We start from the raw sequence: 72,089 nt of genomic DNA, 5'->3' as shown, positions 1-72,089 counted from the left end.
TGTGGAGGAAATGACTTGGGCACTTTGACTGGGGTAGGTCTGGAAATGCTTTTAAAGGACACCTTTGAGCAATTGATGGCACTTTTTCCTCAAACTGCCTTGGTATATTCAAATATATGCCAAAGACAGAAATGGAGGTGGTCAAACGAATTTTGTCCACAAATTGAGAAATCGAGGAAGCATGTAAATAAGTCTGTTTCAGCTTACATGAGAGACCATGGAATGGGCTCCATCTACAACAATAACTTGCGTTACTACATGCAAGATATCTACAGAGAAGATGGAGTTCACTTCTCTGATGAGGGGAACAGAGTTTTCATCCTGAATATAAGACTATGAATTGGTACCTACTTATAAGTACCTAAATCTACCACAGACCCAAAAGCTCTTCTCAGAGCTACCCTAACTATGATCACTATAAACAAATTTTAAATGTAACTTTTTTTTTACTAATTTTCACAATTTACGCTTTCCGGAGCGCTACCCGGTACGTGCACCGGACGCTAACCGCGCAAAAATTTGAATTTTATTTTTTTTCGCACATATGGGCCTCCTCAGCCACCCTCAGAAAACATAGGGGGTCAGGATACGTCTACCGTGCCCCCTTCTACCCATTCTGAACATTATTTGCCCTCCATCTTGTATCTCAATTCTACCGAAACACAAAATTGAGGACTCCCGTAACGCTGCCGGTTCGCGTACCGGGGCGCGCACCGGGAAGCGCTCGCTTAAAAAAGGTGGGAAAGTAATTCACAGAAAAACCACTGGAGACACTTTCACCAAATATAGATTTGCTCATACTACATACCAATCCCTACCATTTTCACAAATTTGATTGGAATTCCATTTAGCCATTTAGCCTGTAGACCTCTCTAAATACCCTGAGGTAAATTACTTCACAAAACACATCTGAAGTGTTGGAATTGACAACCAATTAAAATGTTACTTTCATTTTCTACTTTTTTTACCTGACATTTGATTGGTTATGTACCTGAATATATATAAAGAAAGAGAGAGAAACACAGCCATTTTGACTACTACTTCCTGAAGAACATTGCAAGAGCATTTTCACTGACAACTTAAACTTGTTTTTAAAAGGTAAGATGTTATTTTGAAAACTGAAGTATATTGTGCACTTTAAGTTAATATGGAAAACTTTTTCTGATAGTTATATACTATCCCTCTGTAATAGTTATAGATTTAGATAGACTTCTCTGTTATAGTTATGGATGGATTTAGGCTTGTCTTGTATAATTATGAATTTACTTAGGTTTCATCACATACACTTTTTTATATTTCTACTTCCAGTCTGATACCATACACTGCCCAAAGATAAATTCACTGTTAAAAACTACCTATCTAAAATTAATCCCAACAGTGCCCTATCTCTACTGATATATATATTTTTTTATGCAAATTTCAGGCAAAATGGAAGGAGAACAAAAAGTGTCAGTTGAAATTGTCCTTGCAGAGAACAATCAAGAAAACATTGAACCAAATGACATTGAATTCATGGATGAATCACGGGACCATGAACTACTACAATGTGTACAATCTGTAGATTTCCTCCTTCAAAGTGAGGACATTTCAGACACTCAAATGTTGCAGGTTATGTTCACTCAAAATAAGGACATTTCGGACACTCAAATGTTGGAAGTTATGTTCACTGAAAATGACGACATTTCGGACAGTCAAATGTTAGACGTTCTATTAAATTTTGAAAAACAATCACAAAAATAAATTTATATTTAATAATCAAAAATTGTTCGAGACTTTAATCATTTTTATATGTAATGTATAAACTAGTACCAAATTGATTATAATGTAAAGTCAGACTTATAGTATACTGTGCAACTTTTTTATGTTACATAGTAATTTTGCTCATAGTTACTTCCTTTCTCCAACTATATTATCTCCAATGTGTATTTAACATCTCTTTATCATCTCCTGCCTCCATATTGTTTCTGCTTTCCTGACACAATATGGTATAAATTCCATATTCCACAATAACTTCTGAAACAACATGCAAGATATCTACAAAGGAGACGGTGTATATTAATTTTTTAACTCTGCATTGGTACCTATGCTAGAGATCGCGGGTCACCCGACCAATAACTTCGCCACTTCTGGCTTCGGGCCCATATACTTTACTTTATCATATACATTGATCAGATGACCACACAATCTACTATCAATAAATGTGAGTTCCCTTTCGATTTATTTCCAGTGTACCCAACTTACCATCCACCGTTATGGGTACCTATGACAACGATGGGTCAGGGAGCTAGCTGTAAAAGGAAAAGGCAAAAAAATATGCTATTCCACATATGACTTTACTTTTCATGAAATGACCACGGACAACTGGAAGTTTTGAAAGTTTTATCTTAAATTCAAATAAAGGGCAGTCATACAGTTTTATCAAAAGAATGCTAGTGCGACAGGGAACCCGCTAAGTGAGAGGAAAACTAAGATAAGGGCAAAGTGAACACGCTATAAATCTGAGTTACTTTAGTCAGTTTTTACGAGAGAAAACCAAGATCATAACAGGAAGTTGCAAACTGCAATACAGAAAATAATTTCTAAAAGGTAGGGTAACATAGGAACACGCTATGAAATAAAAATGCAAATGATTTTATGAAATGCAATGGTTGCAGGAGAAAGCATGGAAAATTATTCATGTGCAAAGGTATGTCTTTATTAAAGCAAAGACAGAAAAATAGAAAGGTGCAGTTTAAGAACTCAGAGCGATATTTACCTAGACTGGTGTGAAAACCAACCCTGGCCACGGGTCAGTTAAGGACAGGAAAAAACCTCAAGGAAGGATAACCCTCAGTGGGACAGCAGGTGCAGAATGGACACCCCAGGATAGGACAGGAAACCCCAGATTCGGATCAGGACAGGACCACCAGGATACGACCAGCACCCGCAGTTCGGAAGCAACGCCTGGGCTCCACCCTCTCTGCAGCTATCGATCAGGACCCCGATTGGGTCAGCGAATTCCCCAGCAAAGTGCTCCGCCAGCACTTAAGGTTCAGTAAAACCTCCAGAGTCTATGGTCCGATTTCGGACATAGAGCTCCGCAGCACCTCTGTATCAAGTCACCTATTGAGTGCGTTGGGTCAGTGACAGGTCAGCTATTCAGACAAGTCGGACAATTTCTCTAGCTAAACCTAGGCTAGATATACTGTTTTGGGACAGGGTACCACCTCCCAAATGTTGCAAAGTGTCAGAATCCCCAATTTGGATTGGTCCTAAGGTAGGATTTGGTAAACACACCAATCAGAACAGACTATTCTAAGGCCTAATTTGCATTTTTGGGTGCCGCCTAGCAAGATTGGGGTTCCCACGAGAAGTCGCACTGAATACAATGAAAAATTATACATTTGTAACAATATAGGAACATTGGCTCCATCCTCCTGGGTCAGAGGTAACTCTCTCAGGAGCATCTTGACTGTGGCTGCCAGCTGGCTGAGTTCCACGGTCCAAGTTTGTCTTTGGCCTCGCATCTTGAGCATGCGCAGAAAGGACCTTCAAAATGGCTCACGACCCATTCGGACCCCCATTTCCCGTGATACATGAAAAGTAAGCGAAAACAAATTAAAACATAGAAATGAATGAATGTATTACATGTCATGATTTCACATTTCAGGTTTCATCATTATAAAAATATACTATGCATTAATGGTAAGTGCAACGAACAATGTCACAAGAGCAGCAGCACAAAGCTTCACCACGTTATCAAAGCACAGCCATCTTATTGCTTATTACGCATGCGCACCCTTTCCCTCCAAAACTATCTCTACACGAAGTCACGTGAGTGTGACTGACGCATGCGCAGAAGAGGAAAGGCAAGCAGCGGCCATTTTAGAATTACAAAAGTTATTCGTATTAATAAAACACATAAGCAAGCTTCTCTATCATACATATATATCGGAAATAAAAGATATTAGTAAAGCGTACAATTCGTTACGAGGTTACAACGGTTTCGAGGTTCATGAATCGAGCAAGTCGCGATGCGAAATCTTGCTCTATCAATCCCCTCTTTGATGATATTTACTATCATCACAAAAAATGGAACCAGATGCCAACTTTCTTTCACACCTTGTACATTTCTATCTCTTCTAACAGGTGATTCAATTTTTCTTTCTCATTTAAGGTAGGGTGAGAATTTTTCACCTTTTTATAAATCTTATTATTCATTTCTTCCAATTCAAGCTCATCCGCACTCCGTTTCACTCCTCTCGCATTCACTTGGTATTTCTTTGTGTGTTTGCGACATTTGCAACAGACGAATATGAGAAATAGGATAAGACCTATCACTCCAATTGGCATCAGTACCTTTAACAATAAGCTTTTACCTAAACTAGCAAACCAATGACCTACATTGGAGAGACCATCAACTAGTCTCTTCCAGGCACTGTCAACCTCGAGTGGTTTGAGTTCCTTTTACAAATTAGTAATGTTTTTCACATATCTTTTGAGCTGTACGCTTTTGTCCGGAATGTAAGTGCAACAATGTTGCGCCTTCAAAATCCGGCAGACTCCGCCCTCTTTTGCTAATAATGTGTCAAGAGCAAGTCTGTTCTGCAAAACCATTGATCTGATCGCAACCATTTCGGTATTGACCAGCAGAAATCCATGAGCTATGTCAGTAGACAACACATCCACTATTGTGGACAATTTGCAAATTCTGTGAGTGTTCAGAACCACTCCCACTCCAGGTATCAGTGCACTAAAAATACTACCCATTATTTCACCTACGCTTTCTATTTTACTATGCACTAAGCCATTAGTATTTTCATTGCTTCCAGCCATTTCATTCACATGGTATATTTTCGGGAAGACAATGCCAAAGTAGCAGCTTCCATACCAGTGATCTGGCAATTTGAAATAAGCCTTGTCTCCACATATATAATAAATTCCGGGAAACACAGGCTCTGACCCATTTTTGAATCCCCAACCTCCAATTACCTTGTAATTGTGTTCACATTGACTGGAACCAATGAAAATGTTATTATAATAACTAGTCTTCTCTCGATGAAGACAGAGTTTCCCTTTCTTCTCGAAATCCAGCAACAAAGCAGGCCCTGCCCCGCCATTTGAGGTGTTTTCCATGTTCTCAGCCCATTTGGGTGTTTTCTGCCTTTTGTCATTTGCCTTCCTTTGGAAACTCTCCCTTCTCTTCTCTGCCATGTTTAAAAATATCTTTTCTTGTTCATGTAATGTACAGGTCAAGTTCTCTCTGTGTGCTTCAGCTATGTCTATATTGCCTATAGTCAGAAAATAGTCTCCCATATATCGTATTACGTCACTTTTGGTATGTACAGGATTCAGATTTCCACGAATGGGAAGTTCAGAAAAGATCACGTCATTATTAGAATAATAGTACTGCAACGGTCCTCTTTTGTAAAATAAGCTTGCTAAAATACTACAGGAGATTCCATAGGTCAGAGGTAGATGATTATATATCACGCCTTCAGCCACAGAAGTAGGTAGCTTCATGCAGACATAGCAATCTTCTATTTCCATAGTTTCTACATAATGCACAAGTTTGCGAAAACATTTAAGTGTGTCTTGTTTCTAATTCCGTGGTAATGTAGTCCTTCCTCATCTGATGCTTCTAAGTCTCGTTTTGTCTGTCTGAGTGCTTTTTCACGTCTTTCTACACTTCGTGTTGTCAGTTCCTCAGTGTCAGTAATCTGAGTAGGGTCAATATTAGTATTTTTGCTTACCATAAAAGGAATGAAAACTGTTAATCCTATCCAAATTAATATTACTATAACTATACTACATATACACACTTTGCAGCATGTTTTGCAACAACTGCGGCTAGGTCTACCACTCACGTTTGTATCAGACATTTTGGCTCAGAAGGAAATTTTAACCCCTCTTTGCAGCTTTTCCCAGGTAATTTTATTGCTGACCAATTTCACGGAGGTTCTTCCTCTTCCTCTGCAGAGTAATCAGTAATCTGTTTTCCGTCGCTTTCGTCAGTAATATCAAGATCCTCAAAGTTTTCCAAAATTAAGTAGGTCCACTCCGGATCCTTGTATTTTTCGTTTTGTTTTTTTATTCTTTCACTCCTTCTCTTGGAGTTATCTTCAGGTATTTCTGTAATTCGGGGACTTCTTCTTATTTCTGCAAGTTTCTCTTGGACTGTTTTTATTCTTAATTTTAGTCTCTTAATATACCTTGGCTCAATGTGCTTCTTTTTCTTGAGTCTTTTAGCTGGCACTGTTATTTGGCTTTCTTCTAATGTCCTTTTATTTTCACTTGTTTGTGGCACTTCAATTCCTGCCTTCTCCCTTTCTGTCTGACTAGTCCCAGGTCTCGTATCTATTTCTTCTGCCTGATTACTAAGCTGGCCTTGTTCAGGTGTATTTTGTGTTTCGCTTTCAAATGTCTCTGTTTCTATGTCCTGAACATGTTCTCCTAGTTCTGTCTGATCCTGCTCGAGCACTTCGATCCCTTGGTTTTCTTCTGCTCGAACTATTACACTATGTCTAGTCTGTCCCTTTTCGATATCAGGAGTCTGTGGAGGAGTATCGATCACTTGTTCTGTCCCTGTCTGACCTTCTTCTCCGTCCTCAGATTTGATGTGAATCTCAATGATCTGAGGGTCTTCGCCTGTGCCTTGCTCGACCTCTCTATTCCACTCTCTGTCTTCTCTTATTCGCTCTCTTGTTCTCAGTGGATCTCCAGTAAGATCTATTATGGGTATCCAATCCTCTGGCCAAATCCTTTGCAGCTCGTCATCAGCTACTTTCGGACCAACGTCTGTGGGATCCTCGGGAGTACTGGTGCTTGGCCATACGTCATCGACTACCTCTGGACCACCGCCTAAAGGACCCTCAACTGGACTGGTGCTCGGCCGTCTGTTATCAGCTACTTCAGGACCAACGTCTGTAGACCCCTCAGCTGGACAACCTTCAGCTCCAGGCTCCTCGTCTGGTATCACCTTCTGGGTATGGCTGGCATGGATCCACTTGGGAACGCCTGCACACTTCACTGCTGTCGTCGTTACCAGGATTACTTGGCGCTTTTTTCCCCACCTTGGCTCAAGGCAACTTGAACGAGTATGCTTCTTTATCTTAACCCAGTCACCAGGAACCAATTTGTGAACTGGAGTTGTCGGGTTGGCGACGGCGTCTGCCCCAATCTGGCGAGAGATAGAACGCACATGGTCACCCAGTTGCTTGCAGTATTCAAGTACCAAATCATCAGAAATGCTTAACAGTTTGTATCCTGGTACCCATGCTTGTCTCATCACTCTTCCCATCAATATCTCCTGGGGGCTCAGGCCTGTTCTTCGATCTGGAATGCTTCTGAGTCCCATCAGAACAAGAGGCAAGGCATTTATCCAGTTCAAGCCAGTAGAATCACATATTTTTGCCAATCTATTTTTTATAGTACCGTTTATCTGTTCTACCACTCCAGAAGCCTCTGGATGATATGCACAGTGCAGCTTTTGTGTGATCCCAAATGCTTTACAAAGCTGGGCCAAAATTTCATTCTGAAAATGTCCGCCTCTATCTGAGTCAATAAAGACTGGAACCCCGAATCTAGGTATCAACTCTTTTAGTAGGAGCTTAGCTACTGTTATGGCGTCATTCTGTGGGACAGGGTAAGCTTCCACCCACTTTGAAAATAGGCAGACAATGACAAGGACATACCTTTTTCCCTCACAACGAGGCATGGTAATGAAATCAATTTGTATTCTCACAAAGGGACCCCCTGATCTCCCAATTTTCATCAGTTCAACTTCTGTTTTCTTGCCAGCGTTGAACTGCTGACAGGACAAGCACCTCTGGCAGAGAGATTCTGCTACCTTCCTGAATTTCTTGTTGTACCAAGTCTGTTGAAATACCAAAACCATGGCGTCCCTCCCAATGTGTGATCCCGCAAGTATCAATCGAGCCATTGGGGCAAGCAGGTGTCTTGGTAACACAGGCATACCATTTGGGCCCACAATGACACCATCCTCACGTCTCGGTTTACAACCTTGTTCTTTCCATTTCTCTTTCTCTTCCCAGGGCGTCACATGCTGCCATTCTCTCACTTTATCCCAAGTAGGTACTTCTTCAAACATTCTAAGTTGGCAGCTGTTTCCAACCCCACCCCGATTGGGATTTATTCTCAGTCGATCCATAGCACATTGTTTTGCCACCCGATCAGCGAAATCATTTCCCAAAGATACAGGGTCAAGGCCCTTCTTATGAGCAACACATTTGACCACTGCCAATTCTTTTGGTAATTGGATTGCCTCTAAAAGGTCTTGGACAACTTTTCCATTCCGAATGGGGGTACCTGAAGAAGTCAGGAATTCTCTTTGTAGCCATACAAAGTCATGCACAACCCCGTAACAGTACTGACTATCAGTATACACTGTTACCTTTTTGTCTTTTCCCAATTTGCAAGCTCTTATCAGGGCGATCAATTCAGCTACTTGTGCAGACTTTACTCCAAATAGATAAGATGCTTCTTCAATTTTGCTTAACGTGACCACAGCATAGGCAGCACTTAGGCCTCCTAGTTCATGTCTTAGGCATGAACCATCCACGAACCATTCCTCATCATGTACAGGCAAAGGAGTTTCTTTGATGTCTGGGCGAGGTTTGGTACTGAACTCTGTCAGGTCAATGCAGTCATGCTCATTTTCTCCCTTATCTTCCATTACCATTGAGTCAGGGAGTAGAGTGGCAGGGTTTAAAATGTTACATCGGGTAATAACTATATTTGCAGCCCCCATGAGAATCCTCTCATATTTAGTCAGCCGACTAGGGGTGAGATACTGAGTTTTTGTACGAGTCAATAGTATCACAACTGCATGTGGAACATATACAGTTACAGGATGTCCCATAATGATAGACTCACTTTGTTCTAAACTGGTGCAAGTTGCAGCTACTGCTTTTAGACATCCAGGTAATCCAGCAGCCACTGGATCCAAAGTGGCAGAAAAATATGCCACAGGCCTTCTAGTCAGCCCATGCTCCTGAGTCAGGACTGACAATGCACAATTGTCACGAGTGTCACAGAATAAGCCAAACTCCTTGGAGTAGTCAGGCATTCCCAGAGCAGGGGCTGTACACAGGCAATTTCGCAACTGTGTGAAAGCTGTTAGGCTCTCGTCATTCCATTCAACTGGGTCCTTTGCTCCTTTCTTTGTCATTTGTATCAAAGGCTTTGCAAGAACTGAAATCCCACAATCCATTGCCTGCAATAACCTACAACTCCGAGGAACATTCTGATTTCTTTCTGAGTACGGGGTAACTGCATATTTTGAATTATTCTGACTCTCTCTGAGGTGACTTTTCTGATACCTTTTTCTATCTGGTGTCCCAGATATTTCACTGATTTCGAACAGAACTGTAATTTTTCAGGGGCCACTTTATGTCCCTTTTCACTCAGGTGATTCAGTAGGGCAATGGTGTCAACCACGCAATCCCTATGGCTTTTAGACGCCACCAATAGGTCGTCAATATACTGTACCAAAACCGATTTTCCAGGTAAGACTAAAGTTTCGAGGCATTTTTTCAAGATCTGATTAAAGATAGAGGGGCTTTCTGTGTACCCCTGGGGGACCCTGTTCCAGACATACACGTTACTGTTGAAAGCAAATGAGAAAAGAAATTTGCTATCTGGATGCAATGGGATCGAAAAGAAAGCATGACATAGGTCTATCACAGTGAACCATTCAGCATCCCAGGGAATCTGATACAGGATGACTGCTGGGTTTGGGACAATGGGACAGCAAGGAACCACAATTTTGTTTACCTTTCTCAGGTCCTGCACTACTCGGTACTTGCCACTAGGCTTCTTAATGCCCATAATGGGTGAATTACACGGGCTACTCATTACTTCCTGTATGATGTTTGCTTCTAGCAATTTCTGTATTTCAATAGCAACACCTGCTCTCACTTCGGTACTCATTTTGTAAGGCTTAGTGTTAGGGTAAACTGCATTTTCTTTCATTGTTATCTGTATTGGATCTATATTTTTAATCAACCCTACATCCTTTCCAGTAAAGTCCCACACTTCTGACTTCACTGTCTGCTGGAGTTCTTCAGGTAAGTCCTGTATAGTCATTCGTTTTATTTCTGAGTCAGGTCTAATTAGCATTAGCTTGTAGATACCGTCTTCATCTGGGGTTTGAATTTCGACGCCCTTTGGTGTGCAAAAGATGGTACAATTCATTTTGCACAGCAAATCACGTCCCAGCAAATTTACCGGACTGGTATCACAGACAACAAATCTGTGCATTTGTTTAAAGTTTCCAATTGAGATCTCCATGGGTTCGGTAACAGGTGTACTAATTAATTGATTAGATACTCCTACTACTTGGATTGCTTCTCCCGAGAGGGGTAGGTTTGGAACGTCCACTGTTCTCTCAGTAGAACGGGTAGCACCAGTGTCCAATAGAAAGGTGACATCATTTCCATCAACCTTTCCTTCAATGTATGGCCCTGACTGGTCTACCGGCAAAGAGGCACCAAGTACGCACTCCTCGTCCTCCCCTCTCAGGCCCCGTCAGTATTGGTCATCACAGAAAAAGGTGTCAACAAATACTGCGAAGTTGCTGTATTTCTATCCCCATTGCCTCCCCAGACTTCTACATCATCACCCTGTGGTGACTTCCCTTTAAATATAGGCTTTGGCGCTCGAGGCATTTGAATCGATTTTACCTGCTGCTGGGTCTTTCTTTGCTTTTCATTCTGCGTCTGTGGAATTAAATCAGGTGTTTGGGCATTATCATTTTGTAAATACGGACACTCGTCTCGCCAATGTCCAATTTCTCCGCACTGATGGCAGGGAAATTTCTTTTTGGCTTCCTCTCTACTCATTTTAGGTCGGGGCTTTCCTCCATTCCCTCCCCCAGGACCTTGGTTCTGAGTAACTTTATTTAATTTACTCAGTTGCTTTTCTTGCTGTTCTGCGAGCTTTACTTGAGCCCACATCACCTTCTCCTTCAGGGCCTTTTTCTTTTCTGCCATTTCGTCCTCACAGTACTTTGCGTACCGTAGGACCTCATCTATCTTTTTGGTATGCCAACAGATTTTATTATCCTTTATCCACTGACAAATTTCGGGTCTTAAACCGTTTACAAACCTGTAAATGAAGTGGGTCATGTCCTTCATCTCGATGTTATCTATACCACTGTATGTTTTAAATACCTGCAACAGCCTTTCATAAAAGGAATGCACAGTCTCGTCCCTTTCCTGCGTGGTTCTATCTATCTTGGTCCAATCAGTTTCCTTTGCAGGTACTTTTATTTTCAAATGTTGAATTACTTGTTCATACTTCCTCATCACTTCCTTCGATGGTTCCCCTGTTTTGTCATCTCTCGGGTATTCCTCACTAGGCCAGGCGATGGCTATTTTACACTCAGTCCACAGATCTACAGGGACCACTATGTCGAAGAACCCATCCAGGTCTTTCCATAGGCATTTCTGCACTTTTACGAATCTCTCTACCTGCCGGTACCAGTCGACTGGTTTTTCTCGTAATTTTGGGAAGTCATTTGTGAAGGACACAATATCCTGACGGGACCATGGGACGTGTACATATTTTACCCCTGGCACTTCACGCATAGGGCATAACTGTTCTGGCTTTTCAGCTTCTCTTAGAGCGAATTCGGGAGTTACCTGCCTAGACCTGGCCTCATCTTTTTTCCTAGCCCATCTTGCTTTCCATTTTTCCACGTCTCCCCATTTCTGCAACACTGTCAATAGTTCTTTGACCTGTGCCTTTTTCCCTGACACATTCAGGTTTTCCAAATCTTTGTCTGAAAATTCTGCTCGGTATGGTTTCTGCAAGGGTTTCGATTTTGAAATGTCTATTCCCATACTAGCAGCAGTATCGGTCAATTATTCATGAAGTACTCGGACATTGCGGGTAAGACTTTTGCACATAAACAACAGCTCTTCTTCAGAGTAGGTATTTAATCTGTCTAATCCTACGTTTCCTGCCATTAATTCTTCTATTTCTACTCTCAGTTTGTAGAGGTCTAAAGGTTTTGTTTGCGAAGTTTGTTTCTCTAATTCTTGACTCCATCTTTCAATTTCTTCAGGTGTGACCAAAGTGACACTTCTAGTACCTGAAGTCGATTCCATTTGAATCTCCCTCGCATTGAAAGGATGTCTTTTCTGCATTCTTTTCCCTGTATTTCTAATGGGCAGATCCATCAGTGAGACTTCAGATTCACACTCACTCGTCTGTTCATCTACAATTAAGGGTTCTGGTCTGGGTTGTGCTATTACGGGAGTAATGACTGGAGGTTTTGGACTTTCATGCCGATCCCCGTACAATGAAACTACAGGTCCGATTGTTACTGGGATTGTCAATGCTTCAGGACTGGTATTTAACTGGGTCATTTTCTGAATGATCTCAGCTCTCTGTTTTGCTAGAACCTCCCGCTCCTTTTCTTCCAGTAATCTCTCTATGGATTTGTCATGTAACACCTGCGGGGTTAGTGTGGGAGCATAACTTGGGGCAGTGGGATGAGTCTCACTAGGTCCTTCACCATAATTTGTTCTTGGGAATAAACTTCCTGTACCTAGGGATCTTCGTTCTTCCTCATACTGTGACTGTAATAGCGGCATTCCTGAACTTGAGGGTCTCATCTCGCCTCCGTAGGGAGGTCGAGAACAAAAATCTCTTTCACGGGAATATCCTGTCTCCCCACTAGCTGACATTCTGGGGTAAATGTTTCTGGTATCCACTGGTCCTAGACTCTCGGTATAGGGAGGAATGTGGTAACCCCCTCCTACAATTGCGGACCTAACTTCTTCCTGAGGAGGAAGTCTTCTGGAAATATCTCCTGTACTGGAAGGTCGATGTCCTTCATTATAAGGAGGCGGACTTCTCGTACATAGGTCATCTAATAATTCATCATCCGACTCTCCGATGGGTACCCAATGTTTAGATTTTTCCAACCGTTTCTTTTCCCCAGAAGGATCATCTGCTGGCAGCATGGGAAACAATCCCTCCACTATCATATTCTGCCTCCACTGTTTCATCTTTTTAGCTCGTGCTTCCTGCTTCAACTTTGGATAAAATTTAGTTAACCCTTTATCCATCCGTGGCTTATCCCTTTCGAAAGCCTCGATTTCCCATTCCTCTAGCGCTTCATACTGCGTTAATCTAGGTCTGGGATGTAAATCATTCATTCGGGTTCTCAAATTAAATAGAATTCTGCTGTTAAATGTTCCATCTAACGGAAAAGCCAATACTCCGTCATCTTTCGTGTATTTCACCCAATTCTCCAACCATACACATGTGTTGTACCCTTTATCGAACATCATGAAAGATGCGGGAGTGTTGGGTTGCGGTATGACAACACCTTCTCTAGTTTTAATCGGCTTGTCCTTTTTGAAATAATTCTTCACCTTATTTACAAGAGATACTTTTCTCTTAGTTCCGTACATAATGTCGTTTTTAACTCCTTTCCACTGATCGTTCTCAAATCCCATATGCCGTGGATCAGGTCTGGTATGCGGTCTATACGAATGCCACATACGATTTTTACGAGTGACTTGTTTACAAACCACTTCCAATCCGAGTGCGTCTTTTATTTTCGTGCGACCAATGAAATGCACGAGTTCAAATAATCTCGACCAATGGGTGCGCGGCCCTTTCGCGAGACAGTTCCCACGCTCCGGCGCTCGCCCCTCCTTTACAATTCCAGCTCCGCTACCAGCCCGCTGCGTCTACCAATCCCAGCGCGGCACAGAGTGACATCAGAGCAGCTTCGCGACTGACTCCCTCCTTCACAAGGTAACAGAAACTTTATTTCTTTCTAAAGTGCTTAGTGCTTGGTTATTTTACAACGAATACACATTCGCCACCGTGCTCAAGTGTCTAGACAGGAAAGAATTTGTTTCACTACAGGTAAACTACTTCCATTTACCTTTCACTCACTGCGGATAGATCTCTTCTGCCTACCCTTCACTCTAGCATTGGAGAACCTGCTACTTCCCTAGTCTCATCCACTTCTCCGGGATATACCTGAGACTAAGGTTTCCCCCGCGAACCCCTTTGCTTTCACGCAAGCTCCGATGAACCCGCTACTCTTCCGATGTGACCCTGACTAGGTTACGCCACAATGGGAATTTTGCCAATGAACCTCGTTATTAACATTTATTCAATCATACATTCAGAGAAAAAAAAACCCTAGATAGTGCTTCCAGTTCTGCCTAACCTGCACCAACCTTCCTTAGAGCAGGTGACCTCAATGCGAATGGATTCTATTCACCACTCGCTATTTAATTCCCCGGGGATTCCTAACAACATAAAAGACGTTTTACATATGAATGGATTAATACATATAACAGTATGATAAGAAGAATAACAATTTTAATACATTTCATAATTTTTCAAAGTAAACGATTTTCAAGTGAGTGATCAATTTCCCTTGAAGCGCCTACTCTTATAGCAGCATCCGACTTAGCTGGACTAACTAGTCCTACCTATCTTTCAACTAGTCCCTAACCATACCTCTGCTACCAGAAAATTACTGCTAGAGATCGCGGGTCACCCGACCAATAACTTCGCCACTTCTGGCTTCGGGCCCATATACTTTACTTTATCATATACATTGATCAGATGACCACACAATCTACTATCAATAATTGTGAGTTCCCTTTCGATTTATTTCCAGTGTACCCAACTTACCATCCACCGTTATGGGTACCTATGACAACGATGGGTCAGGGAGCTAGCTGTAAAAGGAAAAGGCAACAAAATATATTATTCCACATATGACTTTACTTTTCATGAAATGACCACGGACAACTGGAAGTTTTGAAAGTTTTATCTTAAATTCAAATAAAGGGCAGTCATACAGTTTTATCAAAAGAATGCTAGTGCGACAGGGAACCCGCTAAGTGAGAGGAAAACTAAGATAAGGGCAAAGTGAACACGCTATAAATCTGAGTTACTTTAGTCAGTTTTTACGAGAGAAAACCAAGATCATAACAGGAAGTTGCAAACTGCAATACAGAAAATAATTTCTAAAAGGTAGGGTAACATAGGAACACGCTATGAAATAAAAATGGAAATGATTTTATGAAATGCAATGGTTGCAGGAGAAAGCATGGAAAATTATTCACGTGCAAAGGTATGTCTTTATTAAAGCAAAGACAGAAAAATAGAAAGGTGCAGTTTAAGAACTCAGAGCGATATTTACCTAGACTGGTGTGAAAACCAACCCTGGCCACGGGTCAGTTAAGGACAGGAAAAACCCTCAAGGAAGGATAACCCTCAGTGGGACAGCAGGTGCAGTATGGACACCCCAGGATAGGACAGGAAACCCCAGATTCGGATCAGGACAGGACCACCAGGATACGACCAGCACCCGCAGTTCGGAAGCAACGCCTGCGCTCCACCCTCTCTGCAGCTATCGATCAGGACCCCGATTGGGTCAGCGAATTCCCCAGCAAAGTGCTCCGCCAGCACTTAAGGTTCAGTAAAACCTCCAGAGTCTATGGTCAGATTTCGGACAGAGAGCTCCGCAGCACCTCTGTATCAAGTCACCTATTGAGTGCGTTGGGTCAGTGACAGGTCAGCTATTCAGACAAGTCGGACAATTTCTCTAGCTAAACCTAGGCTAGATATACTGTTTTGGGACAGGGTACCACCTCCCAAATGTTGCAAAGTGTCAGAATCCCCAATTTGGATTGGTCCTAAGGTAGGATTTGGTTAACACACCAATCAGAACAGACTATTCTAAGGCCTAATTTGCATTTTTGGGTGCCGCCTAGCAAGATTGGGGTTCCCACGAGAAGTCGCACTGAATACAATGAAAAATTATACATTTGTAACAATATAGGAACATTGGCTCCATCCTCCTGGGTCAGAGGTAACTCTCTCAGGAGCATCTTGACTGTGGCTGCCAGCTGGCTGAGTTCCACGGTCCAAGTTTGTCTTTGGCCTCGCATCTTGAGCATGCGCAGAAAGGACCTTCAAAATGGCTCACGACCCATTCAGACCCCCATTTCCCGTGATACATGAAAAGTAAGCGAAAACAAATTAAAACATAGAAATGAATGAATGTATTACATGTCATGATTTCACATTTCAGGTTTCATCATTATAAAAATATACTATGCATTAATGGTAAGTGCAACGAACAATGTCACAAGAGCAGCAGCACAAAGCTTCACCACGTTATCAAAGCACAGCCATCTTATTGCTTATTACGCATGCGCACCCTTTCCCTCCAAAACTATCTCTACACGAAGTCACGTGAGTGTGACTGACGCATGCGCAGAAGAGGAAAGGCAAGCAGCGGCCATTTTAGAATTACAAAAGTTATTCGTATTAATAAAACACATAAGCAAGCTTCTCTATCATACATATATATCGGAAATAAAAGATATTAGTAAAACGTACAATTCGTTACGAGGTTACAACGGCTTCGAGGTTCATGAATCGAGCAAGTCGCGATGCGAAATCTTGCTCTATCACCTACATATTGCTACTTAAATAAAAAAAACAAAAAAAAACAACAAAACGAACAATCAATAAACATACAATATTTGAAAAGTCTATCATTCTTTTTTCCTCATAGTACGCTCCCCGGACCGCTTCCCGGTGCGCGTACCGGGCGCTCCCCACGCAAAAAAAACTAATTTTTTTTTTTTTTTTTTTGCCCCGCGGGGCCCTTTTAAAGCCTCCACATCAAACCTAGGGGGTCAGGGAGGATCTACTATGCCCCCTTATGGTCATTTCCCCCTTTGTTTTGGCCTCCTCTTGTCTCTCGATCCTACCGAGAGACAAGATGGCGGCCGCTCCGGACTGTTTAGAATGTTGACAGACACCGGAGAGCCAATCAGCTTCGCGGAGTTCCGTTACGCGTCAGGTACGCGAACCGGGGCGCTAACCGGAGCGATGTTACAGATATATATTTTTTTGGGAACGTTAATTTATCAAAATCCACTGGAGCACATATATTGAGACCTAGCAAAAGCACATCGGGCAAACAATATCTTCAATTTTGCCAAGTTTCGTGGAAATCCATTCAGCCGTTCGAGCTAAAAGTGAGTCCAACCGCCCTATGGAAAAATGAATGGGAAAAACGCGTTTTGGGACCCCCCTTTTTCTCGGCCCCCCCTTGACGAAACCCCCCCAAATTCTCAGGGGCTGCTCAGAAACAAAATGTGCCATTTTCCTGAAAATTTCAGCCAATTCCGTCCTCAAACGCCAAAGTTATTCGACATAGAATTTTCAAAAATCCCATAGAGAAAAAATCCTAACTATATATACCTACTGGCGACCGCCAGTAGGTAATATATATATATATATATATATATATATATATATATATATATATATATATATATACGGGTCACCACCTCCCGTGCTTTGTTAATAATGTGTGAGGGGTATGTGGCCCCCCGCAGCCCTGGGGACCACCACCTTCCTGGGGCTTTATAAATAATGGGCGAGGTGCCTCGTGGGCCCCCGAAGCCCCAGAACCTGTCACCTCCCTGGGGCTTTTTAAAAAAAATAGCATTGCGGACTTTTGCCCCCCAAGCTGCCACAGGGACTACCACTTCCCTGGGGCTTTATCAATGGGCTGGGGGCCTTGTGGACCCCCCTGAGCCCCAGGAACTATGGCTATTGTTAAACAATTAAGTATGGGGGTCACACTGCCCCGGGGACCACCACCACCCCATGGCATACATCAATTAAGTTCGGGGGTCCATTGTGGACACCTGGCCCCGGGGACCACCACTTCCCGGGGCAGCACACAGATGGGAGAGGGGCCACATAGCTTCCCTCTAGGAGCCCTCCTTGGCCCTGTGGACCACCACCCCACTGGCCCAGCTCCAACATTGTCCCGGGGTGCCCAGCCCTGGGACATTGCAGTTTGCTATGGCAGGGTGGGAGCACTACTCCCTCCCTATCATAGCAAACTTCTGCTTTGCTTCATGGAGACGAGAGAGGGAAAACTGCTCTCGATTCCATGAAGCGAAGTGGAATTGCTTTTGGGCAAAGGGAGTTGCATGTTTGCAGCTCCCTTTGCCCAAAAGCAATGCTGGCTCCTGCAGGAGGCGGTGAGCCTGCAGGGACCACAGGGGCATTGGGGATCCTCCTGCAGTCCCCAACGTGAGGGCATGCCCTGGGGATGGGGTCCCCAGGGCCGACATTGAGTAATGGGACTGGGGCTGTTTGTTTTTCTCTCATGTTTGAAGTTGCGACCCTATCGCAGCTCTCAGTGCGGCCCCCCATGTAACATCATGGTGGATTTGCAGATACACCTCAAATAAATAATTTAATAGTATATAATTTAGAAGTTGGTGTTGCATTTGTGATTTTTTTAATAAAGTTAGTCAGACTGAAGTTATTAATCACATTTAATTTGATCAAGTTATTAATAATATAAACAAATATAAAATTAAAAGTTAAAGTAGAAGAGTGCATTGTGTTGTAGTTCATTGAATTTGTGCTTTTGTTTTGTGAATCCGCGATGGGTTCGCGATTCTCCCAAAAACTATAACAAGAGTATGTATGTTTAAAAAAAAGATTCCTTGTTGAGTAATAGGGTGGCTCTAAAAAGAGCCCTTGTTTTCATTATGGCTTTGTTAGTGCTACGCACAGCTTAAGGTTGGGTTAGGTCATTGCCACCACAGTGCACAATCATGAGGTCAGGGGTTTGGAGATGAAAAAGGTTTTAACCAAAGGCAACAATTGTTCCCACGTTTATGCTCTCTGTGCAATCCTTTTAAAATCCACATTTTAAAAACCTAGGTCTTTTTCAATATCTCCATGTGCAGCATGCTTTTTTCTACCAGAAAACATAGCTGTGCCCTACAATCCACACTGTAAGCATCTCAAATGGATATCTGGAAGGAATGAAAAGATGTCTGTAGCTGAGGTGGTCAATTTGTAGAATGAGAGCTATCTAAAATGATGAAGATGAAAAAGCCAAAAAGTCATTGGCCATTCATCAACACTGTGCACTCAAAAATAGGATGCATGTTAATTTGCTGAGGAATCAATTTCTGATTGGTTATTAAAACATGTTTGAAAGGGACAGTAGATAGGATAAGGTAATAGTTTGTAAATGTCAACCACACCTACTATTCGCATTTGTTAGCTAGTGGACTGAACTTGAAAATATGATGAACTTATGACCTGCTAGTACAGTTGAATGCTGCAGTAGCTATTACTAAGGAAACTGGGATTAAGCAAAATGGGGTATGGGTTGATACTTAACTGTGGATTTAAAATGTGAAAAGGAAACTTAAATATAAGTGATATGTTACTAAATTAAGTTTTTTTAGGTCAGTAGTGGGTGTAGAAGTAGTGTGTTGTTAAACAAATTACTAATATTATTAGAAATAGGTTTTTTAACTCCTGTAAGGGTTTGCGGTTCCATCGCAATGCTTTACTGTGGCACCGCAATGGAATTGCGATGCCAGTAAATTACGGAACCACTGTGGGCACTATTTGAAGACAGTTACAAAGGATTAATATAACAATTCAAAATATTGTAGTAAGCAATGTGATTTGTTACTTAGATTTTTTTATGTGTAAAAAGAGAGGGAACGTTTGCCATTTCTGGTTTTACCTTGTTGGAAGTGCTCCATTACATTTATTGTGTGCAAAAGAAAATCTTTAATGAGTTTCTGATATTTGATATTCTGCAATACTAATTCAAAGGTGAGTTACAAATTTGTAAGGTGTGGTATTTATTATTCAGTACTGCTTTACTCTTTGTAGTGATATTTTTATGAAAGTTTGGAAATTATTAGAGAAGTGTGATGTTTGAAATATGTTATGAAATATACATATGTGTAATGTAGTTTTGTTTTATGGTAATGAAATGACGATTGCAAAAGTGTACGCATAGTAACATGTGTACATTGGTAGATGGATTAGTTATTATGATAGTTTGTATGTGTCTGTGGAAAGGTGCAGATGAAGTATGCTGCATCGTTTTTAGTGTCTCTTTGAAATGGGAAGTGCAGTCTGTCAAGTTTCAACGTCTGCATGGTCTTGTGACTGAGGTATGTCTCTACTTGCACATATATTTGTCATATGTGTTATGCATCTAAACATTTTAGATGTAAAAAAAAGAGGTATACATCTATTTGTATGCTTATTGTATATATTACAGTAGCAAAAGGTACAGACACAAGCATGGATAATTTCAATATTATGATATAAAAGAGAAATATGAAGGGTTGGTTGTTTATATTTGCAGAGTAGTGAAGCTGCAAGAGAAAAGTGAGGTTTTAGACATGTTGGCACAGGGATTTCTGATTAGGGAATTTTGTATGAGTCTGGTGAATGGTACAGTTGAAGTACACCACACAATTGTAGGTATCTTCTTGAAATGAGAACTGTAGTATGTAAAGTTGTAACGTCTGCATGGTTTTCTGACAGGGGCATGTCTCCACTTGCACATGTATTCTCACATGTGTTATGCATCTGAAAATGACACTAGCAAAAGGTACAGACACATGCATGCTTGGTTTTAGGAACATGGCTAGGACCAACACTCTCAGTTGTCGCTGAATACTGATGCTGCAGCATAAAAGTGAGGTATAAGATATGTAGGCAGAGGGATTAGTGATTAGGCAATATATTGTATGAGTCTGTGAAATAAGTGCACTTAAAAAACGTCACTTAAATGTAGGTGTCTCTGTCAAATTGAAAATGGAGTTTGACACCTTCAAAGTCCTCTATGGACTTGTGACTGAGGCATGTCTCTACTTGCACCGGTATTCTGACATGTGTTATGCATATGAAGATGGTAGAGGTATAAAAAGCAGGTATATATATATTTGTATGTTTCTTTTATATATTATGCCACTAGGAAAAGGTACAGACACATGCATGCTTGCTTTCTGGAATATAGTGAGAGTTACGATACATGCATGCAAAGGGTTGCTGCCTTATAATTGGCTAGGCCCAATACTCTCAGGAGTTGCTGAATAGTGATGCTGCAGCACAAACATGAGGTTTCAGATATGTTGGTAGAGGGATTAGTCATTAGGCAACCTTGTATGAGTCTGTGAAAAAGTACACCTGAAAAACGCTGTTTGGATTTAGGTGTCAAATGAAAAAAATGAGTTATGCAATCAAGGAGGCACTACCTATACACACATGTAATCACTCAGGCATTAACCACACATTCATGCAGGCACTACTATTTCACTCAAACATTCACTCAGGCACCCTATCCATGTACTCATCTATTCACTCAGGCACTACCCATGCACTCAGGCACTACTCAAGAGCTCAACCATTCACTCAGGCACTACCAATGCACTCATCCATTCTCCCAGGCACAATACATGCACTCATCTAATGACCCAGGCATTACCCCTGCACTCATCCTTTCACTCCGGCACTACACATTAACTGATCCAATTATCCAGGCACTACCGCTGCTCTCCTGTAATTGACCAAGAACTAGTCTTGCACTGAACTATTCACTCAGGCACCACTCTTCCACTCAACCATTCACTCAGGCACTACCCATGCACTCATCCAATGACCCAGGCATTACCCGTGCACTCATCCTTTTACTCAGGCACTACCCATGCACACATCCAATCACCCATGCACTACCCTTGAACTGGTCCTTTCACTCAGGCACTACACATGCACAGATCCAATTATCCAGGCACTACCCCTGCATTCATGTAATTACCCAGGCACTAGTCCTGCACTTAACTATTGAGTCTGGTACTACCCATGCTCTCATCCATTCTCTGAGACACTACCTATGCATTCATCCAATCACCCAGGCAGTACCCCTACTCTAATGCAATAATTCAGCACCACTCTTCCACTCAACCATTCACTCAGGTACTACCATGCACTCATCCTTTATCCAAGGCACTACCCATGAACTCATCCAATAACCCAGGCATTACCCGTGTACTCATCCTTTTACTCAGGCACTACCCATGCACACATCCAATCACCCAGGCACTACCCTTGCACTCATGCAATTACTCAGGTACTACCTATGCACTCATCCAATTACCCAGGCATTACTATTACATCCATCATTCTACTCAGGCAGTACCCATACACTCATGCAATCACCCAGGCACTACCTGTGCACTCATGCAATCACCCAGGCACTATCCATGCACTCATGCAGACACCCAGGCACTAATGTTGCACTCATCCCCCTCAAACACTACCTATTAACTCAGCCATTCACTCAGGCACTACACATGCACTCATCAATTCACTCAGGCACTAACCATGCAGTCATACAATGACCCAGGGATTACTCTTGCTGTCATTCTTTTACTCAGGCACTACCAACACACTGATCTAGGTACCCAGTTATTACCTTTGTACTTAGGCACTACCCATGTACTCTTCCAATCACCCAGGCAGTATCCATGCACGTATGTAATCACTCAGACACTTCCCAGGCACTACTCCTGCACCACTCAACCATTCACTCAGGCACTATCCATGCACTCATCATACACTCATTGAATGACCCAGGCATTACCATTACACCCATCAGTCCACTCAAGCACTACTCATACACTCATCAATTTACCCAGGCACTAACCATGCACGTATCCATTCGCTGAAGTACACGTCTTGCAATAATAGGAAGACACAGTCATTACCCTTGAATTCTTTCTTTCACACAGTCAATATCCATGCACTCATCCAGTCACCCAGATAGTACCCCTGCACTTATGCAATCACTCAGGCAATACTCACGCAGTCATCCAATCACCTAGGCATTATTTTTACATTGAACCATTTACTCAGGCAGCACCCATGCACCCATCCATTCCCTCAGGCACTACACATGCACTCTTCAAATGACCTCGGCATTACTCCTACAGTCATCCTTTTACTCATGCAGTACCCATGTACTGATCTAATTACCCAGATGTTAATTTTGCACTCGTTAAGTCACTCAGGTACTACCCATGCACTCATGCAATCAATCAGGTAGTACCCCTGACTTTAGCAATCACCCAGGCACTACCCATGCACTCACGCAATCACTCAGGCACCACTCCTGCACTCAACGATTCACTTAGGCACTTCCCACGCTCTCATCCATTCACTCATGCACTACCCATGCGCTCCTCCAATCACCCAGGCAGTACCCCTGCACTCATGCAATCACATAGGCACTACACATGCAATCACTCAGTTACTACTGTTGCACTCATCCATTCCCTCAAACACTACGCATGCACTCATCCATGCACTCAGGTATTACCCATGTACTTGTGCAATCAATTCAATTCAATTATAGCTTTATTTCGATCTTTAGATCATAAAAGTGCACAATTAAAAGCAAATATTATCACATTTCCATCCCACACTTAGCAATAGAATAAACTTGTCACAATAATTAGGTCAGGGGGCATACAGTTTGACAATCCATCGTAAAAAGAGCATACAGTTAAGATCAAATAATTCATTATTACAATAAGTAAAATAGTTAAAAAGTTCAAAACTCTTCATAAAAATTTAAAAAACATTAAGACACATCTCATAAATTATTAGTCATGACATATTATATCTAGACACTCCACAGAAAAGAGAATTCATCATTAAATTGTTTCAGCGACTTACAAAGTTTAAAAGCAAAATGTTTCAGGTAATTACTAGAGTTTTATGGAACAGTTGTTACAATTTCAACCCATTTTTAGCTCTAATATACATCACACAGGAGAGGAATCTAGAAACACAAAAAAACACCAGTTACGTGGTATCGGACCTTAATAAACGTTCTGCCTCTCTGCACTGCCTTAAATTTAAATTGATGCAGAGAGGTTTGATACATCTTTTTCTTGGTGTGTCGTACAATGGACAGAAAAAGAGTATGTGTGCATCATCCTCCTTGACCTCATAGAGATGTTTACAGAATGTACATTTATCATGATTTTTATCGTCATGGTTACAACCCCATTTAGATTTATTTTGATTGGTTTGCAATACCCCGTATCTAAATTTCAGGTACAATGATTTTGCAATTTGTGGGCATACCTCATCCAGTAGTGGTTCAAATAGTGCTATATCTTTAAACAGGAGAAAGGATGTAGATAGAGGACCTAAATTGGTGTCGTGCAGAAATCGACTGCTCATATACCTCCAAAAGGATAACTTTACAATCTTACTACACGCCGTAGTCAGATTTGAAGGCTCTTCCCAGTACTGTGCTAATCGTATTTTCTTAAGCCATAAAGACACATGTTGCAACCACGGGATGGCCTTTAAAGAACCAACACTCATTATCTCCTGCAACCCTTTTTTGAAGTGTACTAGCTCTACCGTTGCCCAAATTCTTACCCAAAATAAGAGGGGGCGCAAAACTGCGAGGTTGTCAGTACATTTTAAGTTAAGATCAAGTGTTACCGGAAGCATCGGGGTCCTATTGGGTAAAGACAGTAACTTACGAATAAATTTATTTTTGCCAATTTCGAAGTTACGTTTGCAATAAGGGCCCCCAAGTTCTGCCCCATACAAGGCAGCGGACTGAGCCTTAAATTTATAAACCTCTATGGCTGGGGAAACTGCCCTAGAGGTGCTCCCTCCATGTTTCTTTGTAATGGGGACACAATTTTGGAGAAGAACTGATCTGTTTTTTTCCAGTTGTGGCTTCCACGATAGTTTTGAATCTAGTGTAATGCCCAGGTAATTAAAGCTATGTACATATTCCAATCTTTGACAATTTAACTCTAGATTCTTTTTAAAAGATTTAGGCGGGTTAATAGACATGTATTTGGTCTTGCATGGATTAATTTCCTGTCCCTTGTTGATACAATACAGATGAAAGGAATTCAACAGATTCTGGAGCCCACTGGGGGTTTGCGAGATCAAGATGGTATCATCTGCAAAAAGTAGTGCTGGAATTATTTCCCCAGCCAGCCAAGGGTAATCATTTTTACAACCCTCCAGGAAACTAGGAATATCATGTACATAGAATGTGAACAAGGTGGGCGCCAAGATACAGCCTTGGCTCACACCCCTACGCACATGTATTTCCCTGATGAGTTCTCCCCTCGGCCCCCATCTCACTTTTGCGTAATTCCCCTCATGCAACCTAATTATCTGGACCAATAATTCGATAGGTACCCCCAGATCTTTCAGGCAGCCCCAAAGGAGGCTCATGGGTACCAAATCGAATGCGGCCCTCAAATCTACAAAGGCAATGTATAAACTACCTTGTCTTAGGGTTATATATTTCCAGCAAAGACACAGAAATCTGAAGACTTGATCAATGGTACTTGTCTTCTTTCTAAACCCGGCTTGATATTTGGAAAGCAACCCAGGTAGTACTCCTGCACTCTTGCAATCACCCAAACACTATTCATGCATTCATGCAATCACTCAGGCACTACTGTTGCACTCATCAATTCTATCAAACACTACCCATGTACTCTTCCATTTACTCAGGCATTACCCATGCACTCCTCCCATCACACAGGCAGTACCCCTGCAATCATGAAATCACCCCAAACACTATCCATGCACTCATGAAATCGCTCAGGCACTACTATTGAACTCATCCATTTCCCCAAACACTACCCATGCACTCATCCACTCACTGAGACACTATTTTTACACAATTCTAATATTAATCACATACATTCATAGAAGCAATCACTTTCATTACAAACAATTGTTCTATTTTTTACCAGTTTAAATGGTTCCATTAGAACCTTTTTTTTAAGAACAATTTTATATTTTTTTGTATTTTTTGCAAAAAACCTTTTGGGGTGATTCTAAGTTTTTTTTTAAAAAAATAATAGTAAAACAGTTCAACTCTGCTGTGTCTGTTCAACGTAAAAACATAAGCAACAAAACAAACAAAAAAATTAACATTTGTGAGCTCTTACGAGCATCTTGATGGCATCAATAGACAGCTCTCCCAGAACTCCGGCTGCTTCTTCCCGTCTTCGGCGCTCCACTTCTCGTGCCCAGCAGACAGGATAGATGGTGTTGGTATGTTTTCTCATGGTATTAGTACCACAAGAGTACTTCTTCTCTGAGCCTCTTGATAACACTTTGTGACAGATAGTATATGTCACCTTATGTGCAATGACTTTTATTTCTCCTTCAAGCACAGTGAAGAAGGCCCATACAATACTTGTTTCCTCTTCCTCACTGGCTCTTCCACCTCCTCCATCTCCTCCTTCTGGTCCTTAGGGAATGCTGATGCCATTTTTGTTGTAGAGAATAAAAAACACCAGAATAAAAATGGAGATTGCCAGAGCCTACAAAGTAGGTAGTCTTCAACCAGACATACCCAAAAAAAAGGACTGTAAGAGGTCTTGGTTCCACCCAACAAGAGAATGAAAAGCTGTTCAACCAATGAAAAGCTTTCTTTCTATGCCGCATGGAGTCGCGGAGGGGGTCGCGCATCCTACGAGCATCCGTCGCGCACCCGTAAAATGTACTAAATGATATATAAAACTGTAAATTACTATCAGGATATTGTGTTTCAAAGTATTTCAATGAAAAACAGATATTTAAACTAGAAACACTCAAATTTCATACTTTAGATATTTCGCTGGAGTTCCGTCTCCTACACGAACCTGGAAATACATGTCGGCAGAATTGGCGACCTATACGCATCCGGTGCGCAATGGTACTGAGGAGACCAAAATATGCTTTAAACATCTTAAAAATATTGCACAAGAACATTAATAGTAATTTATAGCATTGATTAATAAACCATAGTGTTTAAAAAATATATTCTTTGAGTGTAAGTATGTATTTTAGGGTTACATTTGTATAACAGATTCGCACACCCACCGCGTAGATCTGCGTCCGGTACACAATACCATTGCGTCCCTAAAAATCTGTTACAAACATTTGAAAACAAATTTATAACACATTTATTATTATTTTTGTGTACTCAGTAATAAACCTCTACGTCAAAAACATATAATAATTAAGGTTCCCTGTTTTCCGTTTTTACTGAATTTTACAGATAAAAACAAACAGAAAAAAAATTGTTTTCTGTCTGCATTTATTTTTAAAAGTGGATAAATACAGAAAATTGTGCTTCTTTTAAGTGACTCTCCGTGGTGTCTTTAATGATATAGGCCCGCAGCTGAGCAGATGGACAACATGGGAAATTAAAAAACATGATGAAATTTCTTTAAATAATGACATATGACAGCATACATTTATGGTATAATGCTAGTAACCCGGCACCTGAGGCATGCAGAACTTAATGCATTAAAACCAAGGCCTTGAATCAAATCCTCTTTCTTATTGGGAGCCAGTGAAGAGCCTCTAAATGAGCGGTCCTGTGTGATTTAAGAGGGAGATTAAGTAACAGCTGTGCAGCCAAGTTCTGAACCACCTGAACTCTACACAGAAGATACTTAGGCCAAGATCAACTACATTCCTGCCTGCACCATGTTTTCCTCTTCTGAACCTTTTGCCCAAGTCCCATGTATCTGCCAGCTCAGAACGGGCAGCAACATTTTCTCTTAACTAGGGCCGGTTAACTGAAACATGCTCCCTAGGGACCTGCATCTAACACTGGACCTCTTAGTATTTAAAAAAAATTGAAGACTTCACTTTTCAGACAATCTGCATAGGTCTAATACTTAGGTGATGTTTTGTCTTTCAGTGCTAGGACACTCTTGGGAGTAGCTGTGCGGTGTATACATTTCTATAAAATAACAAATCGACCAAACCCCCATGAACCTCTTGTATGTGAGACATGCCATATGTTCACTGAATCATATCTGTAATTGCCCTACTATGTAGGCAATGAGTACTTCAATGGCAACTGATACCAACTCTCAGGTCTCTGTATTCATGGGCTGATCCGCTAATGATATGGATGTAGTAATATATCTGTAACTATAATACCATATATGGTGAAAGAGTTAAATGTATTCACATATTTTATTATTTACTGCTAAATATTTTACTTTACTTTATAATCTTATTATCTGTATATTTGTATGTTTAAGCCAGCCTTAATTTGATGTAACCTGTCTTGCTTTGATATCTGATTTTGATTTTTTTTTTAAGACATTTCTTTGAAATGAAAAAAATAGCTCTTCGAAGCATATAGTGCATACAGAGTTAATTGGCTTCGCTGAACCAGGACAAAGTCAGGAGTTCAGGCCAACCACGATGGAGCGTGGGCCCGATACAAGGAACCACTTAGACCCGTGAACAAAAGTATCTTTTTACTAGGCTTTCATCAACAAAGATGCGAGGTGCAGCTAAACGATGTGTCGGTGATACCCACGCAGTTCTAGTGATGTGCCAGATTTTTCCACGCAACGTCGGGATGCCATGGGACTGTGAGTTAAGTGTCGGTTCCAGAGGGAGGCAGTTCTGAAGACGATGTGCTGTGTTTTTCCATAATGGAGAGTTGATGCATCGAGCTTCGGTGGCAGTGATGTGTTGGTTCTGGAGCAGCGGTTCCGGGTATAATGTGGTGAGTCCGTGTGAGATGAACCAATCAGATTCCAGCAACCTCGCTGGATGCTATTTTACCTTTAAAGTCACTTTGTGGGGGGGGGGGCATTTCAGTTCTGGTGAAATTGTTTCCAATGTGTGTTCCAAAGTAAATCTCTGCAGTGTACTGCATTGTATTTCTATATATATAATGCTCAATGCCCCTGAAAAAGTGCTAAAATAGAATCTGTGGGAATTTTGATCTAATAGGGTTTAAAAGAAGTCTGGGTGCAGTGATTGGAAGGAGAGAATCTTGATGGAAATGTGACTTAAATCATGGTGTAATATTTTGTAGGAATACTGCCCTGTGAGCTGGGAGTTTGGCACAATTTACAATAAATAAATATGTTGTTGCTTGCTAATTTCAGTTATCATTTGTCGATTGACTTAACAAATTTGTGAGCATTCTAGACTCATTTGAGCTAAGCTCTGTCCTTGCAGGGGACTATTGATAATGCCTCTTTGGACAAACCCCTTTTAGAGACCCCCTACTCTTTTTATCCCACTGAAAGCCATGTCCCAGAGAGCTCAGGAATACAATCGGGCCAGGTTGTATAGGCAAGTACACGTGGCAAGGGATCATGGCTCTGAACTGGCACGTCAGTGTCGGTGGCATAGAGCCCTGCCTGTCTTACAATGGCACTTCACAGTCCAGAGCACTAAGAACAGAAGAACAATGGAATCCAAGCAGGGTCAAGGTCAAGCTTTCCTGGAGCGTTCGCCTCAGGGATGCCCGCCTTAATTAATGTCCTTTTCTATACCAAACATCCCATCCCCAAGTCCTTGCCCTCACCTTTTCCTCTCTCTGTCACCCTGTAACATACTTGCGTCAACTGAATGTTTCATTGTAATTTTGTGATTTACATATTCCAGCATATCAAGGCCGAAATGACAAAAACTAAAATCCAATGTGCAGAAATTGAGATATGAATTTTTAAATATTAAATGCAAAAATAGCACTTAGAAGCAAGTAGTACCTAAAGAGTTAATAGGTCATGCTGGGGCGGGACAAACTTAATTGTTCAGACCAACCATGATAGAGCATGAGGTGGATACAGTCCCCACACAAGGCCCACTGAGCAAAAGTAGCTTGATTCTGGCTGCATCAGTGAAGTTCATCAGTATATTCCGTGCTGCTGAGGTGTTCCACCGAATTTCTCCTTGCAACTCCGGAGATGCATTGGTCCCTTGAACAAAGCATTGGTTCCAAAGTGTGGTGGTTCCGATTGCGATGATGCACGTTTCTCAACACTGTAGATGGGATGAGTCCATTTTCTCCACCCAGTGGCGACAATGTGTTGGTTCCAAAGCAATGATTCCGAGTAAGAAACAATGGTTCTGAGTGTCACGAGCCAGTCCGGATTCTGTAACAGAGACGATGCATCTATTCTGTTCTCGTTGCAGGGGATGCTTTGCTTCCACTGGAGCAAACACCTAGGTCCACATCCCAGGGTTCAGGACAGTGTTGGTACCACTTGGCAGGACAAACTCACAAGCAGGTGAACCAAAAGGTTGGAGCAAGAGTGTTTAAGTCTTTTGTGTCCCTGAGACTTAGGCAACTGAAGACAAGCCAGCATGCCCTTGGAGTCACTCAGGGTTTAAGTGATGCAGGTGCAGTCCTACTCACCCAGGAAGAAGAAAGCAGCAGCCGGCAGGGCAACACAACAAGTCAAGAGTTCAGCTGTTCGAGAAGACTGGCATCACTCTAGTAGCATAGCAGATCCTCTTCTTCTTGGCAGACAGGTGCCAGGTCCAGAGGTGTACAGAAGTATGGTGTCAGGGGCACTGTTTTTAATATATTTTCCTACTACTGTAATATTAAAATGTTACATTATTACATATAATTAGGTTTAATTAGGTTAAGTCATATAGGCTTGTAAAGGTACGAACAAGGGCGTGCTTGGTGTATAAGAATACATAGTGTTACATGGGGGACACCACCTTCACTTTTTGCTCATTGAACCTGTCCCCTACGTTCTGTAAGGGTACCTCTCACATTTTTGGGAGTTTGGTACTCTTTACGCAAAAAGAAATCAAGTACTTCACCAAGAAGAGGTTTTGCTTTGTGCAAGAAGAAAGCCGTCATTGATTGGAACCTGTGATTAAAATATGTGCAAACACTTTCATTACATACAATTGTTCTATTTTTTACCAGTTTAAATGGTTCCATTAGAACCTTTTTTTTTTTTTAGAACAATTTGATATTTTTTGTATTTTCTGCAAAAAACCTTTTGGGGTGGTTTTAATTTTTTTTCAATGAAAAATAAAAGTAAAACAGTTCAACTCTGCTGTCTCTGTTCAACGTAAAAACATAAGCAACAAAACAAACACAAAATTAACATTTGTGAGCTCTTACGAGCGTCTTGATGGCATCAATAGACAGCGCTCCCACAACTCCGGAACTATGAGGTGTTATGGAGTGGTCAAAACAACCCCTGCATATATTGATGGTTGTGCACCATCATCATTGACTGCTTCTTCCCGTCTTCGGCACTCCACCTCTCGTACCCAGCAGACAGAATAGATGGTGTTGGTATGTTTTCTCATGGTAGAAGTACCACAAGAATACTTCTTCTCTGAGCCTCTTGATAAAACTTTGTGACAGATAGTATATGTCACCTTATGTGCATTGACTTTTATTTCTCCTTCAGGCACAGTGAAGAAGGCCTGTACAATACTTTTTTCCTCTTCCTCACTGGCTCTTCCACCTCCTCCATCTCCTCCTTCTGGTCCTCAGGGAATGCTGATGCCATTTTTGTTGTAGAAAATGAAAAACACCAGAATAAAAATGAAGATTGCCAGAGCCTACAAAGTAGGTAGTCTTCAACCAGGCACACTCAAAAAGAAAGGACTGTAAGAGGTCTTGGTTCCACCCAACAAGAGAATGAAAAGCTGTTCAACCAATGAAAAGCTTTCTTTCTATGCCGCATGGAGTCGCATAGGGGTCGCGCACCCTACGGGATTCCGTCGCGCACCCGTAAGATGTACTAAATGATATATAAAACTGTAAATTACTATCAGGATATTGTGTTTCAAAGTATTTCAATGAAAAAGAGATATTTGAACTAGAAAAATTCATATTTCATGCTTTAGATATTTCTCTGGAGTTCTGTCCCCTAAGCGAACCTGGAAACACATGATGGCAGGATTGGCGACCTATACGAGTCCGGTGCGCAATGGTACAGAGGACACCAAAATATGCTTTAAACATCTTAAAAATATTGTACAATAACATTACTAGTAATTTATAGCATTGATTAATAAACCACTTTTGTTTAAAAAATATATTCTTTGAGTGTAAGTATGTATTTTAGGGTTACATTTGTGTAATAGATTCGTGCACCCAACGCGTTGATCTGCGTCTGGTACACAATACCATTGCGTCCCTAAAAATCTGTTACAAACATTTGAAAACATATTTATAACACATTTATTATTATTTTTGTGTACTCAGTAATAAACTTCTATGTTAAAAATATACAATAATTAAGGTTCACTGTTTTCTGTTTTACTGACTTTTACAGTTAAAAACTAACAGAAAAAAATGTGTTTTCTGTCTGCATTTAATTTTAAAAGTGGATAAATACAGAAAATTGTGCTTCTCTTAAGTGACTCTCCGTGCTGTCATTAATGATATAGGCCCACAGCTGAGCAGATGAACAGCATGGGAAATTAAAAAACATGACATTTCTTTAAATAATGACATATGACAGCATACATTTATGGTATAAAGCTAGTATTTACCAGTGGATGTATTGTTGTGTAAAATTAATATGGCAGCTTAAATAGCTAAAACACGACAGACATGAAGTATAAGTGCACGTCTATCTGTTAAATAGATAAGCAAATGTACAGTTTTACAACTACATTTATATGCAAAATAAATATGGATAAATGCAGATAAAATGGCCAAAAACTAATTTGGATAAATACAGATGGAAATGACCCAAAAATAAATACCATAAAGCCGGGAGCCCTAATAATAATTCATTCTAAATGTTTTTTAGAGTGATATTAGTATAACGGATCCACACACCCATCGCGTAGGGTCGCGTATGGTGCATGGCCCATTTTTGTAAATTTAAAAAAAACATAAAAAAGATAGTTAACATAAGAAAACAACATAACAACGTTCACACTATTAAAATCATACAAAATTTTATTTAGCAACAAATACTTTAAAAAATATGCTATACATTTTAAAAAAAATATATTTTTGAATTGAAAATTCGATTATATAATATCACACTGTACACAATTACAAATAATAAAACAATGTTAATTCACATTGTTAACACTATAAAGTTATCATCAGCTACGTTTTATATATATATATATATGTTTTAAAAACAGATTATAATTATTGTAAAACATAATAGAAATAGTTAAAAAAACATAGACAAAAAAATGTATATATAAATATCCAAAAAACCTTAGAAATTCATTGAAAAAACACAGATTTCAGGAATCTTACAGTTGGGAATTCGCTTATAAAAAACATTAGAAAGTCACTGAAAAAAACACAGGTTTCAGGAATGTTATAGATAGGTTGACATTTCACTCGTACAAAACCAGAGAAATTCAGCCATTATAGTAACTTGCGCCTTCGCATTGCACTCCTGATGATTTCACATGTTAAATCACTCATGACATGGTCAATGACATCACTCATGACATCACTGATGACACCTCAAATGACATCACTGGTTGCCTTACTGATGATATCATCCATTTAATATCTGATGCACCTCCTCAGACCCTAATATAACATTTCATACACCCACTCTAAAACCATGGACTCACTGATATCAGTAAGTACATACCCACTCACTGATTCATAGGTCTATAGAAATCTACTCATTCACCCATACAGTCACACATACATGCTGTCACTCATCAATACAGCCACTGATATATGCACTCATACACCCATAAAGACACTCACATACTACCACTCACCCGTAGACTTACTCACGCACCTAGTCAGTCACCCAAAGAGTCAATCACACTGCCATTAAACACACACCACCTCACTTATTTATACAGATAGTAGCACATACTTACTCTCTTCTACAATCACTGATACAGCACACCCTCACCCATACAGCCCTCATAATCCCTAACTCTCACATAAAGTCACTTATATACTCCAACACTCACATATAATGCCATACACATATGCAGTTCCTCACCCATATACCACTGAGACATTCATACACTTATCAACAAAGCCATATGCACACTCACACAACCATACCGTCCCTCACAGACACAATCATGAACTCATACACCCAGGGATTCACCCACTCATACATCCATGCAGGGAGTCACACAGCCCCTCACCACCCAAACAGACACTCAGAAACCCATACAGGCAACTAATCAATCACCCATATAAACACTCATTTACCTACTCACCAACACATGCAACCACTTACATGCCAACTGCTCTTCACTTCCCCCAGTTGCCATTTTCAATTGAAAAAGCACAGAAAAAAACCTCACTAGCCAAAGTCTTCAATGTAGTAGAATACAGCTCCTGCCCTCTCCTTTCATCCACTGATTCAGGCTCTGATAGGCTCCTGCTTTAGAATCCTTTGGATGCTGAAAAAATGTCTACCCCTTTTGTCCTAGTCTGCTAGGAAAATGGTCATCTAGGCGCAGATAACCTCTAGGCTGGACTAAAGTATTGCCCTTTATCTTGGCCTAAGTATCTTCTGTGTAGAGTTCAGGTGGTTCAGAACTTGGCTGCACCGCTGTTACTTAATCTCCTTCTTAAATCACACAGGATCGCTCATTTAGAGGCTATTCACTGGCTCCAATAAGAAAGAGGATATGATTCAAGGCCATGGTTTTAATGCATAAAGCCCTGCATGGCTCAGGTGCCAGGTTTCTGAGAGAGAGGATCCACAACTACATTCCTGCCCGCACCTTGTTTTCCTCTTCTGAACCTTTGGCCCAAGTCCCATGTATCTGCCAGCGCAGAACGGGCAGCAAAGCTTTCTCTTAACTAGGGCTGGTTAACTGAAACATGGTCCTTAGGGAGCTGCATCGAACACTGGACCTCTTAGTCATTAAAAAAAAATTGAAGACTTTACTTTTCAGACAATCTGCATAGGTCTAATCCTTAGGTGATGTCTTGTCTTTTAGTGCTGGTGCACTCTTGGGAGTACCTGTGCGGTGTATACATTTCTATAACATAACAAATCCACCAAACCCCCATGAACCTCTTGTATGTGAGACATGCCATATGTTCACTGAATCATATCTGTAATTGCCATACTATGTAGGCAATGAGTACTTCAATGGCAACTGATACCAACTCTCAGGTCTCTGTATTCACGGGCTGATCTGCTAATGATATGGATGTAGTAATATATCTGTAACAAATGATACCATGTACGGTGAAAGAGTTGAATGTATTCACATATTTTATTATTTACTGTTATTTATTTTACTTTACTTTATGATCTTATTATTTGTATATTTGTATGTTTAGGCCAGCCATAATTTGAAGTGACCTGTCTTGCTTTGATATCTGATTGCTACTGTTTAGTACTCCCCTACCAAACATGTACATGTATACCAATTCTCAGCTTTTCGATATGCATATTCTGTATTGTTTTTCTTCCCCTGTTCCTTTTACTTTGAATTTTTTTTAATACATTTCTTTGAAATGAAAAAAATAGCTCTTCGAAGCATATAGTTAATTGGCTTCGCTGAACCAGGACAAAGTCAGGAGTTCAGGCCGACCACGATGGAGCGTGGGCCCGATACAAGGAACCACTTAGACCCGTGAACAAAGGTATCTTGATACTAGGCTTTCATCAACAAAGATGCGAGGTGCAGCTAAGCGATGTGTCAGTGATACCCACGCAGTTCTAGTGATGTGCCAGATTTCCCACGCAACGTCGGGATGCCATGGGACTGTGAGTTAAGTGTCGGTTCCAGAGGGAGGCAGTTCTGAAGACGATGTGCTGTGTTTTTCCATAATGGAGAGTTGATGCATCGAGCTTCGGTGGCAGTGATGTGTTGGTTCTGGAGCAGAGGTTCCGGGTACAATGTGGTGAATACGTGTGAGATGCACCAATCAGATTCCAGAAACCTCGCTGGTTGCTATTTTATCTTTAAAGCCAATTTGTGGGGGGCATTTCAGCTCTGGTGAAATTGTTTCCAATGTTATCCAAAGTAAATCTCTGCAGTGTACTGCATTGTATTTCTATATATAATGCTCAATGCCCCTGAAAAAGTGCTGAAATAGAATCTGTGGAAATTTAAATTTAATAGGGTTTTAAAGAAGTCTGGGTGCAGTGATTGAAAGGAGAGAATCTTGATAGGAATGTGACTTAAATCATGGTGTAATATTTTGTAGGAATACTGCCCTGTGAGCTGGGATTTTGGCATTATTTACAATAAATAAATATGTTGTTGCTTTCTAATTTCAGTTATCATTTGTCGATTGACTTAACAAATTTGTGAGCATTCTAGACTCATTTGAGCTAAGCTCTGTCCTTGAAGAGGACTATTGATAATGTCTCTTTGGACAAACCCCTTTTAGAGACCCCCCACTCTTTTTATCCCACTGAAAGCCATGTCCCAGAGAGCTCAGGAATACAATCGGGGACAGGTTGTATAGGCAAGTACACGTGGCAAGGGATCATGGCTCTGAACTGGTACGTCAGTGTCGGTGGCATAGAGCCCTGCCTGTCTTACAATGGCACTTCACAGTCCAGAGCACTCAGAACAGAAGAACAATGAAATCCAAGCAGGGTCAAGGTCAAGCTTCCCTGGAGCGTTCGCCTCAGGGATGCCCGCCTTAGTTACTGTCCTTTTCTATACCAAACATCCCAGCCCCAAGTCCTTGCCCTCACCTTTTCCTCTCTCTGTCACCCTGTAACATACTTGGGTCAACTGAATGTTTTATTGTAATTTACATATCCCAGCATATCAAGGCCAAAATGACAAAAACTAAAATCCAATGTGCAGAAATTGAGATATGAATTTTTAAAGATTAAATGCAAAAATAGCACTTAGAAGCAAGTAGTACCTAAGATTTAATAGGTCATGCTGGGGTGGGACATACTTAATTGTTCCGACCAACCATAATGGAGCATGAGGTGGATACAGTACCCACACAAGGCCCACTGAGAAAAGTAGCTTGATCCTGATTGCAACATTGAGGTGCATCAGTATATTCCATGCTGCTGAGGTATTCCACCGAATTTCTCCTTGCAACTACGGAGATGCATTGGTCCTATGAACAAAGCATTAGTTCCAAAGTGTGGTGGTTCCAATTGCGATGAACCACGTTTCTCAACACTAAAGATGGGATGAGTCCATTTTCTCCACCCAGTGGCGACAATGCGTTGGTTCCAATGCAATGATTCCGAGTTAGATACAATGGTTGCTTTGCTTCCACTGGAGCAAAAACCTAGTTCCACATCCCAGGGTTCAGTACTGTGTTGGTACCACTTGGCAGGACGAACTCACAAGCAGGTGAGCCCAAAGGTTGGAGCAAGAGGGTTTAAGTCTTTTGTGTCCCTGAGACTTAGGCAACTGAAGACAAGCCAAGATGCCCTTGGAGTCACTCAGGGTTTAAGTGAAGCAGGTGCAGTCCTACTCACCCAGGAAGATGAAAGCAGCAGCTGGCAGGGCAACACAGCAAGGCAAGAGCTCAACAAACTGCTGTTCGAGCAGAGTGGCAACACTTTAGTAGCATAGCAGATCCTCTTCTTCTTGGCAGAGAGGTGCCAGGTCCAGAGGTGTACAGACGTTATGGTGTCAGGGCACTATTTTTAATATATTTTCATACTACTGTAATATTAAAATGTTACATTATTACATATAATTAGGTTTAATTAGGTTACGTCATATAGGCTTGTGTGGTAAAGGTACGAACAAGGGTGTTCTTGGTGTATAAGAAAACATAGTGTTACATGGGGGACACCACTTTCACTTTTTGCTTATTGACCCTGTTCCCTACGTTCTGTAAGCGTACCTTTCACATTTTGGGGCGTTTGGTACTCTTTACTCAAAAATAAATCAATTACTTCACCAAGAAGAGGTTTCGATTTGTTCAAGATGAAAGCCATTATTGCTTGGAATCCATGATTAAAATATCTGCAAGTATCAAAACTCTGCTTATTTTCATCGCGTTGCTCTGTTCCTGATTGTGAGGACCAAGAAGGTGATTCCAGCTACCTTTCACGGCCCCCGCTCCGCGGGCGCCGTTCACAGAACTCTGAAGCAGGGCACTCCTGACATTGAGGGACTGCGAGGCCCAGCAGGCACAGCGTCACACACCTGCTCCCTCTTCCCTCATTGGACACGCCCCCTCCTGGCTCTACATTAGCGCACAGCGGACCTCGCTGTCTGGGTATCAAAACTCTGCTTATTTTCATCGCGTTGCTCTGTTCCTGATTGTGAGGACCGAGAAGGTGATTCCAGCTACCTTTCACGGCCCCCGCTCCGCGGGCGCCGTTCACAGAACTCTGAGGCAGGGCAATCCTGACATTGAGGGACTGCGAGGCCCAGCAGGCACAGCGTCACACACCTGCTCCCTCTTCCCTCATTGGACACGCCCCCTCACGGCTCTACATTAGCGCACAGCGGACAGCGCTCTCTGGGTATCAAAACTCTGCTTATTTTCATCGCGTTGCACTGTTCCTGATTGTGAGGACCGAGAAGGTGATTCCAGCTACCTTTCACGGCCCCAGCTCCGCGGGCGCCGTTCACAGAACTCTGAGGCAGGGCACTCCTGACTTTGAGGGACTGCTAGGCCCAGCAGGCACAGCGTCACACACCTGCTCCCTCTTCCCTCATTGGACACGCCCCCTCCCGGGAGGTCTTCATAATCTGACCAAGGACCCGCCACGCGGGACGCGCGCGGGCGATCGCCGGGCTAAGCCCGGGCTAAGCCCGGGCAAAGGGCGGGCCCTCTGAGGCCCTCAGAGGACGAGGAGGTCGGGTTGGGTCCACCCCCCTAATGATTCGTCTCTTACAGCAAGTAAGACTTTTGACTTTGTTCTCGAGACCTCCATTTGATACTGTTAACTTGTGACCTACTAGTTCCAAATAGTTTTGTGTAGGGGTGCCTGGTGACTTGCAATATCTAGAAAGCTTTACATCATGTCCACTAGAAGCAGTAGAACCAAGACAGCGGCTGGGGGGGCCTCTGTTATTGGTCCAATAGACAGCTTTATAAAAAGGACAAATGATGCCATAGACCTCAGCATCTCGCTCCTTGAGCACAGGGTCTCGCTAGATTTGGAAAATGCGAAACGCTCTTCTCTTGGGACCATAATGTCAGCGACAACTCCAGTAAGACCTAGAAACTCAGATAGTAATACACAAATAGGCATTATTCACGAAATCCGACCTGACCTTCATACCATACCTAACATGGTCAATTTATCGGCTACAAATCCTTTAAATGAATCAGATATTGATACAAGTAGCGAACTAGAGAGAACACCAGACCTACACATAGATTTTACACCAGAGATTGTAGATTGTAGATGAAAATAACGAGAAACACCCTAGAGACAGGCAAGAAGGTGCCATCAGAAAGCAAATAAACCAACCAATCCATTTCAATCCTCCCGCTGTTAAAAAACGCAACCCTCCAAAAGGTCAACATAGGAAAGGCAAAAATAACCACTTAAACGCTAAGGGACCGAATATACCCACAGAGACATTAAATAAAGATACTCATGAGAACCAACCTGTGAGTACGGATAAGCCCAAAGTCATTATAGGAAATGACCAATTAGTGGAAAGATTTGGCGACCTTTTAAGTATCTTTATGTCGCCAATCGAATCCAGGCTTGCCCGCATTGAGAAACAACTAGAAGAACTCACAGCCTATAATAAAAAAGCTGACAACGCCGCTCTGATAGTTACCATTAGCTCAAAGACAAGGGTCAATAAGCCCACACTATCCATATCAAAGGATCCCCCAGTCCATGACCCTCCGAGAAAACCAAAACCTGTCCCATCTCTAAGTAAAGTAATGGTTACAAATAAACATGCCTCAATTAGTAGCCCAATTCCCAGAATTGACACAAATAGTCAATACACAAATACCCAGGTCGAGAAGCTACAAACAATATCCCAAAGTGGTAGAAAAACACCAAATCAACGTAGTGACACGTTCCCAATCTTTCAAAGGTCTCGGGCCTCTTATGATCCTCCTTACAACTCGAGACAGATACCTTCTCGTATTAACCTGCCACCTGAGTGTGGGGCATATGTGCTGGTCTTGGTCAATGTTCCAAAACTCAGAAATGACCAGGACGAGACCTCTTCCTCCTTAAAAAACAAGACACTGCATTGGCTGACAAACAACTGCAGCTTTCCAACGGAATGTTCTGGAGAAATCACTCACACTCAGAGAGCTGGATGGATAGGCCCTCTGAAGAAAAAATTCGAGGGGGATTGCATAACTGTCACTTTTAAAAATCCGACATGGGCCGAAAAGACTCTGGCCAGGGCACCTCCCCCCTCTACTTGGGAATTTAACACTACTCTTCTCCCTTTGGGGTATTTTTATAGGCATTTGATTTCCACCCAACCATCTGTGGCAACAAATCAGATTACTTCTTTCCATGATCAATATTTTCTATCGGAAAACAACACGCCCTTTCTTCATCAAACCTCGAATTTCAATTATCCTAGTGGTCCTGCGCAATGGTTTCAGGGCCCAACTCGTGCACATCCGACCACCCATCCCTATCTGCCCATAACGCCACACTATGAGCACAGAGACGCCCGCTGGCGACAAGCCGTTCGCTGCACCGGGCAATTCCTATAATATTCCGACCTATAATAGATTCAGTGCATTCTCTGGCCTGGATTTTAATGATTGACTGACTCTTGATCAGTCTAAAGCAGCGGATGGACATATTGTAAACAAGGGAGAATTATTAATATTTAATATGCCAGCCACTGAGGACAAAAATATAATACTTACTTCCGGCAAGCATATCTCTAATACTCCCTTGCAACATAGTCAGAACGCTTCGGCCAATTTAATGGCAGTCCATTCCACTTTGAGTATCGCCGCTAACAAAGTGAATACATCAATACTCCTTAATTCAAGTCTATCTATCTCATTAGTACATTTTACATTTTGGAACATAGCTGGTCTGTCTGCTAAACAGACAAACCCTAATTTCCTGAACCAAGTCAACTCGAGCAATAATATTTGCCTCCAGGAAACATGGGCTATCGATCCTATACATATAATAGGTTATAGGACCTTTTTTTCCCCAGCTAAAAAATCATTATCTGGAAGAAGTAAGGGCGGTTTAATTACCTATATAGCAAATACTTTACAATATGAGAACATTTTCTCTTTAAAAATGGAAGAAAACTACCAGCTAATAGTCTTAAAGAGATCCAAACAAGATATATATGCCATAGTAAACGTTTATAATAACCTGGATACGGACGATTTGATAAATATTCTCTTAGAGATTACCCTAGCCCTCCAAGACTTGCGAGAATGCTACGCAAAACAGGCATGCACTATAGTGTGGGGTGGTGACTTTAACCTTCATCTATGCAGAACCAATAACACAGATAGATGTGGAATAGAAGAGTATGATGGCAATGGTATAACACATTTCTTACACTCCATTAAGGGCGAGAAAATGAATGAGATCATGACAGAATTGGAGCTGGGTTTTGCTAATGAGATAAAGACCTTCCTAGTACCTTTCTCGCCAGCATATAATGGCAGAGGCCTGACGAGCCTAATAGACTACATCCTGATCTCATCATGCAAAGGCCCTAACATCGACTTATTCAATGTAGTTAAAAATCCACTGAGTGACCATTTCCCAAGTGCCATCGTTATACGCGAACTAAATTCCAATAAAATGCCTCACCTAATGAGTATCCTAGATCAGCAAGAGCGTGAACTAGGATCCACGAATGGCTTTACACTAAAATGGGGAAACATCGATAAAGGAGCTGCAACTGCAAACTTAGTTAGACAAAATCAAATAGACATACTAAATTGTCTAGATTTAAGTACTAATCCCAGAGAGGTTTTGGTCAGTTTCAACATCATCTCCCAAAATATAAAAAAATAACTTACCAGAACAAGCAAACAAAAAGTTAGACCTAAAAAAGGCTGGTTCAGTCCGGCTTGCACAAAAGCTTACACGAAGTTAAAGGCAGCCCTACGTAGGGAAATAAGAGATAGAGGGGAGGTTACTAGATTAAGAAAAGAATATGATATGGCCTTGAAAATCAGAAAACAAGAACTAAAAGCTGATTTATGGGAGCGTTTAAGCAAAAGTTCAGCACTAAAGGACAGTGCAACTTTTTGGCGAATTGTCAGATCTCCTTTCTTAGCACCTAAAGAGAACCAACCATCCATCGATGTTGCAATTAGCGACTGCGACTGGGTCAGTCATTTCTCCAAAGTATTTGGCGATGAGAACACACGGGGAACGGAGTGCATAGATTACTCGACCGAGGTTGCTTTCCCAATAAAATTGCACTTTCTCCATGAAGAGGTACAAAAGGCAATTAAATCCTCGAAATCAGGTAAAGCCCCAGGCCCAGACGGGGTTCCAGTGGACATCTTTAAACATCTAGTAATCTCTGGTCCCCGCTATTGACTAATGTATTAGATGCCACCATTGATGAGGGTCTAATAGAAACCTGGAAAACCTCAATACTGGTCCCCATATTTAAAAAAGGAGATCGAAATAGCCCATCTTGTTATAGACCGATATCACTCCTGGACTCGCTCGGGAAGATCGCAGGACGGATTCTCCTCGAGCGACTCCAGGATTGGACAACAACTCATAACATCATCTCGGAAATACAATACAGGTTTCGTGAGGGGCTAGGCACAGTGGACCAGGCACTAAACCTGTCTCTACTGGCAGGAAAATACGTAGAGGCCAAGGGGTCAGCGCTGCACATGGTCTATGTTGATTTATCCTCAGCGTTCGATTGTGTGGTACACTCGAAGCTGTGGAAGATCATCTCTGTCATGGGTGTCGACCCTCCGGTTGTGAACTTCCTACGGGAAGCCTCCACCCCGATAATGGACATACTAGTCCCCCCCAATTATCACATCATTAGACTGGACAGGCCTGGCAAGACGGGCGGGGGAATTGCATGCATTTTTAGGAGCAACCTCTCCGTTACTAAAGCCACCTCCTCCTCCCTTACTTCCTGTGAACTCCTCTGCCTCAATATCACCAGCGAGGGCAAACAAGTTTGTGCTTTACATCTCATCTATCACCCCCCTGGTGACAACCTCATATTCACCCAACAACTCATGGACACGATCACATCAAATGCCGGTCGGCAGACCACCCAAGTCTACCTGGGTGACTTTAATCTCCACTGGAACGATCAGAATGACACAGTGGTGAATAGTCTCAAAACTCTCCTTAATGCGCTTGACCTCACCCAAATATGCGATAGACCAACACACGACAAAGGCTCGATACTTGATCTCATCATCGCCAAAGAGGACTCTACCCAACTGGAGGCGATCCAACCCTGCGACTGGTCAGATCACCACATTATCACCTTCTTTATCAACGAAAAAGTTAAATCTAACCCGGCTCAACCCACCAAATCAAAAACCTGGAAAAGGGACATGAAGAATCTTAACCCCACTACCCTGCCTCCCCACATCGGCAGTCTCCTCCTTCCCCCTTCAGGTGCCTCGGATGTTCAATCACTGACCGACCACTACCTTGACTCTATGAATTCAATAGTCAATGAAGTCGCCCCATTGCAACTGAAGAGAGTCTCCACCAAAATTTCTAACCCCTGGTATGACGGCAGACTCAATGACGACAGGCGTACTATGCGAATGGCAGAGCGTACCTGGAGATCTGACCCCTCATCACTGCATCTCAAAACGCTTAAGAACAAGAGAAATGCCTACTTTAGGAAAATAAAGCGCACAAAGTCGGACTTCTTTAGCCGCCAGTTGAACCAAGCAAAAAACAGGCCAAGAAAGCTGTTCGAACTAATCAAGACTCAAACAAAGACACAACCCTTACAATCAAACAGCACAACAAGCGACACCCCACACTGTGAAGCCTTCTCTGCTTTCTTTAAGCTAAAGACCGACAACATAAGAAATGACCTCATCATGGATGTAAGCCGATTCCCCAACCACACCAGAATGTCTAACACTCAACCTAAAAACAAGGCATCATGGCTGTACTTCGACACCTACTCGGAAGAAGCAATACACAAACTGCTCTGCACCTTGAAGCCCTCTAATCACCTCATAGACCCCCTACCTGCTAATGCTGTAAAAGACTTCATCCCCTTGCTCCTCCCTCTTTGGACCAAAATCATCAACAGCTCCCTTCAACAAGGTCTCATTCCAGACTCCCTCAAGGTGGGGCAAGTCACGCCTATACTCAAGAAACCTACAGCTGACCCGTCTGACCTGAACAATTACCGTCCTATCACCAATATCCCCACCCTGGCCAAACTTCTGGAGAAATGTGTCCAACTCCAACTAACAAAACACATTGACCAATTTGACCTCCTCAACCCTCATCAATCAGGCTTCCGAGCGAAACACAGCACGGAAACAGCTATGACACACATAATTGATGACGCCCTCCAAATCCTTGATCGCAATGAGTCCTGCCTCCTCATCCTTCTTGACCTCTCTTCAGCATTTGACACGGTCAAACATGAGAACTTACTGGAGCTGCTAAGCACTAGAATGGGTCTATCGGGAACTGTTCTCAAATGGTTTTCTTCCTTCCTTCATAACCGGTCTCAGAAGTTCAAGATTGACAATGTGCTATCTACACCTGTGCCTGCAGATCTAGGTGTTCCACAAGGATCCTCCCTCTCCCCCACACTGTTCAACCTCGTCATGGAACCGCTCGCCACCTTGCTCCAAGCATCCAATGTTCAATTCCATATGTACGCCGATGACACACAACTTTACCTAAAGCTACAATCCCCGGAAGATATCAAACTTCTGAATTCCACACTTAGTAACACTCAATCTTGGTTGGCCGATAATCACCTCAAACTAAATGCTCTGAAAACTGAGTTCCTACTCATCTCACCCCAGCGAAAATTTCCACCACCCAAACCTGGCTCAATAACCTAACAGCACTCAATGTCCAACCTACCATCGTGGATTCTGCGAAATCCCTAGGCATCACACTCGACGCCAAGCTCAACATGCAACAGCACGTTAGCAAAGCCACAAAAGAAGCTAATTTTCAAATCAACACACTGAGGAAACTTAAACCCTTCCTCCCTGCCAAAGACTTCCAAACTGCTGTACAAGCTTTAGTCATCCCTCGCGTAAACTATGGAATTGTGGCCCTCAGCGGACTCCTGCTATCCACAACAGCACCCCTAAGAGCCTCCCTGAACGCTGCCGCGAGACTCATTACTGGCTCAAGAAAACATTCGCATATATCCCCAGACTTAAAGTCTCTAAAATGGCTGCCTTTTGAAGCCAGAATACAGCTAAAAATTGCAGTTATGACACACTCGGCCGTGCACCACAATGCACCCAACTACCTCGCTCAAAAGTTGTCTATATCAGGAGGTTCGAGATCCAATAGAAGTACAAAAAATCTACTCCTGAAACCTCGTAGATTCCGGAAATAAAAAACATACAAACGCTCCTTCTCAGGAATGGCACCCAGGATCTGGAATGCGCTCCCTCCTGAAACCAGGCTTATCTCCTTCACTGCACTCTTCAAGAAAGAGGTGAAAACCATCCTTCTGGCCAAGATCTCCTGAACTTTATAGGTGCTGGATCAGAGACTCTGCATCGCTTTGTATCACTGATCACCTTGTCCTTTGGCACTATACTCCTACTTGATGGTGACATTACTACGCTACTCTCTTACTACCGACCAATATATGATACACTTTGGTTTATTGAATCACCCTCCCGATGCCCCCACCCAGTGTTCTCTCTATCCTAAGAAATTGGTATAAGCCATCCACACATCCAAGGTTTACCTGAACCCTTCTGTAGTGGGATCAATGACTTGTGCCGTCTTATATTACTTGTTTACCTGATTGTATATTGATATGTTTTTCTGTACGTTACTGTTATCCTATTATGTTAGTGACTATTATACTGCTCCCATTATCTCTGTTCATTCCTGCTGCCCCTACCCCTGTCTCTGTGAAGCGCTCTGATATCTGTAAGGATCTTGTTCGCGCTATATAAAACTTTGAATAAATAAAATAAAATAAATAAATAAACTGTACACTAGAACAACCGGAAGAGTAAGATTTGGAACTAAAGGACAGCTCACAGAAAGCTTCAGAGTGGAAAAGGGGGTCAGACAGGGATGCGTTCTGGCCCCCTTTCTATTCACTCTGTATACTAATGGGCTAGAGACAGCTATGCTAGCAGAGAGTAAAGATCTTCCCTCAATCGGTCGTCGGCAGATACCAGCGTTGCTGTATGCCGACGACGCGGTTATTCTAGCTAGAACCCCTGTTGAGCTGCAGCGAGCACTAGACAAGTATTGTGCCATTATGACTAGTTTAAATCTGACACTTAATGTTAAAAAAACATACACCATGCATGCAGGGAAGAGAACCAGCAAGATAAGAAGTTTGTATGTAAAGGGCGAGGCACTGGACAGAAGCACAACATATCCATATCTGGGAATTGTAATTGACGACACATTCAAATGGAAGCCAGCGATTAATGCAAGGAAACTAGCTTTTCTAAGAGCAACAACTGCATTAAAATTGTTTGCACAAAAACTGGGCCAGAGACCACCACTGGAGCTGTTAAGAATATATAATGCAAAATGTGTCATCACCGCCACATACGGTGCTGGGATATGGGGGTCAGCGAATGTGGCCGAATTGCAAATAATAGAAAACTCATTTGCAAGATATTTGCTAGGAGCAACGAAGAGCACCTCCACATATGCCTGCCATTTAGAACTGGGCATGGACTACATATCAGACATTATAAAAATACAGCCAGTAATGCTATGGCGCCGAATTTGGGTAACAGAACAATGTCATCTAACAAGATCAATTATTCAAGACATCCAGTCACTCGATCATTGTAGTAAAATAAAATGGTTAGCATATGTCAAGGCCTTGCTAACTGATTTAGGTTTTGAAAAGTACTTTGCTGAGCCACTAACAATGACCGAGATTTCAAAGGCAGATTTAAAAAAAGCTTGTTTGGCACATTTGGATCAAATACGCCTGTTAAAAGAGATAGGGAAACCCTCTGTCCAACAGGCACTGCAAGCTCAGACTGTGTCTTCCATTGAATCTTATTTGATGTACAGTCTAACCCAATTTGAAAAATTGCTGCTGACACGTTTTAGATTTAACATGTTTCATTTGATGGTTTCTTTCCCTATCCAAAATGAGTGGACGTCAATATCAACTTTATGTCCCTGTGACTCTGTTTCCACACAATCGACCATACATACAACCCTCTTCTGTAAATTTTACAAAATACCAAGAACCCGCTGGTTACTGCCAATACTTAAAATCTGGGGTCTTCGTCAATGTCGACCAGCTTGTTTGGCGCTTCAATACCTTGAAAATGAAGTTATTGCAAAAATGCTGGCCCGTTTTCTCAAATTCGGTATTCGCCATCGCCCAAATCTCTGAGATGACTGAACCACTTTATATTTTGGGTAACAGGTTCCTTTTGTGTAATGATTATATTCAGGGGATACAATCCAATGAACTGATATTATGCGTAACTAAGATCTCAATGAGAATTGTTTTATTATTGTACAAACAATAATCAAATTTTATTGATTTTTCTTTTTTTTCTAACTGGACTATTGTATAAAATGTATTTTTGTTTAAATGTTTGTACTTTTATGGTATTTCTACAAAAATGAAAAACCGAATAAAGATGGTTTTGATTTGAAATATCTACAAACATTTGCAGGATCTAGGGAGCACAGTTCTCCTGGTGTCTTCAGATGAACATCTTTTATATTTGAATTTACCTCCTGTAAGAATTTTAGCATGTCATCCCATGCATATTCAGCACAACTCAGTCTCAGGAACCAAGAAGGTGCTCCAAGGTTCAACATGCACTTCAGTTCACCATGCCACCGATATCAATATTTATTTGCCTCAAGCTGACATGCCATTATGTTTATTAAATTGTATTCCAAGTACTCATCATTTCCTTGAACTTTCTCCAAAGGTACTCTTCCTGAAATATTATTCAAATTAACTTCTGTTTTTTATAATATCATTCACAGTAGAAGAGAGGCCAGACAAGTCACTCTCAAATAATAGGTAGCATATATATGTAATACACTAAAGAAATCTATGATCTTCTGAAGAAAGTCTACTACATCTATACTCAGCTACAGGTATGTGCACAGATTGCTCGTCATACCTGTCACCTACTCCAGTAGGAATAGGATGTGGGAAATACTGAGATTCTAAACTTTTTTCCCACACACTTTATGGAGCTCCTTTTGCTTCCTTCATTTGAAACAGTTCAATGGCATCAGCAAAAACCTCTTTAGAATGCAAAGGGTTGATGCCATAAAGTGAATAAATTACTCCTATTCTGGACTAGTCCACCTTCTCAATCTGAATTGTTGATGGACATGTCTGATCCTCCATATGTATGATATCTTGCAGGCTTCCACATTTCTATAGTAAACGTTATTTTGTTCCAGATATAAAGTGGCTTTTTTAACATTAGTAACAGCTTCTACCTCCTGCCTTATCTTCTTGTTCTTGGTAAACACATAATTTAGAAGAATTAGAAGTCCTTCCTCTAAATCTCTTATGACCCCTACCATTTCAAAGTTTTTTCTGGCATCTAATAGCTAATACTCTACTCTACCTATGGGACCTTTTTGCAGTTCTGTTGAGGTAACGTGCCTGTCTTGGTCTTCATATGAACTATAGCCTGAAACGGAATATAGTTTGAACAGAATGCTTACCAACTCTCACAACTCCAAGGAACTCTTCTCCATCATACATAAGCTCACCAGACCCCACAGCAAAACCTCCAAAGTCCCTCCCTCCCAGGACCTCTGCAAAAAGTTCAGCTCCTTCTTCTAACCACAAGGTCAGGATACTCTATGACAACTTCAACGACCAAGACCAAGGCACCGACCCAATACCCTCCACCAGTAATGCCACCCAGCCGACCCTCCTCACCTGGACCCTTATCATCACAGAATACACCCCAAATACTCTGAGGAGTATCCACTGACCCCTGCCCAGCGCACATCTTCCACAGAAGCGCCTCCTCCGTAGCACCTGAACTATGACAGACTATCAACTGCACCCTCAAAACAGGCACTTTCTCCGTAGACTAGAAACTTGCTGAGGTCAAACTTCAAGCAGCCCTCTGCAGACCCGACAAACCTCAAGAACAACAGGCCCATCTCTCTTCTCCCCTTCACTCCCGAAGTCACAGAGAAAATCATCAACACCCAGCTAACGCTCTTGGTAGAATCCAGTAACATCCTTGACTCTTCTCATTCTGGATTCCACAACAGCCAGGAGCACTGAGGCCACCCTCCTAGCCGTCACTGATGACCTCAGCACACTCCTCGATCAGGGCCACCCTGCAGCAATCATCCTACTAGACTAATCGGTAGCTTTTGACACCGTCTCCCACCGCACACTAGCTGCCAGACTCCCCCATGCCGGCATTACAGGGAACTGGCTTAGAATGGATTTGATCTTTCCTCTCAAGCAGAATGTAATAAATTGATGTCCATAGATTCAGTATATGTAATAAATTAGGTTTATTGTAAGATAAATTCAGGTCAGGTAGATAAATGGAATAAGATATATATTGATAGAAAGGACCCCACCAGGAGCAGATGGACTTCAGCTCAGCCTCCAGATGTAACTGTTTCAGCTTTCAAGTAAATACAATTGGAACACAGATGACATCATAGAGACATGCAGAGATAGAAATGAGAAACACTAAGGAAGGACAAAGAATAAATGAAAGTAGGATGTAACACATCTCCCCCCTTGACAAAATAAAATGAAATGAGAAAACAAAAGAGAATAAAACATTGATAATAGAACATATAGCATATAGCATAGAATAATAAAAAGCGAAAGTATAAGAAAAATACAGTAACTCTCATGGTAAAGAATCCATATCACAGAGCAAAAACACAGCTCTTAAAATACACAACAATATGAACACCTCTAAACTTAGAGCACTTAAAAGTGGTTCAATAACTGGATACAAGATAGCGAACACAAGAAATTCTACAAAAGAGCAATTAGCGGCTCTTTAAACATCAAAGATAGCAAACACTTGCTATTCTACAAAAGAGCAACCTGCGGCTCTTCACGTTGAAAATAAATGAAACTCCTCTAATATAATAGAGCGCTAAAGCGGTACATATCCTAGTATAGAGCAACTTTCACTTTCACAAATTCCAAATACCTGAACACCTCTAACAAAGTTAGAGCACATTGTGGTTCAGCAAAAGAAACTATAACTCTTCAAAATATTGAAATCTCATGAACATGGCTCATCCTAAGATGCAAGCCGTAAACATATAAAATACCATGAAAATTGGAAATTTCTTCAAAATTATGCAATCTCATGAACATGGCTCATCCTAAGATGCAAGCCGTAAACACATAAAATTACAATGAAAAAATGGAGCACCTCAATATATGAGCACAAAATGTGGCCCCTTTCAGAATACACATGCACACATCCCAGTACAATGAGAAAATGGAGCACCTCAATATATGAGCACAAAATGTGGCCCCTTTCAGAATACACATGTACACATCCCATGCATATGTCTAATATGTAATCCACAACGGATTTAATTAAAACACTTGAGCACCTCAAACAACGTTGAGCATAAACATGGCTCTCACATTAAGTACGATACTATCTGACTGTAGTATAACTAAACACCTTCCAATATTAAAACGATATTATCTTATCTCACTGTAGTATAACTAAACACCTCAACCATCATGAAACATGTGTGTTCTATAAGTTCCAGAACACACATTCAAAGTACACACATGCAAAGTACACACATGCAAAGTACACACATGCAAGCAAATCATGTGAGAAGTAATACATGGCAATAAAATGATGTGCAGTCCTCCCCAAATTACATATATGAACACCTCCCTCTGAAACATGAGAAAAGTAGTCAGATGTAGACGCAGCGATGTCTTTCTGCAAATAACAACATTTGAAAGATGTACATCAGCTGTGTACATCAGCGAAGTAATATCTTGTAAAAGAATTGCAGACGTCGAAGCAATGAACCAAACTCCCCAAATGGTGAGAAACGATCGTTAGTGTTCCAAATTAAATGTTCCAGAATACGTTTACACAAATCGTTGTGCCATATCTTCTTACGAATTCTACTTTTTAAATGTGCAGTTCTCTCTTCACAATGTACGAAAACAGTACCTTTTCCTTCAAATTCGTATTAAATTCAATTTGCTGTCAGGATATTATTAAACGCGTTGATGCTTCACGACGCGATGTGCAACAAATATCGCCGTCAATGACGTCATACGTTGTGTTGCGTACGCCGCGCTGCGTACGCAACGTTGATGACATCGGTTGCTGCCATGGACGGAGAGAAGACGGAGAGCACAGCGTTGTCAAGGTGATGACCACGCTCAGAAATCGTTGCGAGCGCTCGAGCCATTGCTCCCGTAAGTCGTTGTCATTATTATTTAAAAATCGCCAAAAGAATTGAACAGCAGGAAATGTGCAAATTTCAACACTGGGCCTTAAAACAATACACGGTTTTGAAACATTTGAACATCCCTTTTCGAAGCCACAGTAGACACGGCACACAGTGCTCTGTTCACAGATGCCAGCGTCGAAGGTACAGCAGACACCGCACTCTGTGCTTCGCACATAAAATCCAGCATTTATCTTGGAGAGGCCAAAGCAAAACTTTATATCCATTCTCACGCTGTTCAACTTCTTTAAAAGTCTAATACAAATGAATGTTGTACTTCCATTCATCACAGCAGACGGTAAAGGCGTGTCTCTCCCAAACATGGCACACATCTTTCCTTTTAATAGTTCTTGACAATTCAGTCCAAATAAGTTTAAATCTTAAAAGTTTTCTTCAAATCATGTAGTTGTAATTTCTTTCAGATTTAAGCCAAATCACGCAGCAAAAATTCTAACACCCAAGGGAAACAGGCTGTCCAGATTACATAGGACACTGGTGGGGTCAATCAGGGTGCTCTCATAAAATACTTTTTCCTCTTCTTGGCTGGAAATTTTTTTCAGTTGCAGTAGTTCCAAAAGTCTTTAAGTTCCTTAGTTCCTTATTCTTTAAGTTCCTCAGTTGCAGATCTCCATTAAATCAGTCTTTATCCATGCACAGGCTCTGTACCTCGTCGCCAAATTTGTAATAAATTGATGTCCATAGATTCAGTATATGTAATAAATTAGGTTTATTGTAAGATAAATTCAGGTCAGGTAGATAAATGGAATAAGATATATATTGATAGAAAGGACCCCACCAGGAGCAGATGGACTTCAGCTCAGCCTCCAGATGTAACTGTTTCAGCTTTCAAGTAAATACAATTGGAACACAGATGACATCATAGAGACATGCAGAGATAGAAATGAGAAACACTAAGGAAGGACAAAGATGAAATGAAAGTAGGATGTAACACAGAACTCAAAGAATAAGGCTCCTGCCCTTCCTCTCCGAACCCACAGAGATCAAATGTGGAGAAGCCCAAAGATCCTCCCTCAGCCCCACACTCTTCAATATCTACATGGCCCCCGCGCAATCATCATCAGAAAACATGGAATCAGCATACTTTCCTACACCAACGACACCCAGCTCATCCTCTGCCTCACCAAGGAATACAACAGCACTATGCACAGGTCCCAGGAAGGAATGAAGGACATCACATCCTGGATGAGCAGCAGCTACCTGTAACTCAACTCTGAATATTTAATCCCAGTATTTAATATTTAGTATTCAACATTCAAGGTGAATCTCTATAAATGTATTTATCGATACAACATATACGATTTTACTGAATGTTTTTGTAATGGATGACTTATTTATACCTGTTTTAATTTATTTATTCATCTATTTAAATATCTACAAAATATTTATATGGCATTTTCATCAGATACTATCATTCTCTACAAACTACCTAAAGCCACCATTGTTTTGCCATTTGACTGTTGCTTTGTTGTATGCTTTTAATAAGCTTCTTAAATGTTCTATATAATGATATGTTATACAGTTATATTTGAGGTTGGTTATATCTTCCATACACCTAACACAATTAGCACATAGAATTCGAGGCAACCACCCATCTGTGCATATTGATTACTAGGGATACAGCCCAGAAGAGTGACACCTATCCAATCTGCATTGTTTGCACATTTCAATCATTGTTTGCACATATTACACATGTCATGTATTTTCTCTGCTCCAATCCAGAATGAGGCAAGTACAAAATGACGGCAATAATAAATAATTTAACTAAGAATTTTTGCCTTTGAACCCGTCTGATCCATTGGAATCTTTCAAAACGTGAAAATCAAAAAACAATAGAAATGAAAGAAATGAGGGATATATGGTTTCACTAAGCTAGCAACAGCCACCACACAGTTATGTATTGAAGACACCCAGCCATCAATAGCCACATTGAGTTGAAGTAAAAAACATGTTTTTAACTCAGCACTCAGCACGTTACACTTAAGAGCACTAATAGCCGGCACTTACCACTCAATGCACGAACGGCAAAAGAAAGACAGCATTTAGGAACACTAGCACGTTCGTGATTTGATCTTCTGAATTATTTATTTATTTACTCAATAACTCCTGATGTCAAAATCATGTATACATGTATTTTACAATATTGAATATGATTAATATTGGACGTTATGAGTTTTGCAATTATGTGGTATGAAGGCAATTATACTTAAACATGCAATTGTCATCATAATAGTGACAAAGAATAATTGTTGTATGTATTTATAGGATCAATCATTAAGATGATAGTTTAATCCTTTGTACAGGTCGTCATCAGCAGCAACCACTTGGGCTGTATTGAAATGTTTGGACTGCAACTACCATATGGCTTTGCGGCATACGCCGAGGACGGCAGGAGAGCCTGCTGCGAAGGGCAGGACTCAGTGTAAATAAATGCTGGTGTTCCAAACTAAGCTGTTGCTGTCTTACCTGTTTTGTGCTCTGGAAAAAGGATTCACCTCCAAAACGCGTTGAGCAGGTCACAGTGTTTGTTTGAAGAGCAAGAGCCTGCCGCTGACCCCACTGTATGAGATCACATTATCAAGAGGGCTTTCTCAATGAAGGGTACCTTGACTGTTGGATGTTCAGCGGCTTGGCCTAAGTCGCAAGATTGCCCCGCCGCAGCAGAGCAGACCTACGCAGTGGCTTTCTCAATGAAGGGTAACCTTGACTGTTGGATATATATATATATATATATTCACTGAAAAAACCATAGGTTATAGACCATATATAGTTAGGAATTAGCATTTAAAACACCTTATTTTACTCACACAAAACCATTGAAATTCCATATATAGTTAGTTGCACTAACTATATATCGTGCACCCGCAATCCACTGCTGATCATGTCACATATTACATCATTCATGACATGGTCAGTGACATCACTGATGACATCACTGATGACATCTCAAATGACATCACTGATGACAACATCCAGTGACTGTATTTTTCTGTAAAGTTAAAATATGTCTTGAGTGGATGTATAAGTGTCTGGATGAAGGATTTAGTAGGTGCATGACTGACTGTATGAGTGAGTGATTAAATGTGTCTCACTGAATGCATGGGTTAGTGACTAAACTGTCTTAATTTGTGCATCATTATGTCTGTTGTTCTGTAAACTGCTGCATGTGTTGATCATTAGCTATACGAGAGGCTATATGTGTTATTAATTGGTTGCCCAAGTATTTCTATGGGAGATTGAGTTTGTGTGGGGGTGGCTGGAAGGTGTGAGACTCTATGCATAGATGTGTGAGCAGTTTATTCACTAGGTGTAAGAGTTCAAGAGTGCATGTGGAAACAGCTACATGGGCAGTTGACTGTGTGCATGAGTGTATTGATGAGTGAATGGATATCTCAATGCTACATGTCATAGTAAGTACATATGTAAAACACAGTACATGTGAGAGTTGGCATATATAAATAACTGTGCATGAGAGCCACTGAATGAGTGAGTGGTTGTATCGATCATTGTGAACTTGTATCAGGGATTGTATAAGAGAGTAAATATGTGTTAGTATATGTTTCAATAAGTAAGGTGTGTTTAACTGTATAGTTGAAGAAATGGAGGTGAGATTGTTTCTTTGCATGACTGACTGGGTGTGTGAGTAACTCCATGGATGAGTGGCAGTGTGTGAGTGTCTGTATACACTGAGTGTATCTAAGGTTATATTAGAGTCTGAAGAGGTTTATCGTATTAGCACAAGAATGATGTCAAATGAGATGTCATCAGTGATGTCATCAGTGATGTCATTTGAGATGTCATCAGTGATGTCATCAGTGATGTCACTGACCATGTCATGAATGATGTAATATGTGACATGATCAGCAGTGGATTGCGGGTGCACGATATATAGTTAGTGCAACTAACTATATATGGAATTTCAATGGTTTTGTGTGAGTAAAATAAGGTTTTTTAAATGCTAATTCCTAACTATATATGGTCTATAACCCATGGTTTTTTCAGTGAATTTTCAAGGTTTTGTAAATGCTAATTCCTAACTATATATGGTCTATAACCTATGGTTTTTTCAGTGAATTTTCAAGGTTTTGTAAATGCTAATTCCTAACTATATATGGTCCATAACCTATGGTTTTTTCTGTGAATTTCATTGGTTTTTTAACAGCTAATATCTGTAGCTGTAAAATGTATTCTTCTTTAAATCCAAAAATATATTTTATATGTTTATGAATAATTTTTTTTTTAAATATTTTTTTTTCTTCGTTCCCGCTTCGCAAATCGGGAAGCTTCCCGTTAGCTGACCTTGATGCCGCGAAATAGACCGCGAGCCGGTAAACGTTTCTTTACCGCAAGTGCCGCGTTACAAAACAACATCGTGACGCCTCCCGTCCGCATGACGTTTCACGTTGTCGCGTGATACGTCATATGACGTACTACGTTAGCGAACTGGTACGCGAAGCGAGTCGCAAAGCGCAGGTTTCTGGAAGCAAACCGGGAGGCCCTGCAAAGCGCTTAACGTAAACACAGCAAGTCATGTGACTTGGTAATAACACTTTTCATTGGTTCATTTCACTTTTGGTTTCCTAATGATGTAAGACTAGGTCATATAATCTAAAATGAACACTTTTGATTGGTTGAGAACTCTTGTTTTTCCCAAATGATGAAAATCCCTCCTTCTTTCCTCACTCTGACTTTCATCATTGTGAGAGAAAGACCCTTTGTGATCACTGAGCAATGGCTTCTTTAGTAGCTTCAGCTGGTGCTTCCCCACCACCTCCACCACATCCAAGGAAGAGTGGACCACCTGCTCAAGTTATAATTCAACAAGAAGAAGAAGAGGAACAGGAGGACGAGCACGAAGAGAGGCAGTTTTTGCCTGAGCAGCCCAGGACGTCTCACCGGAAAGAAAACTTCATTTGGCAATTTTTTAAAATTCCCAAAGGTCAGAAAAAAGTAAATGCAAGATACGTAACTTGCCTTATATGTCAAGATAGACTGTCCAGAGGGACCGACAAAAAATACAGTTTCGGAAACTACACAATGCATCGCCATATGACTAGGTGGCATCCTAACAACTACAGTGCTGCACAGTTTCGGAACGACCTAGATAATCTCCCTATTATGGCCAGAAGATCTGTTGTACCGGAAGTAACGGGACCAGAGGGCAGGGAGATGGTGCCAAATATACAAATGAGATTTGGTGAAGTAAAACACACCTGCGTATTTTGCGATGGATTCATTTCCTACGGAGAAAGAAGCATCACTCTGATCAACAGAGCTATTGACTATCATATGCAAGTTTGTCCGAAACGCCCAAAATAATAAATACTTCTTTTTTTTGTTTTGTTGCTCCTGTTGAGCCCTTTACAATGAATCGTTTTCATTGCCCCCTCCAAGAAAAACCCCAAAAAATATAAAACTTCCGAAAAATTCAAAAACAGTAAAAAAATGTTCAGAAAAATAAAAAAAAAAGTTCTTTTCAGAACTACCTCCCCGTTATTAAAAAATTGGTACAATATTTGGAACTGTGCCAACCTCTATTTCTCTTAGTTCGCTTCCTAGTTCGCTCGCCGGTACGCGAACTGGAAGCGAACCAAAAACAGTAAGTATAAGGGAGGGAAACACACACTTATGTTAAAATAAAGACAGCTATAGGGGAGTAAACTAGAGATACTATTACCCGTAATCCACTGCTGATGATGTCACATATTACATCATTCATGACATGCTCAGTGACATCATCAGCAGAGGATTGCGGGTTTTTTGACAACATGCCTTATCCACGGTTTAATAACGCTGCCTTTTGCTTTATATAAGTTTTCAAATTGTATGAAATATATACCAATAGGTCGTTATGAACCTTTAGGTAGTGCTTTTCTTCATGAGGTCTGGTCGCTTCCATACACATACAGATGTTTCAAAGATGATCAAGAAGTTTATCTGAATGGAGAGGAATGCACTGAGACGCCAGATCATTCACTAATGTGTAGGCACATACAGTTACACGGTTCATGCAACAAACACCGACCAAATATGGCTTGCGTGTTGCAAGGCACGCCAGTTCCTGCTATCATCCCCACGTTCAAGTTGTTGGAAAATGGTAGTTATTTGATGCTCAATAATGAAGATTGTTCTGAGTTAATTAAAAGTATTCCTTTTATCGTAACAGTAAGTGAACGGGTTATTTGCTGCAGAAATGTTCTATTTCCTCCCACACATGAACATAGGGAGTTTTCAATCTGGCCACAAATACCAACCTTGGGACACGTTTCAACGGCATGGCAAGAATAAGAGCTCTTTTGTCTCAGAGAGAGGTGGCCTTGAGTTCGGCCCGTGAAACTTTCGTACTTCACATAGCGAACACCCGTACAGAGGTGCACACCCTTTTCAATTAAGATTTGCCTTTCAATTTCAGCAACATGTTTCCGACTATCTTTAACGCATCCTCCACAAAGTCCCTGACACACTTTTTTAAAGTTGTTACCAGTGGCCTCGTGACTTCATTTGAGAAAATCTTTGGAGTCATCCCTGCTTCCTTTCATTGTATTTTCTGCACTCTGGTTCGTGGATTGGCATTTTTACTTGCATTACCAGCGGACGCTCTTGTGCTTTTTTACATTTTTAAATATGGATGTCCCTCCTATGCAACCTCCGACCCTGCAGCTGCTGACACTGTTCCGCAATCGCATGCTAGAATATTATGGCACAATGCCGTTGGCGATATTAAGCACGGCATATGGATTATCTTTTCGGTTCTCCTACTTCACCTGTATCCAGCCTGTATTTCACTGCCTGACCTGTGATTTCGATTGGGCCATTGATTTGTGTCTCTGCGGACCGGTTTCTCCTGACGTCGACTTTAATCAGCTGATGACTCCTATCATTACTCACGAGTTGGTTTGTCCTGGCGAAAGGATTATGGCTGTGGCATTGATGCATGGACTACTTGGTCCCTGGAATTTACTGGCGGCAGCACAGTCTTTCTTGGAACAGAGCTTTCTTGAAAACCCACCGAGCTGTCCTCTGATGGTGATAGAGGATCCGGTGCTGGGAGAGCACGTATGTTCTTTTCCGCTTTTAAATTGGATGGCTGAACTGTTTTCGGATGAAGACGGTGACTTCCTATTGGAGGCTGTTGCAGCTTATTTTGCATACACAGTTATGTCATAGACCTTTTTCATGTTTGATATGCTGAGTACTAGCATTTCATTGACAATTCATTAACTTATTTGTCAAGTTTTTATTATTTACCTTGCCTATTGGCTTAAGACTCGATAAAGTACTTGGCTGTTTTATTTTTCTTTAGCATTAAATTTTCCTAGTTTTTAATGCTTTACCTTGCGGACCGTCCACATATAAACTTGCAATCTGCTCTCATGAGATGGCACTTCTATTATCTTATTCAGTTCGTTTCCGGATCATGAGGAGGTGTCATCTAGGTCCTGGATATCTTTACACCGTGTTAAGTTAGCATGGGCTCATTACCGGTTTAAACGCCATTTTTCCTTTTTTGCAACTTCTGCACACGACACTTAGTTGTTGCTTTAGCTTTCCACCTAGTAGTTCATCGTGGTTTACATGAGAATAATATGTTATTGGTCTACTATCTGCTTTACTTGTTAAACTATATCTGTACAGCGAGTGCTAAAGTTTCAAGAACAACACGATACAGAATTGTTATGAGGTCTGATCTCCACGACTTCATACTCATAACATAAGTGCAACTTCTGCCAATTCTGGGCATGAGGCGGGTTTTATATTGCTTTGCCGAACACACATACACAACAGTTGATGCGGTTCACATGAAGAGAGAGCTGGTGTATGCTGATGTGATTCCTTCAAATCTAAGACACTAAAGTATGGGCACGCCCTAAACCAACACAAAGAGACCTTCTTAGCAAATAATATAATATGTGTATTAGGGAGGGTGAGATATAAGCAGCCGCGGGCCGTGGAGGGAGTTACGGTGAGGCAGGGAGGCGGGGAGGGGGAGAAGCAGGGTGGAGCCCTCTCTACCTTGCCCCTCCCCCTCCCCGCCTCCCTGCCCCACCGTAACTCCCTCCACGGCCCGCAGCTGCTTATAAGTGTTGCTAACTCTTATTCATTTACAGCATGTTAACATACTGTCACCATTCGCTTTTTATGTACTAGTAACTATGCTGGTAATTTTGCTACTGATAATATGTGTACTTGTATTCTCCACCCTGCTTCTCCCCCTCCCCGCCTCCCTGCCTCACCGTAACTCCCTCCACGGCCCGCGGCTGCTTATAAGTGTTGCTAACTCTTATTCATTTACAGCATGTTAACATACTATCACCATTCACTTTTTATGTACTAGTAACTATGCTGGTAATTTTGCTACTGATAATATGTGTACTTTTATTATCTAAGGTACTACGCCTGAGAAGACGGCATTAGTAAATAAACATTTCAAATACACATCTGTTCTTCTTAACTCCATTTTCTGGTTTCTAAGAAATCTATAACGACCGACTGTTCATGAGTTCCACGTATCCTGAGGTACTATAAGTTCATATTCTGGATTGTCTAAACATTGAGAGTTTGTTATATCCAATGTGACACTGTACCTAGCTTGCTAAGGAGTTTTTGATTACTAACGTGAGTTTTGGGACACCCTAATTCGCCGAGGTTCCAATCCTCTGTCCACAGTTCTGTGTGAGAACAGAAACCCTGCGACAGGGGCACCCCCGACCCTTGCTGGAGCTTCATCACACTTGCGATACAACTCCAGCAATGCATTCGCCGAGGTTCCAATCCTCTGTCCACAGTTCTGTGTGAGAACAGAAACCCTGCGACAGGGGCACCCCCGACCCTTGCTGGAGCTTCATCACACTTGCGATACAACTCCAGCAATGCGCCACCTTTACGGCACAGATACATCACGCATCTGTGCTGTTTTTGCCCCATGATGCGCCGCATTGTAAATGCAGCACACCATAGGTGACGGAACAGCGGCACAGAATGACTAACACATCCCTGGTGATGCGCCAGTCATCATAAATGTATCCCTATGCTTCTTATCTTGTTAGAGATGAACCGCCATATATATCATCAAAGTTTTTTGCATTTCCTAAATAGCGAACTTTAAGGAATAAATAGCGATTCTTTACCATTCCTAGTTTGCGATGAGCTATTTGCTAATTAGCCGAATGTAGCCCAATGAAGCCCAATGTAGCCCAATGTAGCCCAAAGATGGCCGCCAGACACACAAAAAAACAAATGTAGCCCAAATATCAGCCAGATGTAGCCCAACTATAGCCCAGTGACAGAATGACCAATCAGCTTCGCAAACCTCCGTTACGCGAAGCGGAGCGCTGTTACAGATATATATCTTTTTTTGAACGTTAATTTCTCAAAATCCACTGGAGCACATATATTGAGACCTAGCAAAGGCACATCGGGCTACCAGTCCCTAATATTTTGCCAAGTTTCGTGCAAATCCATTCAGCCGTTCAATTATTATTATTATTATTTTTTTTTGCCCCGCGGGGCCCTTTTAAAACCTCCACATCAAACCTAGGGGGTCAGCGAGGATCTACTATGCCCCCTTATAGTTATTTCCCCCTTTGTTTTGACCTCCTCTTGTCTCTCGATCCTACCGATAGGATCGAGAAACAAGAGGAGGCCAAAACAAAGGGGGAAATGACCATAAGGGGGCATAGTAGATCCTCCCTGACCCCCTAGGTTTGATGTGGAGGCTTTAAAAGGGCCCCGCAGGGCAAAAAAAAAAAAAAAAGAAAAATTGTTTTTTTGCGTGGGCAGCGCCCAGGTCGCGAACCGGGAAGCGTTCTGGGGAGCGTACTTTAAGGAAAAAAGAATGATAGACTTTTCAAATACTGTATGTTAATTGATTGTTGGTTTTGTTGATTATTTTTTAATTTCTTTATTTTTTAAGCAATTATTTATTATTGTGATTGTGTTTCAAAATTTAATAAACTTTCTAACATTTCACTGTCTGAAATGTCATTATTTTCATTGAACATAGTTTGTAATCTCTGAGGGTGTAAAATGTCCTCATTTTGAAGGAGGTCATCTACTGCTTGCACACATTGCAGTAGTTCTTGGTCCCAAGTTTCATCCATAAATTCTATATAATTTGGATCAATTATTTCTTGGCAGCTCTCTTGCAGGACAATTTGAAATGAAACTTTGTGTTCGCCTTCCATTTTGCCTGAAATTTGGATAAAAAAAATATATATTAGTAGTTGGGATTAATTTTAGATAGGCAGTTTTTATCAGTGAATTTATCTTTGGGCAGTGTATAGTATCAGAGTGGAAGTAGGAATATAAAAAAGTGTATGTGATTTAACGTAAGTAAATTCATAATTATACAAGAGAAGCCTAACTCCATCCATAACTATAACAGAGAAGTCTATCTAAATCTATAACTACTACAGAGGGATAGTATATAACTATCAGAAAAAGTTTACCATATTAACTGATAGTGCACAATATACTTCAGTTTTTAAAATAACAACTTACCTTTACAAAGAAGTTGAAGTGATTAGTGAAAATCCAATTGAAATGTACACCAGGAAGTAGTAGTCAAAATGGCTGTGTTTCATTCTCTTCCTTTATATATATGCAGGTATATAACCAATCAAATGTCAGGTAAAAAAAGTAGAAAATGAAAGTAACATTTTCATTGGTTGTCAATTCCAACACTTCAGATGTGTTGTGTGAAGTAATTTACCTCACGGTATTTAGAGAGGTCTACAGGCTAAATGGCTAAATGGAATTTCAATCAAATTTGTGAAAATGATAGGGATTGGTATGTAGTATGAGGTAATCTATATTTGGTGAAAGTGTCTCCAGTCGTTTTTCTGTAAATTACTTTCCCACCTTTTTTGATGGAGCGCTTCCCGGGGAGCGACCCGGTACGCGAACTGGCGAGCGCCCCGGTACGCGAACCTGAAGCGTTACGGGAGTCCACCATTTTGTGTTTCGGTCGAATTAAGATACAAGATGGAGGGCAACTAATGTTCAGAATGGGTAGAAGGGGGCACGGTAGACTTATCTTGACCCCCTAGGTTTTGTGAGGGTGGCTGAGGAGGCCCATATGTGCGAAAAAAAAACCATTTTTAAAAAAAATTTCGCGAGGTTAGCTTCCGGTTCGCGTACCGGGTAGCGCCCCGGGGAGCGTACTTTGTTGAAAATTAGTGAAAAAAGTTAGAGTAAAATAATAATTGTGAGTGATCAGATGTAGGGTAGCTCTGAGAAGAGCTTTTGGGTTTATGGTACATTTAGGTACTTATAAGTAGGTACCAATGCACAGTCTTAAATTCAGAATGAAAATTCTGTTGCCCTCATCTGAGAAGTGAACTCCATCTCCACTGTAGATATCTTGCATGTAGTAACGCAAGTTATTGTTGTACACGGAGCCCATTCCATGGTCTCTCATGTAAGCTGAAACAGATTTGTTTACATGCTTCCTCGACTTCTCAATTTGTGGACAAAATTGGTTCGACCACCTCCATTTCTGTCTTTGGCATATATTTGAATATACCAAGGCAGTCTGAGGAAAAAGTGCCATTAATTGCTCAAAGGTGTCCTTTAAAAGCATTTCCAGACCTACCCCAGTCAAAGTGCCCAAGTCATTACCTCCACAGTGCACAATTAACAGGTCAGGTTTTGGCAAATGCATAAAGGTTTTCACCAATGGTATCAATTGGTGACATTTTAATCCTCTGTGGCCAAACACCTTAATTTCCACATCTTGTAAATTGAGGTTAGGTAAATTTCTGTTATAAGCATACCTCTGAGCCCAGTAGATGTAACTATGTCCAACAATCCAGACAGAAAACATGGTGAGAGAAGGTTCTGCTGCAGTCAGATGAAGTGTGGCAATGAAATGGCAGTTGAAAAAATAAGAGTTTAAAATGAAAAAAACTGTGGAGTTTCTGTGTTAATGAAGCAGTAACAGTGATTGGTGGATTTTGATTGCTGAAAACAGAAAGTTAGGGTGCATGGATGAGTTCTTTGAAAGATGTATTTTGAGTGGTCAATAAAAAATCATTAAATGAAAGATTGCACTGGATATGCAGGTGCACTGAGAGTTCAGAGTTCAATTGAAACATTGTTGTGTGAACTTGCCGGAAACGAAGAAATGTGACCAATACTGGGGAGGTTGTAGCAAAAAGACGAAAAGTCGATGAACCTGAAATTATAAGCAGAAACAAAAAGGATTCTGTTGAAGATGTTGTTGGTTTTCAATTTGAAAACAGTTCTGGTGTCAACTGCTATGCTAATGTAGTGGTTAATGTTTTGTTTTCTCTAGAAAATGTAAAAGAGGAGATTGTGGTCAATTCTGATCAAAGATTTTGCAGTTTGTTAAATTCTGTGTTAGAGAAATGTAGCACTGATAGAACAAAAATAGAAAGTGTGTCTGAAATTCGAAATCTGTTAGACAGATGTTCAGGCCAAACACAATTCTCTCAAAATATTCAGCAAGATTGTCAGGAGTTTTTAATGTATATGCTTGATGTATTGCATGCTGAAGGTGTAGATGTAGATCACCTGTTTGGGCTTTCTTATCAATGGCAGCATGACTGCGAGAACTGTAGGGTATCAAGTACTACTAGTGTAGACTCAGAAAGATTTATATATTTAACTTTGCCAGACAGTAAATCAGTCTCTTTTAATAAACTAGTAAAAGCAGCTGATCACAACATGGAGTGTAGCCAATGTAAATCTGAAATGATGTCCACATTATTTATAGGAACATATGGCCAGTATGTTATTTTAATGTTCCAACGATGTAGGCCTGATGGAACAAAATTGACAACTTTAATTAAAAATTTTGTGGCTTCACAGTTGTCAATATCAGGAAGGACTTTTGTAACTGCAGCAATTATATATCATGACGGTCCTTCAATAACATCAGGACATTACACAGCTTATTTAAAGTCTAGAAATGGCTGGTCATTCTGCAATGATTCTGTTTTAATTTTCAAAAAAAAATTGCCGTATGACCTTAAAAAGTCTTACCTGGTGTTTTTAAAACCAAAATTTTAGGGAAAGAATCTCGGGATGTGCTCTGAGGAATTTCAAGAAGTTCTAATGGCTCCTACACGATTTGGCCTTGAGGATAAGTGTAGTACAGACACATAACTTCTTACCATAACACTGGACGTCATGGAGAAATAACTGCACTTTGAATGAATTCAGAAAAACTGTTTCTTTTTATAAGCAAATTCAAGCAGCCAATCAAAACATGGAGTAGAGGGAATGTAAGTCTGCAATGCTGTCTACTGTTTTATATTGCTTTGTGATTAAAAGTGATGTAGAGAATTAAATAATTGTAGTAGTCATAGAGATAGTGGAAGTCTGCTTCATAGTAAGCAGTATCAGTGTCATAGGAAATGTAGAACATGAGTGAGCAAGAAAGGTAAGATATTAGTAATCCAGGATTGTGAAAATGATCTTCAACATTTTAATTCTGAAAGTTGTGGAAATACAACATGACGGGATTGGCTTACAAGAATTCCAAGAGTTATAAATGGCTCTGACACGATTTGGCCTTGTGGAAACGTGTGGTAGAGAGCGAGAAGTCATTTATTGTATGTAACATATTTTTCAAAACGATGGAGGTTTTCTTTCAGAAAGTGGCGGGCTGAAAGTAATAACAGCACAACAGAGTGTAAGCTGTTCATAGGACATCCTTCGACGTCATGGAAAGTAAGTTAACTTTAAGGAGTTCTGAATTCTGATTTGTTATGTTGTATGGGTTTTTTAAACACAATCATTTTGATTGTGGTTTTTTTCCCCGCTGTTATATGATGAATACCTTCAAGTCACTGTTTTTAGTGAAATTTGATACATTCTGAGAACAGCAAAAATAAACCATTTAACATGTATAATTAATTCTGTACTGTTTGCATTTATGATGTACATGTAGAACTGTGTAGGAGGCATGGAGAAGGTGAGGCTTCTGTAAGTGTCAAAGTTGTTGCATACAGTGCTCATATTCTACGTAGTCTTTCATATGATAGACTACATTTCCACAATGAGATACCTAAGCAAAGGAAACACAGGTGATATGATTGTGGAATGAGCAAAAAAAATTGCACGTTTTACAATTATATTACCTGTGTTTCCTAACATTACACATCACATTGTGTAGATGAGGTTTAGGCCTGTTCCTGGAGACAGAGGAGGTCTGACATTTGTTCAAGAGTGCAGTGGACAAGACACACTTGGTTGGTAGGCCTGCACATGTATTTTCTCCTCTGTATTCTTCAACAAACCTAAATTTCATCTGCAACTCTGAGTAGGACTTACCTGAAACAAATCTGTGAATAGGTTACAGCTTATCGGCATCTTGAAACAATGATTTAAAATGTTAGGGTCAGATTTATGATGGCTGTGCGCCTCTTTTGCTCCGCTGTGGGTCACTTTTGTGTAAAAGATGAACCATGTTGCAAGATAGGTTTCAGTTCATCTCCAGCAAGATACCATCAGTTTGAAATGTATATAATTAGCACTGTGTAGGGGGCATGCAGAAGCTGAAGCTTTTCTAAGTGTCAAAATTGTTGTATACACTGCTCAACTTCTGTGTACTGTTTGATATGCTAGACTCCATCTGCACTATGAGATACCTAAGCAAAGGCAACACAGGTGATGTGATTGTGAAATGAGGAAAATAAACTCCACATTTTTCAATTACATCACCTGTGTTTCCTATGTTTACAAATGACATTGTGCAGATGAAGTTTAGGTCTGTCCACGGACACAGAAGAGGTCTGGCCTTTGTTCAAGAGTGAAGTGGACATGACTTACTTCATTAGTAGGCCTTCACATGTATTATCTCCGCTGTATTCTTCAACAAGTGTAAATTTGATCTGCAACCCTGAGTAGGCCTCACCTTAAACAAACCTCTGGATAGGCCACACCTTATTGTCATCCTGAATCAATCATTTAACATGTTAGGGACAGATTTATGATAGGTGTATGCCTCTTTTGCGCCACTGTGCGTCACTTTTGTGACGCAGTGGCGGTTGAAAAGATTTGCTATGAGGCGACAAAATTATAAAATGATGCATCTAGGCAGATGTGTCATGCTGTAAAAAAACAATGCCACATGAAACCGATGCAGCAGTCATGCAAAAGATGCACCATGTTGCAAGATAGGACTCACTTCATCTGCATCAAGATACTGTTAGTTTAAAATGTATATTTTTAGGACTGTGTAGAGGCATGGAGAAGCAGAGGCTTCTGTAAGTGTCAAAGTTGTTGAAAAACTGTTTGTCCTTCTATCTTTTCCCTTGTCTTTTCTAATTTATTAAAAACATGTTTTAATATTTTTCAAATGTTTGTTCTCTCTTTCACAGATTGAAAGTATAAAAATAACAAATGACTAACTTAACGACAATTATAAGGTAAATGTTTTGTACTCTTTTCGTTATATTTCTATCACATTAAACTTCTATTAGTTCCATTGCTTCATTTCTTTAAGCATCACTTTCCTGCCTTTGCTACTTCCCTCATTCCTTTCTCTATAACTTAATTACTCTACTCCTTCCACTATTTTTCTTAGTCCCTCTCTTCTCATACTTCTTCACTCTTGGTCACTCACTCTGTCTCTATTACTGTCACTGTTTCTGACTGATCAAAATTTTTTTTTTTAAAAAGAACAGTAAGTATAAGGGAAGGAAACAGACAGTTATGTTAAAAGAAAGACAGCTATAGGGAGTAAACTAGGGATACTGTTACCCGCAATCCTCTGCTGATGATGTCACTGACCATGTCATGAATGATGTAATTTGTGACATCATCAGCAGTGGATTGCGGGTAACAGTATCTCTAGTTTACTCCCCTATAGCTGTCTTTCTTTTAACATAACTGTCTGTTTCCTTTCCTTATACTTACTGTTCTTTTTAAAAAAAAAAAATTTTGGTTCGCTCCCGGTTCGCGTACCGGCGAGCGAACCGGGAAGCGAACCAAGAGAAATAGAGGTTGGCAGAGTTCCAAATATTCTACCAATTTTTTTATAACGGGGAGGTAGTTCTGAAAAGAACTTTTTTTTTATTGTTTTTGTTGTTTTATATTTTTTTTATTATTTTTCTGAACATTTTTTTTACTTTTTTTGAATTTTTCTGAACGGTTTTATATTTTTTGGGGGTTTTTTTTGGGGGGAAACTAAAACGATTCATTGTAAAGGGATCAACAGGAGCAACAAAAAAAAAGAATGTATTGTCTGCGGCGTTTCGGACAAACATGATTCTCGATAGCTCTGTTGATCAGAGTGATGCTACTTTCTCTGTAGCAAATGAACCCATTGCAAAGTACGCAGACTTGTTTTACTTCCCCGAATCTCATTTGTATATTTGGCACCATCTCCCTCCCCTCTGGTCCCGTCACTTCCGGTACAACAGATCTTCTGGCCATAATAGGGGGATTATCTTGTTCGTTACGTAACTGTGCAGCACTGTAGTTGTTAGGATGCCACCTACTCATATGGCGATGCATTGTGTAGTTTCCGTAACTGTATTTCTTCTCGGTCCCTCTGGACAGTCTATCTTGACATATAAGGCAAGTTACGTACCTTGCATTTACTTTTTTCTGGCCTTTGGGAAATTAAAAAAATTGCCAAATAAAATTTTCTTTCAGGTGAGACCTCCTGGGCTCCTCAGGCAAAAACTGCCTCTCTTCCTGCTCTTCCTGCTCTTCTTCCTCTTCTTCCTCTTCTTGCTGAATTATAACTTCAGCAGGTGGTCCTCTCTTCCTTGGATGTGGTGGAGGTGGTGGGGAAGCACCAGCTGAAGCTACTAAAGAAGCCATTGCTCACTGGTAACAAAGGGTCTTTCTCTCACAAAGATGAAAGTCAGAGTGAGGAGAGAAGGAGGGGTTTTCATCATTTGGGAAAAATAATAGTTCTAAACCAATGAAAAGTGTTAATTTTAGATCACATGACCTAGTCTTACATCATTAGGAAACCAAAAGTGAAATGAACCAATGAAAAGTGTTATTACCAAGTCACATGACCTGCTGTGTTTACATTACGCGCTTTGCGACGCGTCCCGGTTCGCTTCCGGGAAGCTGTGCTTCGCGCCTCGCTTCGCGTACCGGTTCGCTTCCGGGTACGCTAACGTAGCACGTCATATGACGTATCACGCGACAACGCGAAACGTCATGCGGACGCGACGCGTCACGATGTTGTTTTCTAACGCGGCAGTTGCGCTAACGGAACGTTTACCGGTTCGCGGACTGGGTCGCGGCATCAAGATGAGCTAACGGGAAGCTTCCCGGTTCGCGAACCGGGAGCGAACAAAAAAAAAGTATTAAATTTTTTTTTTATTAATAAACATAAAATATATTTTTGGATTTAAAGAAGAATACATTTTACAGCTACAGATATTAGCTTTTAAAAAACCAATGAAATTCACTGAAAAAACCATAGGTTATAGACCATATATAGTTAGGAATTAGCATTTACAAAACCTTGAAAATTCACTGAAAAAACCATAGGTTATAGACCATATATAGTTAGGAATTAGCATTTAAAAAACCTTATTTTACTCACACAAAACCATTGAAATTCCATATATAGTTAGTTGTACTAACTATATATCGCGCACCCGCAATCCACTGCTGATCATGTCACATATTACATCATTCATGACATGGTCAGTGACATCACTGATGACATCACTGATGACATCTCATTTGACATTACTGATCACATCACTGATGACAGCATTCATGTGATAATACGATGAACCTCTTCAGACTCTAATATAACCTTAGATACACTCAGTGTAAACAGACACTCATAGACTGTCACTCATCCATGGTGTTACTCAGACACTTAGTCAGTCATGCAAAGAATCAATCACACCTCCATTTCCTCAACTATACAGTTATACACACCTTACTTATTCAAACATATACTAAAACATATTTACTCACTTATACAATCCTGGATACAAGTTCACAATGATCCATACAGCCACTCACACATTCACTGGCTCTTATGCACAGTTATTTATATATGTCAACTCTCACATGTACTGTATTTTACATATGTACTTACTTTGACATGTAGCACTGAGATATCCATTCACTCACCATACACTCATGCACACAGTCAACTGCCCATACAGCTGTTTCCACATGCACTTTTGAACCCATACATCTAGTCAATCAACTGCTCACACATCTATGCAGAGAGTCATACACCTCCCAGCCACCCACACACACACTCAGTCTCCCATACAAATGCTTGGGCAACCAATCAATAACCCATATAGTTAATCATATAGCTACTGATCAACACATGCAGCAGTTTACAGAACAACAGACATAATGATGCACAAATTAAGACAGTTTAGTCACTAACCCATGCACTCAGTGAGACACATTTAATCAGTCACTCATACAGTCAGTCATGCCCCTACTAAATCCTTCATCAAGACACTTATACATCCACTCATTCTTCAATATGTAAGACATATTTTAACTTTACAGAATTATACAGTCACTGGATGTAGTCATCAGTGATGTCATCAGTGATGTCATTTGAGATGTCGTCAGTGATGTCATCAGTGATGTCATTTGAGATGTCATCAGTGATGTCATCAGTGATGTCATTGAGATGTCATCAGTGATGTCATCAGTGATGTCACTGACCATGTCATGAATGATGTAATATGTGACATGATCAGCAGTGGATTGCGGGTGCGCGATATATAGTTAGTACAACTAACTATATATGGAATTTCAATGGTTTTGTGTGAGTAAAATAAGGTTTTTTAAATGCTAATTCCTAACTATGTATGGTCTATAACCTATGGTTTTTTCAGTGAATATATATATATATATATATATATATATATATACATATATATATATATATTACCTACTGGCGGTCGCCAGTAGGTATATATAGTTAGGATTTTTTCTCTATGGGTTTTTTGAAAATTCTATGTCTAATAACTTTGGCGTTTGTGGACGGAATTGGCTGAAATTTTCAGGAAAATGGCACATTTTGTTTCTGAGCAGCCCTTGAAAATTTGGGGGGGGTTCGTCAAGGGGGGGCCGAGAAAAAAGGGGGGTCCCAAAACGTGTTTTTAACATTGAGTTTTCCATAGGGCGGTTGGCCTCACTTTTAGCCCGAACGGCTGAATGGATTTGCACGAAACTTGGCAAAATTGTAGGGACTGGTAGCCCGATGTGCCTTTTGTAGGTCTCAATATATGTGCTCCAGTGGATTTTGAGAAATTAACGTTTAAAAAAAGATATATATCTGTAACAGCGGACCGGGCAGCGTCCTAGGACGCGTACTTTTCGCGCAACGGAGCTTTGTGAAGCGAAGCTGATTGGTTCTCCGGCGTCTGTCAACATTCCAAACAGTCCGTAGCGGCCGCCATCTTGTCTCTCGGTAGGATCGAGAGACAAGAGGAGGCCAAAGCGAAGGGGCAAATGACCATAAGGGGGAATAGTAGATCCTCGCTGACCCCCTAGGTTTGATGTGGAGGTTTTAAAAGGGCCCCGCGGGGCAAAAAAAAATAATAATAATAATAATCGAACACCTGAATGGATTTGCACGAAACTTGGCAAAATATTAGGGACTGGTAGCCCGATGTGCCTTTGCTAGGTCTCAATATATGTGCTCCAGTGGATTTTGAGAAATTAACGTTCAAAAAAAGATATATATCTGTAACAGCGCTCCGCTTCGCGTACTTTTCGCGTTACGGAGCTTTGCGAAGCTGATTGGTTCTCCGGCGTCTGTCAACATTCCAAACAGTCCGTAGCGGCCGCCATCTTGTCTCTCGGTAGGATTGAGAGACAAGAGGAGGCCAAAGCGAAGGGGGAAATGACCATAAGGGGTCATAGTAGATCCTTCCTGACCTCTTAGGTTTGATGTACCATTTTGCCAAGTTTGGTGTAATTCCGTTCAGCCATTCAGGCTGTAGACGTATGTAAATGTCCTATGGAAAATTGCATGGGGAAAACACATTTGAAAGTGTTGAAATTTAGAACCAATTAAAATGTTACTTTGGTTTTGTATTTGTGTGTGATGAAAGTTAATTGGTTATGTATATATGTCAAATGAGAGGAAACCACAGCCATTTTGTGATACTACTGTCTGAGGTACATTTGTGAGGAATTTTTGGTGGTGAATTTCTGGTGTTTGATTTACACAGTACTAACACTTCTGCTACTTTTAAAAAGGTGAGTTGTTAATTTGTAAGGGGAACTATGTTGTACACTTGAAGATAATTTGAAAAATGTTTTCTGTTATTTATTTGCAGTCCTTCTGTTATACTAAATAGTTGATGAAGTTAGTTTTATATTATGTATTACTAAAAACGATAAATGAAAGTGATTATTTTTTTCTGCAATTTACAGCAAGCAATTTCAAAATAAAATGGCTCACAATGAAGAGACCGTGGCAATTTCTTTTGAATTGTCCACTACATTGATTGAAATTGAGAGCACCAATAATGAAATATTGTCACAAGGAGGACATGACTTGTATGATTCCATTAGATTGATTGAAATGGACAGCACCAAGAATGAAATATTGTCACAAGGAGATGACTTGAATGATTCCACTACATTGATTGAAATTGAGAGCACCAATAATGAAATATTGTCACAAGGAGGAGATGGCTTGTATGATTCCATTAGATTGATTGAAATGGACAGGACCAATAATGAAATATTGTCACAAGGAGGAGATGACTTGAATGATTCCACTACATTGATTGAAATTGAGAGCACCAATAATGAAATATTGTCACGAGGAGATGACTTGAATGATTCCACTACATTGATTGAAATGGACAGCACCAATAATGAAATATTGTCAGAAGGAGGAGATGACTTGAATGATTTTTTTGATCAATCTCTTGATGGCGAATTTATCGAGTGTTTGGAGACCATAGAGTTACAAGAATCATC

The sequence above is a fragment of the Lissotriton helveticus genome, chromosome 6, assembly GCF_964261635.1.
Source record: "Lissotriton helveticus chromosome 6, aLisHel1.1, whole genome shotgun sequence".
In the NCBI taxonomy this organism is placed as follows: Eukaryota; Metazoa; Chordata; class Amphibia; order Caudata; family Salamandridae; genus Lissotriton; species Lissotriton helveticus.
Note: the sequence above shows the minus strand (reverse complement) of the source record.